We start from the raw sequence: 72,089 nt of genomic DNA on the forward strand, positions 1-72,089 counted from the left end.
CTTTCTCTGCTGAGCATTCATACCTTAAAGCCTATATTAGTTTGCTAGAGCTGTCATAACAAAATATCACAGGTTGGGGGTCTTAACCACAGAGTTTTTGTTTTTTTTCTCTCTCAGATTTCTGGAGACTGAAATTCTAAGATCAAGGTGTCTGCAAGCTGGCTTCTTCTGAAGCCTCTCTTCTTGCATTGTAGATGGACACCTTCTCTCTGTGTCTTTATGTGCTTGCTCCTTGAACTTTATGCTATCCACATCCTAATCTCTTCTCCTAACAGGAACACCACTGTTACTGAGTCAGAGTCCACTCATATGACCTCGCTGTACCTTTATAAAGGCCCTGTCTCCAAATACAGTCACACTCACAGCACTGGGAATCAGAATTTGAACATGGAAATTTTGAAAGCACACAACACAGCCAACTGACTTGCTTCTCTGCTTTCCTGTCTGGTGTGTGAAGCCATCGAATGCAAAGTCAACTCTCAGTGGCTAGAATCTCATATAACGTAGGTATTCAAAATAAATGTTGCATGGATCAATTAGACTACGGATATTGCAGAGCACAGAAACCAAAAGATTACAGAAGAGAGGGTGGACAAGAAGAAATGAGAATTCCAGGGGAACGTTTCATACAACATGGACTAACCTTTGAGTAAAGGGTTGATTTGTGCCCACAGAAGACAGACCCTCCTACCCTCAAAATGGAATAACATTTCCAAAATCACTGAGGTTGACACGATTTGACAGATTAATGGGATGATGAGGAAAATCAAGATTTACATGACTGGTGGGGACTCAGAAACCATCCAATCCATAGGAATGCCTCCATCATCACACAAGTCTGCCCAGCCTCTAGTGCACATTGCAAACTTGGAACTGTATTTATTCCAGTTGTAGGGTTGAATTTTTTCAGTCATGGGCACAGCAGTTACCCAACATTCCTTATTCAAATATTATCGGAATAAGTTTGGCTACAGTGCATATCAGATCTCCTATTATTCATTTGATACTTATATTTAAATTGACTCATTTTTCATACAGCGCACATAAAATGAAACTTTATATTATTACCACAATACTTCAAAACCAGTATCTGCTGTCCTAAATTGAAGGCATCAATACAAATAAATCCACAGCTATTACTATCATTATTAATATAACATTAAATACACTCATACCTAAAAACCGTGCCTCTCACCGTACATGCTAGGTGAAACACGCTTCAGGAGAATATTACTAGAATAAACCTCTTTAAGTGAAGCTTAAATTGGTCCATTTTCATTTGGCTGTCTTAACAAATGTAACATACCCAGGTTACCACCAGGTTTTAGTCCTGCTTTAGATGGAAGTAGGGTGGGAGGGAGGCTGGGGATGAACGGTTGGAGGAACATCGTTCAGGAGAACAGCTTTCCCTGAAATCCTGCCCATGAGCCGTGCCATCAGGAAGAACAGCCCTGCAGTGGCAGCCTCAGAGACCAGTCCCTTCACTCAGAAACGGGTTCCTCCTAGTCCATGCTTTAATTTCAACTCAAAAATAATAGGACTCTATTTTAAGTGATTAAATACAGATTAAACATTTCCCTTACAATCTGATTTCCTCTGTAAATTTGCTCAGCAAATCCCTTCTCCATCAAAAGCAGAAAAGGAAATTTCTAACCTACTCCTATTTGAATGAGAACTTTAAAAGTTTAGCTTCACCATTAACCGCATTCCTAGGACTAATCTCAACTCGTGCAGTGACCTTGAGCAATCATTTCACCTCACTGGACCTCAGTTTCCAAACCTGTGAAACAATATAGGCTTGGTCTAGACCAGTGGTTCCCAAGAGTGTGTTCCCCAGAACAAACACAATGTCAATATCAGCAGAGAATCAGGAGAAAAAAAAGAGAGAATTCTCAGGCTCCACTACTAACCTACTTGCCCCAGAAAGTCCGGGGGTGGGATGCAGCAACCTGTGTTTGAAGAAGTCTCCTAGGTTATTCGGACGCTCAAGTCTGAGGGCCTCCAGACCACAGAATGTAAAAATCTCTCTCTCTCTCTCTCTCTCTCTCTCTCTCTCTCTCTCTCTCTCTCTCACACACACACACACACACACACACCCTCTGCGAAGTGGTGGGATCAAAAGACACCGAGTGTTATGAGTGGGAGGGAGAACTGGCTCCCACGAGCGACTGGGAGAATGAATTTGGTCTTCCGAGGAGTCACCTGGCCTAACTAATGACTCCAGATCCCGCGAGGACATCGGGGCAGGGTTCCTGCGGCCACCTGGAAAGGAGGCAGTGACACTGTGGGCGAACTCTCCCCTGGTGCTTAGAGAGGGGAGGCGGCAGGCAGACGATAAGGTCGTCATTAGGAGCAGCTCGGTGTGCGTCCTGCATTGTATACACAAACAGAAGAGCTGTGTGATTAGGCCCCGCGAACAGGGCTCCGGGAGATGTGAAAACTCCCAGAAACCATGGTCCTCAATTTTTTTTCCCTTCTATATTTAAGAAGAGCGGAGTTTGGGATGAATTGGAAAGCCATAGGGAGGTAAATCAGTGCAAAACCGAGGAAAGAAAAAAGTTCTACAACAGCCGAAGCCACAAGGCATTTTCTGTCCCACAGTTTCCTGAGGGAGAAACGATTTTCCCAGCAAACAAATTCATCACCGCCTCAGCGGAGCCTGCGCAGATGCGACAGCGGAATGGGTGGGCGGGAGCTGGAGGGGTGCGGGCGGGGAGGCGGGCGAGGCAGAAAGGAATTCTGGCGCCATCTAATGGCCGAGACGAGGCTTTAGGCGAAGAGTCACATCCCAGGATGGCTGGCACCGAAGCGGCTTATTTAAAAGAAAGCCTTTAATACGATTTAATTGCCATCCCCCAGGGATTTAAAGTAAACCCTGAGCTCCCCACCATGCCTGAGCACAAAGTGACAGCCCGGATGGTAATGGCAGAGATTAGTGGGCAGGAGGCTGCTGCTGGATCAAAGACTCTTGGATGTATTAAGAATTCCTTTCCACTGAAAAGCACTCCACGATTTACATGTCGAATAGCGCAGTTCGTTATCAAATTAACTCTGAGAAGCAGGCACCAACGGAAGAATCATTTCCCATTCCGGACGTGAGAAAACTGGGTCCAAGAGAGAGGTGGCTGCAGGTCATGCAGAGCAAACGGTAGGGTCAGAAATGCCAACCCCAAACAGCCCTGTTCTTTAACAGCAAGAGCCTAGTCCTCCGGGCCACACTGAAAGCACTCTGTCAAGCTCCGGGTACCTGAAGCCCCGAAGTGCGTCCCCTCTCAGCGCCATCACCTAAATGTTCCAGATATTTCATGGCTTTCAAATGTCAGAAGCAAAATCAATACTTCCACCACGTTTCCCCCTTAGGGTCTCTTCCGCTTTCCATGCCGAAGAACACGGAGATGAAAGTGTTTTATCCTTTCTTTAAAAAGTCTATAAGTTGCTTGTGCAGCCAGGAATTGAGCACAGGGCACAATTAGGTTAAAAAAAAAAAAAAAAGGCAGAATTGTAGAAAATGACCTACCAGGTTGGGTGGGGAATGAACGGCGAATGCGTAGAGTCATTAAGGACAAAGAAAAAGTGAAGGTTCTTCGATAAATAGAAATCAAAGCTCTTAATTGGGCACACTGATGATGTCATCCTTGGTCCCCTGCTTTGTTAAGTTCTTGGGACAACAGCAGCAGAATCTCACTTTGTCTTTTGCTTCAATGCATGTCCTTAAACACCACTGCTTGTTTTTTTATACAACCATGTTAAGCAGATGGTGACATTTTGCCCATTCAAAATCTCCAGTGGTTTTCCATTGCACCTTTAGAGAATACCAGGCCGTGGCCCCCAGGTGACCTGCGCTTGCCCCTGGCTCCTGTGTCACACCGTTTGCTGCCCACTCACACTCCTCACCCTAGCCCCGAGAGTTCCCACAGTGAGCCAAGCCAGGGGCTGCCTCCGCTCACTCCTGTGCAGCCGCTTTTTCTTCTATCAGAAAAAGTATACTGCTCACAAAAATTAGGGGATATTGCAAAATGAATATGAAATGATAAAATGTCCCCTAATTTCTGTGAAGAGTTTATTTCCTTGAAGAGCTGGCATGCTCGTCCAGGTCTCTGTTTAACTGTCACCTTCTCAGAGAGTCATTTCCCTACCGCATCTCCTGAACTCACTGTCCTGTTCTCTACCACATCAGCCTTTTCCCTTTCTTTTCTTCTCCTTTCCAACTCATCATATACAACATTGCCTTATTTATTCGATGGTTTACTTATCTATTAAGTTACCCAAATTAGAATATAGGTAGGATAGAAAAGGTGCATTCTGTCATGTGGGCAGTACAGGACTGAGTTCAAAGTACACAGTCAATAAACATTTTGTCTCTGTTACCAGGACTCAATACAAAACCAGATCAATGAATATTGCTTAAATATATATTGTCCCTTTTTTTTTTCTGAAGTAAGAAGCAGGGAGACAGAGAGACAGACTCCTGCATGTGCCCGACTAGATCCACCCGGCACGCCCACCAGGGCTGCCCATCTGGGCTGTTGCTCCATTGCAACTGGAGCCATTCTAGCACCTGAGGCAGAGGCCATGGAGCCATCCTCAGTGCCCAGGCCAACTTCTCTCCAACGGAGCTTTGGCTGCAGGAGGGGAAGAGAAAGAGAGAAAGGAGAATGAGGAAGGATGGAGAAGGGGGAGGGGGGAGAGGCAGGTGGGCGCCTCTCCTATATTCCCTGGCTGGAAATCAAACCCGGGACTTCCACAGGCTAGCTGACTCTCTACTACTGAGCCAACCAGCCAGGGCTTGTCACTTTTTTTTAAAAGGAAAATGTGAAACAGAAGTTCAGTAGGAAAAAGAACATCTTTCTGTCAATGATGCTGCGTGGATTCACTGAATATCTACATTTAAAAAAATCATGTGAAGTATGTACAACTCAGTTACTGCTGGTGGGGGTGGGCTACAGACCAACCCAGCACTTGGGTAAAGTATTTGGCCATATCGTCTATGAGTGATCACACTTATCCGATGCCCTCCCCATTCCTTTCACGGTTATGCACCCAAAGCCACAGGCAGGACTGTCTTCCCAAAAGAGAAGTGCAAGAATGCTCCAAGCAGTACCAGTGGGAGCGGCGGCAGCCATCAGCACTGTTACTAAAACAGCTCGTACTATCACTAGTAGTATTCACAGTAGCTCCAAACTGAAAGTAAGCTAAACGCCCATAAACACTAGAATTAATAGATATTGATATGCTCACAGAATGGAACAGTGTTCAGGAATAGAAAAGAAGAAATTATTGCCGCACCAAATAACTTCCAATAAATTCCACAAGCATTAACACTAGGCAAAATAAGCAATACGCAAAGTATTATTCTTTCCATTTATAGTTCAAATATAGAAAAAACTCATTTCTGGTCATATAAATCAAAACTGGTTAACTCTGAGGTAGTATTCTGTTTTCTAATCTGGTGCTGGTTGCATGGGTGCATGGTCTTTGTGAAAACTCATTAAGATGTGTGCAGTGTTCTGTCTACAAATATACTTTTGTAAAAACTTTAAAAAGTTAAACAAACAAATATTTCTTTGATGAATGGGAAAAAAGAAGAGGGGGAGAGAAGAAAAAAAAGAGGCAATGAAGGAAGGAAGGGAGGAAGGGAGGAAAGAAGGGGAAAAAGAAACAGAAACAAAGAAAGAAAGAAAATGATATTGATCACTCTTGTTACTGCTCATCAACCTGCTGGAACTCAACTGGCCCCGCCTCGCTGGGAAGCTCACCATCAGCTCCTCCCAGACCTGCATTGAATTCTCCCGGACTCCTCCTGGAAGTCTGAGTCAGAACCTGAGAATCCTCTCCAAGGCCCTCTGCCCTGTAGCCTTGCTCTCTTGCAAGGTGATGGACGCATGAGGCCAAGCCCAGATGTTTTAAAGTAATTTCCTTCTAATCCTCTATGGAAAAGCTTTTCTGGAAAAGAACAAATGCTTAATGCTACACTGTCATTAACCTGACTTAACTGGTGAAATCTTAGGGGGGCACAATCAGGAGGCAGGGGACATTGGCACCAGACCATCAGAGAAATGGTTTTGTAAACTGAAAAAAAGAACTGGTGTGAGAAGAACGAGGGTGCCTACATGCTCGGAATGTATTTAGCTCCTCTCCTGTTTCTCACCGCCTCATAACAGGAAAGCCTTATGGCTGAAGTCTTACGAACTGACAGTTGTAAAAGTGAGGGTTATACAATAGAGCTCTAAGTTGTTTTGACTAAATGAGGCTATGAGTCTAAATTAGCAGGACCCAAATCTTCCTGCAATCAGATCACCTAGGGAACCTGTTCCAAATGCATTCTCCGAACCTCTCCCCAGACTTCCTGAGTCAGGAAGTCTGGAGATAGAGAATATTTAGCAAGTTTGCTAGGTCATTCTCAATTAGCAGAGGACAGGGGCTACTTTCAGCAGTCAGACCCCTGCTGGAATCCCAGTTGTATCATATTCTTCTTGTAGAGAATTGGGCAATTTATTTAACTTTGTCGACTCTACCTTCCTGATTAGTAACATTGAGATGATAATTGGATTTATCTCTTTGTGCCACTTTGAGTTTAAAATAAAATGCTTAGCCCAGCAAAGTGTTTGACAAATACAGAGTGCTCAGACACATTGTGCAGTGTGTCCAGCACTGTTGTAAAATCACTATTAGGAAATCCCTGTTTTAAAAGGCTTTCCCTGCCTCACCCACACAGGGGATGTTAGCACAGTGATTAGCAGCTTATACTGGGTATTGGCAAATTTATGCATCAGTGATATGTGCTTTATCCACACACCCCTGTCACACTCCAGGGTATTTTCCTAATTAGTATTTATTTATTTATGAAACTGTAAACTAAATGAGGGGAAAGTTCAGATCTATTTAGTTTACCTTTGTATCAGATCTATCAATATTTAGCTTTTTATGTAGTTTTTTGCCTGACACAATAGGCATGCAAAAACAATGTTGCATAAATAAATGCATAAATTAATAACTGAAGCATGAGCAACTATACAGCACGCGACTTCTCAGGTTTGTGTGAGCAGACAGGTGAAAGCAAAAGGGGGGGTTGCCTCACCAAAATTCTCTCTGGGCATCTGAAGACCCCCAGACTCGGCAGGCTTTGTAACAGGGTGCACAGGTAATGTGAGTTTCAGATAAAGAACAAATGGTTTTAAGATTAACATGTCCCATGCAGTATTTGGGACATGCTTATCCTGAAAAATAGTATTATCAGAAATTCAAATCCAACTTGGCTTTCTCCATTTTATGTGGCAATTCTAAAGAAAAGTCTAGCCTAGCCTGACCAGGCAGTGGTGCAGTGGACAGAGTCTCGGTTGGGATGCGGCGGACTCAGGTTTAAAACCCTGAGGTCGCCGGCTTGAGCATGGGCTCACCAGCTTGAGCACGGGCTCACCAGCTTGAGTGTGGGGTCGCTAGCTTGAGATGGAATCATAGACATGACTCCATGGTCGCTGGCTTGAGCCCAAAGGTCACTGGATTGAAGACCAAGGTCCCTGGCTTGAGCCCAAGGTTGCTGGCTTGAGCAAGGGGTCACTCACTCTGTGGCAGTCCCCCTGTTATGGCACATATGAGAAAGCAATCAATGAACAACTAAGGGGACTAAGCCACAACAAAGAATTAGTGTTTCTCATCTCTCTCCCTTCCTGTCTCTCTGTCCCTATCTGTCACTTTCTCTCTCTCTCTCTCTCTCTCTCTCTCTCTCTCTCGCTAACACACACACACACACACACACACACACACACACAAAGTCTAGCCTAGTTTTGGAAATTAAAAAAATAATAAATATAACAAGGAGTAGTAGTTTAAAAAAAAAGTACTGTGTAAAGATCTGATTACTGTTGAACTGTTGAGTGTGTGTGTGTGAGAGAGAGAGAGAGAGAGAGAGAAAGAATCAGAGAGACATATATTAAAAACTTATATGGCGCCCTGGCCGGTTGGCTCAGCGGTAGAGCGTCGGCCTAGCGTGCGGAGGACCCGGGTTCGATTCCCGGCCAGGGCACACAGGAGAAGCACCCATTTGCTTCTCCACCCCTCCGCCGCGCTTTCCTCTCTGTCTCTCTCTTCCCCTCCCGCAGCCAAGGCTCCATTGGAGCAAAGATGGCCCGGGCACTGGGGATGGCTCTGTGGCCTCTGCCCCAGGCGCTAGAGTGGCTCTGGTCGCAACATGGTGACGCCCAGGATGGGCAGAGCATCGCCCCCTGGTGGGCAGAGCGTCGCCCCTGGTGGGCGTGCTGGGTGGATCCCGGTCGGGCGCATGCGGGAGTCTGTCTGACTGTCTCTCCCTGTTTCCAGCTTCAGAAAAATGAAAAAATAAAAATAAAAAAAAATAAAAAAAACTTATATGGCCACATGTAAAAGGTTAAAATTTTAAACATTATGTCTAGTTATTTACAGTTTTCTTATGCTAGAGGGGTTCCAAGTTCTCAGCCAATCCTTTATTATGCTTGCTTCTCTAACTAACACAGAGGGCTCATGGTTTAGTTAAGAAGTAATTAGCCTTTATAAGAGATGTGTAAACAAATCATTGACTCATGAACTTTCTAATTGTTCTCACCTATTATTTGATCTGAGCTCATCATGCTTCCAGAGAAGATATTCAAATGCTGGCTGGGGGATTAAATAAATTACCTTAAAGGTTTTTCTTCTAGTCATGAGTTACACATTCATATACATTTGCATGCATTCATGTATAATCACACATGTTCAAACACATCTTGAGAAGTAAAAGATAGTAAAGCTTCTTTTTAAGTGAGAGGAGGGGAGAAGGAGACAAACTTCTGCATGCACCCCAATGAGGATCCACCCCAGCATAGCCCCTACTGGTGATCCTCTGCCTATCTAAGGCCGATGCTCAGCAACTGAGCTATTTTTAGTGCCTGAGGAAGAGGCTCCAAGGAGCCATCCTCAGTGCCCAGGGCCAACTGGCTTGAACCAGTCAAGCCATAGCTGCAGGAGGGAAAGAGAGACAGAAGGAGAGAGAGGAAAGGGAAGGGGAGGGGTGAATAAGTAGATGGTCACTTCTCCTGTGTGCCCTGACCAGGAATTAAACCCAGGACATCCACACACCAGGCTGATGCTCTACCACTGAACCAACTGGCCAGCATCCAAAGAAGATGTTTAAATGGGTGTCCTGTGAGACTAGGGACCATGCCTAGACTCCTTTGTGCTCTTCTGACTCATAATGAGCACTTTTATAATGCTGCCTGTGACCTCCCATTTCTTGCCTTCTTAATCCCCCTTACCCTGTTCTATATTTTTCTATCTCCTTTACAATGTTTATGACCTCCTAGCTTAGAATTAAAATTGACTAATTTTCCCTGGCCGGTTGGCTCAGCGGTAGAGCGTCGGCCTGGCGTGCAGAGGTCCCGGGTTTGATTCCCAGTCAGGGCACACAGGAGAAGCACCCATCTGCTTCTCCACCCTTCTCCCTCTCCTTTCTCTCTATCTCTCTCTTCCTCTCCCACAGCCAAGGCTCCATTGGAGCAAAGATGGCCCGGGCGCTGGGGATGGCTCCTTGGCCTCTGCCCCAGGCGCTAGAGTGGCTCTGGTCGCAGCAGGGCGAAGCCCCGGAGGGGCAGAGCATCGCCCCCCTGGTGGGCATGCCAGGTGGATCCTGGTCGGGTGCATGCAGGAGTCTGTCTGACTGCCTCTCTGCTTCTAATTTTGGAAAAATACAAAAAAACATTTTTTGGACTAATTTGTTAAATGCATTGTTTCTTATTTATCATTCTTGGAAGATAAGCTCATCCTCTCTAGATGGCCAGTTTAGGCATGGATCCTGCCTTAAGGGAGAAGCAGACAGTTTACGACAAGAATATTTAAGATTCCCCCATTGCCCACCCAGTATTACCTTTGCCACATGTGAGTAAAAAATAACGCAAACTAACCTGGTCCTACAATCCTCAAGAAAAAACACTCCCTCCTGGTTTCTACCACCTGCTCCCATGAATAATGCGGTCAGAGGCAATGTAAGCTATGGAGTAAATATGGTTTCCAGTGACCTGTGTTTCAACTTCAGCTGCATGTACTCAATGGCTCTGCCCCCACAGCAAGTTCATTTTCTCATCTACGCAATGAAGGGACTGCGCCAACTGAACTCCAAGGCACCCTTGATATTTAAAGGTACTATGATTTAAAGTTCCTGAAACTTCACAGCTACTAGGAACAAGAGGCTAGAACAAAATTGGTATGTGGGTCTCTGCAATGAGTCAGGACCAGTGCGTTAATGACATTGTAAGAAACCAGAGAGGAGTGGGATCTGTTACAAAATTGCCTTGATTTTTACCTGTTGTAGTGAGCAAGCTCATTGTTTAATTGTATCTAGAAGTAGGAGAAATAGAACATTGCTCTCCACCACAAAAAGAAGCAAATGTCGAGTTAAGGCCATTTGTTAAAATTACTTTAACACATAATTTTGTATCGCCAATTACTCCGTATTTATGATGTAATAGTGCCTCATCTATAACAATGACAATAATAAATGTTAGGACTTACTGAGAACAGACAGTACACCAAACACTGGAAGAATCACTTTGTACATAGTGACTAATCAGAAGCTGACAACGGGACCGTGGAGGTCCTTAAAGTGATCCTCACTGCACAGATGAAGAAACTAAGGTTTGGGGTGATGAACTTATGTGCTCACTATCACAGGGTTTGTAAAACAGAGCTGGAAGTTGATCTCAGGCTGGTGGTATGAGGGTATGTATCCTTAACCTTCTCTGAAGTGCTTTCTGTCTGCCCTAGCAGTAATCACTCTGTTATGGCCAGCCAGAGTGTCTTTCTCCAACACCAGTACCTCGTGTGCTTGAGCACAGGCAGAGATAACGGCCTTCACTCCCGCCTACCTTTAATCCAAAGGAAAAGTCCTGATACATCCGCAGTGGGTCGGAGTATGTCTGTCGGGATAACTGGAGAACTGATGAGACCTATTTTCATTTTCTCACCTATATCCTGGAAGTTGTGTCTATGTCATACTTTATTTCCCTAATGGTGTCAAACAATGATCAAATGACACTTAAGCATTTAAGGAACATGCATTAAATGATGTAACTGATGAGACTTCAAGTCTTTAAAAAAAAAAAGAGGAGAGGAAGCTGGGAGATAATAAACGTTTAAATATTGGCTCAAGCTATCGATCCACAAGAAAATGATTAAAATAATCCTGGAAACACTGACTTGATGCAAAATTGATTTTAAAGGTCATTAAGAGAGAGCCCCTTTATTTTAAAAAAATGTATTCATGTATAACTCAATCATTCTATAGATAGGTGTTAGATGTTAGGAATGAGAATGTGCATGACACAAATGTGTCCTCTGTCCTGAGAACACAGTTCTTACGCTGGCTTACTAGGAGTTTATGATATACACGTGGGCGTGTGGGTGTGTCTGGGGGGTATCATTGGGAGGGGGTCACACCAGGAACACTGATTTGTAGTGCAGCATAAACGTGCTGTTGTAAGAAGACTCCAGAGGCCTACGGAATGCAAGAAGAAGGGCATTTAGCCCAGACTCCTGACAGGAGGGAGTTGATCAGAATAGACCTGCAGCATGAAATAACATCTGAGTTAAGCCAAGAGTAAGAATAGGAGCAAAGGGGAAGGCTGACCCTATCCTTCGTCTATTAAACAAAGTAATGTCCCCTCCTTTTTTTTTGGCTCCGAGATGTTGGATCTAGGCGCTATCAGGGTAAGTCCGCCACAGGGATGATGGCGTCCTGCAAAAGTCCTCTCACCCAGTTTAGAGGCAGGCACGTCCGCACCTCTGAACGCCGTTGTACGAGACCGGAGCTGGGGCGGCTCTCCCATGGCCATTAGCCAAGGGCCGGCAGACCCATCAAACCAGCCTTCTCGGCCCGTGGCCTGCTGCGTTACTGAAGCAGGGTGAGCAAACATTCATTTTTAAATGTATCTTCCGGTGGAAAACAAAAATCGTTATTTGTTTAAGCCACTGTTGTGATTTTGGTGACCGGTGGCTTGAAAACATTTCCAATCACGAGAGGGGTAGAGAGCAGCACAGAGGAAGGGCTCGAGGGGGAAGGTACCTTAGCCAGCCTCGCGATGGAAAAGACGCTCAGAGCAGCGGGGACCACCCCAGGCAGGTGAGAAGGAGGGGCCTTAGCTGGCCCAGCCCCCCCTTTCCTGAATTCAGCAGCTCTTTCAGGAGTATCTATTTTCGGACTCTATTTCAGGCGGAGGAAGCAGGAACCGTGAGGCTGAGGACAGACTGTGCCCAGCCCTTTCAAGGAAGAAGGAGGTCCGTGTGGCTGGAAAAGAGTGAGTCAGAGGGAATGTCCCAGGAGGTCAGCTCAGAGGACTGTGGGGGAGGTAGGAGGCCATTGTGTAGGACCCTGCAAGTCACTGCAGAGCCTTGGCTTGGACTTCGAATGAGCTGCAGATACCGTGGGGGGGGGGGGGCTGTGAACGGAGGCGCAGCAGAATGTGTTACACCTCACAGGATGACACCCAAGTCCAAACACGAATGAGGGGCAGGGACAGAAGCACGGAGAGCAGCTGGGGAGCTCTTGTAACCAGGCCGGCTAGTGACAGGGGCGGTTTGGCACCTGTGGTGAGACGCGTTTGGGGTTCCCGCCTTTCCTGACGGCTGAATGCCAGGAGCTAGCGACGGACTGAATATGAGCTTTAAGAGAAACTAGAGTTGAGACTAATTCCAAAGGCCATGCGCTGAGGTACTGAAAAGATGATCGATGAGTGATTTACAATGATGGGAAACACGGTGAGGAATCCGAGGCCGCTTCTGGATTTGTCCATCCTGAAGTGTTGTTTGGATGTGCCAGTGGGGGTGTCAAAAATGTGGGTGGAGATATGACACTAAAATTTAGGGGAGTCCCAGACTAAATAAAGAAACGTGAGCAATCTTGCAGGTGTAGATGGTATTTGAGTCACGGGGCTGGAAGGGAGCACCAGGAGAGTGAGAAGAGGAAGGAAGGGGTTTGAAGGCAGAGAGCCGGTGCAATCCAGAGCTAGGCGAGCTCAGCGATGAACAGCAACGGGGACCGAGAAGGAGTAACCTGGCAGGAACCACGGGAGCCACGGTGAACTGGGAGCCGAGAGAAGAGAGCATTTCAGGAAGGAGAGAGTAAACGGGGACTTGAGCTCACACCCTGCGTTCAGTGGAGGCTGGTTTGTGGTCTCTAACTCCAAACGCAGGGGAGATGGCGCGGGGTCTCCAGCCCCAGGTGCTGCCACTGCAGGGTCAGCGAATCACTGGAGTTACTTCCTATTGATTGGGAAGAATGGGAAAGGGTCACACTCGGAGTCCATGTTCTAGAAGCGATAGAGAATTAACATTGTCAGGATTAGCGGATGGTCAGGGCATAATAATCCCCCTCCTTTTTTTTTTTTTTTTTAAGGATAAAATGGTTATTCTATAAAAACGACTGCTTTTCCGGGCACTCGATGAGCCAAGATGGCCCCGGAAGCTCAGCAGCAGGATAAAACGGGTCCTAGTGAGTCTTTGTCATGTCGCCCTGCGTGTCAAGTAACGCGAGAAACTCCTAAGAAACCCAAGAGGGAGAAAGACAAGAGAGAGTTAAAAGTGTCAGCTTCGTGCATCATTAATGAACAAAAAAGAAGGAAAGGCGAAACGCGCCTCTCTCTGGCACGGAGAGAAATGATGGAGCAAGGCGTGCTTATCATACCGGTCTCCGCGTCTCATAAAATATGAGAAACTTCTGGCAACCAGTCAAAATGAAAGGGAAAATATGCAAAACACACACGTACAGCTCGGCGCACGCAGGGCCAGATAGGAGAAACGAGAGCTTCAAGGTTGATTTGCCGAGGACGGGACGGCGAACCGTTATACATAAATATATGTGCGTGATATTCCGGATGGTTCAGCAAATGTCAAACACATTTTCTCCACTTGCTATCTTAGTTTGCGCCTTCTCAAGCTAGTTTTGGCTTCTAAGAAATGATATTACCTTTCATCAACCTTTTTCCAGCATCCATGAATTTTGGCCCCAAGAGCATGCAGAAAGGGGACAACAGTGAACTTTAATTTAAGACAGTCCTCTTTTTTTCTCGTCAATACAGAAATTAATTGTGTAAATATTAAACAGCTAAAGATAATTTACTCTTTTGAAATACTCCAAAGCACATTAAAAGCATCCAGGAATACATAACGGTTGACAAAATAATTATTTGTGCTTACAATGCATCATTATAATAGGCCCCCTAACGGCTTCTACCCCGCCACACTCTGTTAGGCCTATTTCAACAGGAACCATATAAAAGGTTATATTTGGAAAAGCCTATAGGCGATAGAACTAATTTTTGTTATACCTAACTAAAATAATTTTATTTGTTAAAAAGTACCTTCAGACACCGTTTCTTGTCTTTATCCTCATAATAGACTTATTGACGGAATACGATAGGACTTTTCCGAACTCTTGTGCGAGTTAAAGAGATTTGGCTCAAGTTATGAATTTTTATGATGTGTCTGGAAGGAATACATCTCAGCTGTGATCTGCATTGCTACTGGGGTTAACATCAAATTTCCAAACATAAAATTTTAGAGCCGGAGAAAAACCTTAGAGATCATATAACTCAAACTATTTTACTTCTGTAAAAACTACTGCTCAGAGGGGTTAGGCGACTTGCCTCAAGTCACACAGTAAATTAGAGAAATCTATATATATGTTTCACTTACTGAGAGTAAGGGCAATTTCCTCAGGCAAGGCCCTTCATTCTTAGAGTTAATTCAGTCCAGCTGGACATACGCCAAGGATAAGGAGCATGGTTTACTAAAGAGGTCAACCATGGTATCTTCTAGGATTCTTCAGTCCAGCCATGATGATAACATACCCACTTAAGTTTGGCGAGAACTTCAAGGAGTTTCCACCTGCAACGCACTCCCATGTTCAGCCTCTAGCATCATTCCCCATGTGAGTACGGTCAGGTGCCATTAACCCGGTAACGGAGAGGGAAACTGAGGCTCCAGTTTAGATACATGATCTACGTGACTTAAGCCAGGCTGTGATGGGGCTGAACTGAATCCCTGTAAACGGTTCTAAAAGAAGTTCAAGTGACCTGAATCCAGTTCCTAATTCCAGTCGGTACCCAGATACCATAGACAGTATTGTCCTCCCGTGCCTTGCGGTTTGAGGTCTTCCAAATCCATTCAATTCCTTGCTAAGGTTACCGAGCTGAGAGAAGCAGCAAATGAGGAAACCCAGGTTTAGATCTGTCTTTGTTATATATATGCATATGATCCATGAGCTTCAACCACATTATGCAAAAAAAAAAAAAGAAAAAGAAAAGAAAAAACATATATTTTACCCCCAAACCTTGCCTTTTTTTTTTCCAAAGAGCAACTAAATAAGATGGTTTATTTCACATGATTGATTACAGAATTCCTGCTCATATATCCAAAGGCTGACATTTTAAATCACATCTTCTTTTCAATTGAAGGGAATGAAATGATTTTCATATCTTGACATGATTGATTATTTGGAAGCTGAAGCCAAAAATCTATAAGAGTTCAATCTATAGCTCCTACCAGCTGATAGCACATTATCAAACCTCATTAATATCATGCATGCACTTGCAACTGCAGCTTTATATCTGACAGTTAGCAAGTATAATAGCCTTCTGCCTCAAGATTACACTTTTGTATTAATGTGGTGCTTGATTTATCTATTTATGAAAGGATTATAGGTGATGTAAATTTTACCTTTACAGATAAATGGTAATTCCTTTGTGTTTAATCTTCATAAGAGACTAGGGAGATCTAAAATAGTGATGGGGCTGGATGTTTATCGGAGGCAGATCCTTTCATCGCAAACTGCTAATCCCAATGGGACACCTCTTCCTGATTTTCTAAAGCCCTCCCCTTTTAATCCAACCCCTGAGGGGCATCTCAGCTATAGAGATAAATCATCAGGGCACATCAGCTAAAAATTTATACACTCCAGCGTAAGCCGACTGATCGAAAGTGAAGGTTTCCATTCATTTGAAGTAACACTGCAGGATATGGGGCATAAAGACCCACCACTAGTTTTAGGGTTGGCACATTTATGGGAAAATCGATGCTTAAGTTATCATTTCCCCTGCTTTAATTATAATTTCAATTTTCTTTTTGGATGGTGCAGATCAAATAAAAATAGGTCGCGCCTCTTCATTGTAAACACCGCCCCATAAATCTGGGCTCTGTCGTTGCTGGACTCTGCCACAGGCATTTCACCTTCCTCCTCCTTCGTACCCGGAGTTGATTTGGGTTGTGAGGTCTACAGTATCAAACAGCAAGTTTCCCAGGGCCCTCAATGGCCACATGGACCCATCCATTAGGAGGACACCCGGATTATTCTCAGGGAAGCCAAAAAAGTGCAAGCTGAGACTCTGCTAAGGATTTAACAAATAAGTAAAACCTCCCTTTCAAAAAGTTATTCTGTAGATTATAATCATCTTGGAGGAAGGCTCTAGGTCTCTTCCATTTCTCTACTGCTCATATCTCCAAAAGATGGATTATCAATTCTTATCCTACAAGCTTTGTTCTAAGTGCTAGAGGTATGATAGTGAACAAGAAGAAAGCTGTGTGTGGCTTCTGTCCTCTGTTTCCTATCCAAAGGGTGACACTAAAATTAAACAAAAATGTGGACTAAGGGGTGATGAATGCCATACAGAGAAAATAAGAGTTAGCCTAGGAATGCAAAGAAGGGCTAAGGTAAGGAGGTAGGGGAGAAGAAGTATTCCAAGAGAAAGGAGAGGCTTGGAGAAAGACAGAAAGACGGTCCTGGAGCCCAGCTGGTTTGATTGCCAGGGGCCAGAGCAGGGATGATCGGGCCTACAAATCTTTTTATTTTCTTAAAGATTTTACTTATTCATTTGAGAGAGGGGGAGGGGGGGAAAGGGGACCAGGAGCAGGAAGCATCAACTCCATATGTGCCTTGACCAGGCAAGCCCAGGATTTCAAACCAGTGACCTCAGTGTTCCAGGTCAATGCTTTATCCACTGTGCCACCACAGGTCAGGCTGGTCCTAAAAGTCCTGAGAAAATTTTAACTTAGCCTAAGGTTAATAGGCAGTCATAAAAGAATATTTTGAACAGGAAAGTTACATGATCATTTTTGTGTGTGTGTTTTAGAATATAGTAGTTATGCGGCAGGTGATTCTGGAATGAATTAATGAACAAATGAAAACATTAATACTATTTATGGTGAGACTAATGAACATTTTGGGGCACTTTTGATTCTTCAACATTTTTCATCAAAAATCCTTTCTTACCTTCAAAATACCTTTTAGTAAAATAATTGAGATATTATAAATACTTCAGAGATAAAATAAATAACATTCCTAAAAACTCAATGGCTTTACAAAATGTCACAAATTTAGTTATGAGTCACTATTTGATATAAATCATTCCATTCTCAGATCCCCAAAATGATATCACACCTTAAAATTTCAATAACCTGGTAAAAACATCAAATTAGAGAAAACAGCTGTAAAATTCAGGTGCTGAGGAAAATTTTAAATTTTGTTCACTTATCTAATTTCAATAAAGAAAAATTTATTACTCAAAACAGCCAAAGAATTGCTTGGACATTACAGTAAGGATGAATTATTATTTATTAAATGAATGTTGAGTATTTTGAGTGAAAGGTTTGCTGTTACCAGTGTTACCTGTTTATTTTTTTTTGTTTGTGATGCATGGTTTGTAGGATCAAGAAGGCTGACTGTCTTGGCCAAACTAACAAAAAACAGTGTTAACCAAAAACAGGTCATGTGTGAACACACCCATGGTGCCAGAGGTGATCGTGAAAAAAAATATACCCTTGGGAATTTGTGGGGACCATGGAGAGAGTTGTAGATTTCCCAGAACAAACATGGGAGGTTCAAATGCATAAAATCTAGGGCTTTTTGCTGTAGACTGGGATAGAAATAGTCACACTGAAGTCACTCACATCCCATATCTTCTTCTTGTGGTGTGAACCTCTCCGCCCCAGCAAATTTCTCTGCAGCGTGACTGCAGCCATCCCCTCCACGGTGCCGACTCATATATTTATACTGTCAGTGACCTCACTACTTCGTACTAGATTCAGTCCCGCAAATGCCTGCTAGACATTTCCAGAGGATGTCCTCCACTTTCACACTCTATAGTACCAAAATTTCCTTCTCCCTCCATATACACACACTTTTCCTTAGGTCTTTTAGTTCATGGCATCATCAGCACCAAATCTCCCCACTAGAAACTTTAGAACTACATTTGTGCACATCTGATCCACACTACCACCATTCAAATCTAAGGTGTCTCTAAGACCAGTTAATTCTACATTCTTAATGACCTTGTCCCAAATCCCTCCTCTCTATCCCCACTGCTGCCTTGATTCAGTGCCTCAATATCTAAACAATTAGTGTGAAACCTTACTTCTCCTCTTCCTTAGGTCTGACTTCTTCAACGGTCTAAGCAATTTCCCCTATTATCTTTCTAGAATGAGATCATATCCACACAAAAATCTGTCAATGAATGGTAACTGTAGCTTTATTTATAATAATCCCAAACTCAAAACAGTCCAAATGTCTTCCTTTCAGCAGGTGACTGGATGAACAAACTATGGTACATCTACACAACGGAATACTACTTAGCTTCAAAACAAGGGAAATATTGATCCAGGAAATATAGATCTCAAGGGCCTTCAGCAGTGTTTCTGCAGTGATAGAACAGGTCTGTATCCTGATGTTGGTGGTGGTTATATCAATTCATACATATGATTAAATTGTATGGTAATGCACACACATGGATGCACGCACGCACGCACACATGCACGCACACACAACTGAGTGCATGTAAAAGACAGTGAGATCTGAATAAGGTCTGTAGTTTCTTTAATAGTATTGTACCAGTCTCAGTTTCCCGGTTTTGATATTGCACTATAGGTATATAAAATGTTACCATTGACGGAAGCTCAAGGATGGACATGAAAATGGTGCATAATCTTATTGTCTCCAATTATTTCAAAACAAAAAGATTTCACAAACAAAATAAAGCTACAGTCAGCTGAGTCAATTAGAGTGTTGTCTTGAAACACCAAGGTCATGGGTTTGACTCTGGTCAGTGAACAGACAGGAAGTGACCAATGAATGCACAACTAAGTGGAACAACAAATCAATGCTGCTCTCTCTTTCTCTCTTCTCTCCTTCATTCTTCTTCTTTCTGTCATTCTAAAAAAATCAATAAAAATCTTTTTAATTTATTATGTTTTCTCATTTTTTCTCAGACTTTTGTTGACTTTCCTTTGACTTCAGGATCCAGTCCAAACAGATGAGCCTGAGATTTAAGATCATAGTCTCTCTTGTCACAATCTTTCATATAATTTTCTTATAGTTTTTTTTATTATACTCAAAATATATTCACTGAATAGGCCATCTACTTCCCCTAACCTGTTTGGTTTTACCTGTATTACTCTTAATTTGAAGTGATATTTTGCATGCATTATTTTATGAACTCTTCACAATAACTCTCTAATAACTCTCACAAGTTTATAGCTGAAATCATTTAAACTGAAGCAAATCGGATCATAGAGCTAGCAAGAAAAGAAGCATTCCAATAGGTTCTCTCGTCTGCTCTCTGCCACATTTATTTATATACCCTGATATTGGGATTACTTACTCACATGCAAGACTAGCAGAGCCCCTGTCTTATGCTTATTATTTGTCTGGCTGCATTGCTGGAAGTGGGTCTTCAGTAAGTGATTGTACAATGGAAGTGTCCGGGGCCCCATGATGTTTTCTGTGCATATAATTCGTCATTTTGCAAATTGAATTGATACGTGTAAATAAATATTTGAAATTAAAAAAAAAAAAGTTATTACTTAACAGAAATAAGCTTGTGATCTAAGTTTATTTTATTTTTAATTTTTATTTATTTATTTATTTATTTATTCATTTTTAGAGAGGAGAGACAGAGAGAGACAGAGAGGAGAGAGAGACAGGGGGGAGGAGCTGGGAGCATCAACTCCCATATGTGCCTTGACCAGGCAAGCCCAGGGTTTCGAACCAGTGACCTCAGCATTTCCAGGTCGACGCTTTATCCACTGCGCCACCACAGGTCAGGCAAGCTTGTGATCTAGAAATCAGTCGCTGAGGGCCTCAATATTCTCATAAGCTTCTCTAGGCCTCAGTTTTCACAGTCCAGGGCAAGAGAGCAGTAAAATGAGTCGGCGAGGAGTCCACGTGCAAAACCTGTAAACATCCAGGCCAGAGAAGTTCGCACAGTCCTTATTTAAACTCTACATCGAACTTTTGAAATTAAAATAGATTTCATCTGTAGGAACCAGGTGAGTCAATAGCCTTCCAATCTCAAACGTTCATCTATCTATTAATTGTTGATGACATGGCATGATGAATACAAATCATGGAAGAACACACGCATCAACGCACACACCTAGCTTCACAAGGCTTCATGGGATGTACCTTGAAGCCTTACTAGGACCTCTAGTACAAAATCCTTGATAAAAAAGAAAAAAACGTATACAGTTCGAAGGTCACAGAACTGTGTGATGCAAACTTGAGCCAATTATTTTAATTTCTGACCCTTTACTTTTTTGACTGACAAATCAAAGCAAATAATAACTACTCTACCTAAATTGAAAAGAAAGTTATTTCAGAGAAATAGAGGTATGTGAAAGCCTCATATATATTACAGAGTTACAGAAGATATTAAATATGAATGCAATTATTTGGCCTACTTACTACCCTCAGCAAAGGTAACAGCCTTTGAAAAATAATGAGTATTGAGCACATTATGAAACCCAGACAAAAAAGGTGGTTTCCAATTGCTTTGCTTTCTCTAAATTCAATCCAGCCCTAATGCATAGAAAATGATATGACATGATAGAGAACTATTAGGACTATTTCAAAAATATTCTCATATTCCTTCTGGGCATATGGCAGGGATTAGGTAGGACCATATGACGTTCTTTGGACAGTGAGATGTAAGAAAATGGTGTGTCTCTCTCCCAGGTGGGAGCTTTAACACACAGAATGAAATGCACTATGTTCCCCTCTTCTGCCACACTGGTACCAGAAATGCTTCTAGAGGTACAGTCTAGTGAGATGAAGCTCCATCAGTCTGAATGCCTGAGCAACTACCATGAACACACTCCCCTCGGACCAACCGTGTACACGCAATGTGAATGAGCAGTAAGTTTGATAAGTCTCAGTGGTTCAAGGCTGGTTACTTATCACATAGCCTCTCTTTGTCACCATACAGTATATCAAACACTGGTCCTGTCCAGCTTTAATCTCCACTCCCCCACGAGTGGATGCTTCATAAGTTAAATGAGGTATTTACGAGATATTTTCAGCTCCTGCATAATTTAAGATCACCAAGGAATGCGGTTTCATCTTATAAATTGATATAACAGATGAACTCCCAAATAGCCACCATGAATTGCTTCACTCTTTATACAGTCCTTGTTGTGTCACATCACAAGACGTGTGTCTAATTTCCTTCCCCTTGGACCAGGGCTGGCCTTAGTAACTTGCCTTACTAACAGAATGGGATAGCAGTGATTTTCCTGGACTTCCAGGGATAGATGCTCACGGAACCTAAATCTTCCGCTAACGCTTCTTGGCACGCTCCCTCAGAAACCCAGCCGCTGTGCTTGAAAAGCCCACATCACATGAAGAAACCACACACGAGATTTTCAGTTGACAATGCCTGCTGATGTCCCAGCCGAAACTGGCACTGATTTCCAGCCATGGCCACGAGCCACCTCGGACAGTCAGCCAAGTCACGTCTACAGAGGACTGCAGCCCTAGGCAACATCTGACTGCAGTAACACTGGCAACCCCAACTGAAGATATTCTTGGTCATGAAAGTTATTAAAAAGGAAAAAAAAAATTCAATCATTAGTGGGTTCAATAAACAAGTTGTATTTCTCCCTTATTCTATTTGTCCATCAAGGTTGAATCTAGTCACTCAGGGACCCAAGATGACTGGACAATAATCACCTTAAACTGAGCTGCTTCCTATGCAGGATGAAGAAGGGAGCTCTGGGGACTCACTCTGGCAGTTGAATGTGTTGGACTGAATGCAACACACGTCGCATCTGCAAATAATTCACTAGCCTGAATGGTGAGGGGCAACATGTAAAATCTTACTGTTTTCTCTAGGAGTAGGAAAAAAATAGAAGCATTTGGTTAACAGCATGATAACATGATAAGGCTGTGATTATTTTTTCTGAATAAAATTATTCTACCTTAACATCCCCTAAAAAATTCTTACATGTTTTTTCATTGTCTGTGTCCCCCTACTAGAATAACGTAAGCTCCATGTAGACAGATATCTCTCCCCATCATGTTCACCTTTGTATACGGAACACCCTGGAACAGCAGAATTTGTACATAGCAGCCACTTGTTAAATATAAGATGAAAGGGTGAGTCATTATCATCATCACATCTTCAAAATAGTGACCACATAAAGCTATATTTTCGAAGACACTTAGTAAGTAATTAGAGAGGGACAGCCCAGAGTACACCATCAGGACCATGAAAATTAAGTGTAAGGATCTAGATGGTGTTCACTTGGTAAAAGAAGAGAATTCTGAGTAATTATTTCAATTCCGAAAGCATGGTTAGTCCCAAGGGATATATTTGTATGAGACTCGACTATCAACTGTACATGTTTTCGTGTCAGACAAACCCAAGTTTTAATCTTGGCCACCCGAAATTACTAGCTACGGGATGAGGGCTATAAACCGGAAAGTATTAAACCAGATTCCACTTCTTACACATCTCACGCTTTGCATTTTCCCAGGGTGACATGAGAGCACAAATCCTCATCTATTTGGAATTACTTACCACTCTCCCTCCCGTTGCGCAGATTCTGAGTTCTCTCCCAGGCCCTCCTGCTCTCGCCTGTTACAGAGACACGCTCCAGCCCAATTTTCTCAGCGGTTCCAGACAGTTTCAGTAAATAATGTTAGCTGAATGCTGGATTCTTCTCTCTGGTAATTAGCACATCTCCTCCACCATGGTCCACACTTCTCAGCAACACATGACAGCTGGATGAAGAGGATTTATACAGGACAAGAGGCTCTAGAGGCAGGAGCCCAGTGGAAGCAGGTTGCTCCAATCAGAAAGTGGGAGGCACCTAGTCAGCAAGCCACCCTCTTGTAACCAGCTCTGGGGTGAGTGGAATGAAAACAGAAAATGTGTCACTGCTTCCCTCACACTCAAAACCCCCGGGGTCCTTCACACAACAGGAGGTCATGAGCCACACCATGAAGAAATGTTTAAAATATTACAGAACAAGTTGCAATCTTTATAAGGTCTAAAGCAAGGACAGTCAGGATTTATTCGTTGGGTTATAAGGAAGAACTTGTGTGCCAGAGATGAATTTTGCTACAAAGAACTTCTGTGGCCCTTCTGAAGGTAAACAAATTTGGGGGAAAATCAGAAACAATATCTGTTTAATTAGATTCCAGCAATCGCGATCCCATCATTAACCTAACTATGGAACCAACAATTTTTGGAGGCAGGCGGCAGCAAATAGTAGCTAACATAGGTGATCCCCAAGGACATTTTCTTCAACTCAAAAGCAAGGTACTGAATGCACTTAGAAGCATATATTATTTTCCCAAATTTGCTTTCATTGGCCAAAATACGGAAAATATATACTTGTATGATATATCTGTGATATCTTCATTAATATTATGCATATACTTTCTTTCATCTGCAACCTATAAAAATAGGAAATCTATAATTCTGATGTATCTCTTACAGCAGCACTAGATCAAGAGCTTCAAATGAGGTCACTACAATTTAGTTCTTTTCTTTCTCCTTGGGGGTAGACTCTCAGCTGTGGTTTCCTCTGTGTAGCTGCCTTCTCAAGTAGATTTTCCTTCGTGTGCTCGCAAAGATGGCCTTCAGCAGCCTCGGGGCTACCTGGGCCTTAATGTACACTATCTCAGGAAGAAGTGGCTCTTTGTGGATGATTTCAGGTTTTTGATTGATCTGCTTTCAGCTATATTTCCATTCCTAAACCAATCATTTGATTTAGAGTTTTCCAGTATTCTGATTGGCTAGGCCTGTGTCACAGCCTCACCCCTAAACCATGCACAGACTTAAGCACCCCTGAAATTCAGAGATGGAAAACTGAAGTGGGCTTCCTTTGCTGGACAAAGATATTTTCAGTATATTACTTCATGTAATTATTATAACAACCTCATGAGAAAGCGTGGACAGGATTTCTTGGAGAGGTAGCTCGGGAAACTAGAAAGACGTGAGTCTTCGAGGTCAACAGATATCAATGTATTTGGGATTTTTCTAAACTGGTTAGTTCTGTGCCTTCAGTTAAGTATATAACTTATAATAACCTTCGTTTCTTAACTCTAAAATAAATATAACATGCATGATAGTCACAGGCATTAAAATAAGAGCTGCAGCCCTGGCCGGTTGGCTCAGCGGTAGAGCGTCGGCCTAGCGTGCGGAGGACCCGGGTTCGATTCCCGGCCAGGGCACATAGGAGAAGCGCCCATTTGCTTCTCCACCCCTCCTCCGCGCCTTCCTCTCTGTCTCTCTCTTCCCCTCCCGCAGCCAAGGCTCCATTGGAGCAAAGATGGCCCGGGCACTGGGGATGGCTCTGTGGCCTCTGCCCCAGGCGCTAGAGTGGCTCTGGTCGCAACATGGCGACACCCAGGATGGGCAGAGCATCGCCCCCTGGTGGGCAGAGCGTCGCCCCCTGGTGGGCGTGCCGGGTGGATCCTGGTCGGGCGCATGCGGGAGTCTGTCTAACTGTCTCTCCCTGTTTCCGGCTTCAGAAAATTGCAAAAAAAAAATAATAATAATAAGAGCTGCAAAGCCCTGGCCGGTTAGCTCAGTGTTAGAGTGTCGGCCTGGCGTGCAGGAGTCCTGGGTTTGATTCCCGACCAGGGCACATAGGAGAAGCACCCATCTGCTTCTCCACCCCTCCCCCTCTCCTTCCTCTCTGTCTCTCTTTTCCCCTCCCACAGCCGAGGCTCCACTGGAGCAAAGTTGGCCCGGACGCTGAGGATGGCTCCATGGCCTCTGCCTCAGGTGCTAGAATGGCTCTGGTTGCGACAGAGCAAAGCCCCAGATGGACAGAGCATCGCCCCCTGGTGGGCGTGCTGGGTGGATCCCAGTCGGGTGCATGAGGGGGTCTGTCTGACTGCCTCCCCATTTCCAACTTAAGAAAAATACAAAAAAATTTTAAAAAATAAAAATAAGAGCTGCAAAAAAAATTGTATATTTTTGTAATAATTCTGTGTAATAACCTCAGTGATTTACAACAAGTTGATTTCTTAGTTCTATGGGCTGGCTGTGAGTCTGCTGATTGACAGGATGTGGCTGTTGGCTGTATGTATGCACATCTGCTCAGCACGTTTCCTCGTTCTGTGACCAACAGCTACCCAGGGCATGCTCTTCCTACGGAAGATGGCGGCAGCATCAGAGGATAAGGCAAACCACGTAAACACACTTAATGGTTCGACTCCATTATATCTGCTGAGATCTCATTGGCAAACCTAGTCCCGTGGCCAAGCCCATCACTGCAATGCACTCTCCCTATTCTGGTGACAGGCACAGAAAATTCACTTGGAAAACCCTGTGCATGTGTAATTCTGTTTCAGAGAAAGAATAAGGAATTGGGAACCATTAACCAATCTACTACAACTCTATACTCGGTAAGGAAAATTATATATTGATCATATATATATATATACATATATATATAATTTATCATTGTAATTCACCCTTTGAAAAAGCAGTGTAGGATTTAGAACAGGGAATCTAAGATTAGGGAAATGTCTGTTCATTACCCATTCAACTCTGTACACTTTCTGTGCTCACCAGTCTTTCCATGGAAGCTGGTTACCGACTTGGACACTACTGGCACTCCACTTCCGGTATCTGTGTGCTGGCTGCATACCCTGTTTCCTAACCCTGCTACACCTAGACTGGCCCCTCGGCTCTCTCTTTTGGATCACAATAAGGGCAGGTGCTATCTACCACAGTCATTTCTGCAGCCTAACACTGCCCTTGTCACCTAGGAGAGATGGTCAATAACAGTCACAGACTAAGCAAAGGAAGAACAGTCACAAGTGGCAAGGACAACTTGTGATCTCCCTCAAACTGTTCCTGACTAACAGTAAACACATTACTTTGGAGGTAAGGGGAGAGCATGAGGGGCTTCCCCATGTGGGGAAGGATGGTCAAGGAAATGGAAGTGGTAGTACTGAAAAGGGCTTCCAAAGTTATTTTTATTTTCTTAATTCCACAATTGTTTTTAAGCCCTATCCCTTTGCCACTTCCCCTTTTTTCTTATAAACACACCTAAACATGGTAGAGTCAAAAGCTGAAAGGTCCCTGTCGCAAAGTCAACCTGATGACTATCAACCTCTGGACTTCTTTTGTGTGTGAGAAAAATGAGTCCTCTATTTGTTTAGGCTACTGCGGCCGGTGAGGCAGATGCTCTGGTCCTGGAAGCTGAAAGCAATGACGCTGTTGGTTCCGGGTAGATTTTAAATGGGTCCGATTTTGGAAGTGAAGACATAACTGGCCTCTCACTGTAAGACAAGCAGGGGTAGAAATAGGGGAAAATGGCTTTCTGGGTCACAACTGAACAGGAAGACTTGACAATCAATGGTTCTCATCAGCACTTTCCTTTCATTTCTCTCGGCTATGATTTGCTGGCTGCTTCCCACCACCCCACATGCAGTTTGATATGGAGCATGAACAAGAGAAAAGAAAACCGCTTCTTTGTTGTGATATGCCACAGAGAATTTTAGGAGGGTTGGTTACTACAGTGTAACAGCCAATGGATGTCTAACACAGAGGTACATTTCCTGCGATCTTTGTAGCCAATATGCTTAGACAACAGTCTGTCAACAGAAGATATTTTAAAAGGTAACTGAATAAATATAATTGCCTAAAGCAAAATTTTAATAGGGCATAAAGGAAGAAAAAAAATATTTTGGTGTGTAACACCAGGAGTTTATGAGAAGGGTGGGCTTTGAACAAGGAAAAAGTATGGAACTCAGGTGAGTACTGTCACCTTTGTTTTTCCATAGACCTGGGTTTGATGACCAGATTTACAGCTGGTAGGCTTAAACTGGCTCCTATAAATCCACAGTCCCTTTATTTATTTTTTATTTTTTATTTTTAATAATTTTATTTTTAATGGGGTGACATCAATAAATCAGGATACATATATTCAAAGATAACAATTCCAGGTTATCTTGTCATTCATTTATGTTGCATACCCATCACCCAAAGTCAGATTGTCCTGTCACCTTCTATCTAGTTTTCTTTGTGCCCCTCCCCCTTTCCCTCTCCCTCTCCCTTTCCCCCCGTAACCACAACACTCTTATTAATGTCTCTTAGTTTCACTTTTATGTCCCACCTACGTATGGAATAATGCAGTTCCTGGTTTTTTCTGATTTACTTATTTCACTTTGTATAATGTTATCAAGATCCCACCATTTTGCTGTAAATGATCCGATGTCATCATTTCTTATGGCTGAGTAGTATTCCATAGAGTATATGTGCCACATCTTCTTTATCCAGTCATCTATTGACGGGCTTTTTGGTTGTTTCCATGTCCTGGCCACTGTAAAACTCAAATTCCCCTCACCCAATTTCTCACCTTGGCTCAAAACAGAACATTCTCATTCCTCATGTGAGGTAGTTAATCTGCTTGCTATTCTCTCTCTTAATGGCTTCCTGGCCCTCACTTTGAAATGTAGCAAAGAGTTTACCTTCTTTACCTCGGCAGGAATTCTGGGAAAGCTTGCATTGAGGAAGGACCTGACCATTAGGGGAGTTTAAATCACAATCCTTGTTTGTGAAAGCCTAGCCACAGGCTCAAAGACGCCAGCACCCAACTATCCCTGGGAGATTACTGACCTCTTGGCTGTCTTCAAAATTTACCAAGGACAGCAGAAAGAAAAAGAACTTGTGTTTCTGTAGCAGAATTCCCCTCCCCCTGCTCCTCATCAAGTCAGTGGCCAAGGTCGTAAACCCCAATATGCTGATCTGAGTACGTCCAGGTGCAGGCAGCCCCATGCAGCAAGTGCCTGCAGTAACCCCTACATCTAATGCTCCTCCCACAGCGTGGGGATGATGACATCCTTGGTTGGTCTCAGCCCACTTGCACTCAGGTGCTTTTAAAATAAACTTTCCTATTGGAACACACTAGCCCTGTGTTTTCAGTTCATCCCACGGTTTCTGCCTTTCAACAACCTACCTTAGAAAAGTGGTTTCATCTCTCTCAGCTTCAGTTCCTCCATCTTTATAACTGGGATAATACCTACTATTTAGTATTTTGTAAGGATTAAATGAGGAAACACCAGCAAAGTGTTCATACACTGCCAATCACAGTTAAAATAGATACAAAATTGAAGGCTTTGGATGTACAGAGACAGTGAGGGTGGTGGGATATTTGAACATAAGAGTAGAAAAGTGTGGGGCTTACCTGACAAAGAGGTATACCTATTTTAGCTACAGCATCTAGTATAAAAGTGAATAATTACACTGCGCACTTATGCAGCGTTTTAGAGTTCCCAAACCACCTCAGCACGCATCATCTCACATATACTTCAGACCAACTCTCTGAGAGTTCTTCATGTCTGTCAGCATTGAATAGATGTTACCTACTGCAGTTCAGAAACATGCAATAGTCACCAAAGCACATTCATGGCAGTGTTGGAACTGAAGCTTCTGCTTTCTGATAAAACACTCAGTGCCTTTTTTTTTTTTTCCCCAAAGCTGGAAACGGGAAGGCAGTCAGACAGACTCCCGCATGCGCCCGACTGGGATCCACCCAGGATGCCTACCAGGGGGCGATGTTCTGCCCCTCAGGGGCGTCGCTCTGTTGCATCCAGAGCCATTCTAGCACCTGAGGCAGAGGCCACAGAGCCATCCCCAGCGCCCGGGCCATCTTTGCTCCAGTGGAGCCTCGGCTGCGGGAGGGGAAGAGAGAGACAGAGAGGAAGGAGAGGGGGAGGGGTGGAGAAGCAGATGGGCGCTTCTCCTGTGTGCCCTGGCCGGGAATCGAACCCGGGACTCCTGCACTCCAGGCCGACGCTCTACCGCTGAGCCAACCAGCCAGGGCACTTTTTTTTTTTTTTTTTTTTTTTTTTTTTTTTAGGGTTACAAGTGCCATAGATGAGGAGCTTGGGACGAAGCTCAGGTCCTTTTTTGCAAGGATTTCTCACTGTTTCATTGGTCCAGGTTTATTTATGCAGCATTGCCCATCTCAGCTGTGCTTGTGATGAAGTTCTGCCTCAGCCAATGGGACCTCACCTTTCAGAAAGCCTATTAATTAAGTGGAATGAATGAAGAATTAAATGTCTGTAACCCTCTTGTTCTCTTTGCAAGTACTTGCCTGTATAATTCTTATATATTTTTTCCAAATCAACCCATTACTGAGGGTAAGGACACCCTGTTTAAGCAGATTGCTTGGAAAACAACCATGAGAAAGTGGAAAACTTAACAGGAATGCTAACCACATTATTTTATACTGGTGACTTGAACTTCCGAAATGCCAATAAACACAGGTTGCTTAAACACCGACTCTTTCATACGCCTGGGTTATGGTAACAGCTCACATGATGGTTAGAAAGCAACTATCCTGTTGATTGTTTTTAACACACAACACATAACACAAATTAATGTGAGAGGGAGGGGCAGGGGATTTCTTTGATTCTCTCAATGAGGGCAATTGAATACCCACCTGCTCTGTCACTATAGCTTCACATCTGTGCATGCTGAGATGTCTTCATAAGGTAAATGCCTTGGGTAAACAAGGGCCAAATACACATGATATCTGTAATACGGAAACTGCCGACGTTGACAACCACGGCATCTAGGGAGCACTGGTTCTGGACTTCCGTGGTTCTGTAAGACTTCAGAAACAAAAGGAGCTTCGTTTCCATTCCTCTCCTTCTGTGTCACATTGTTACTCAACATTAATAACTGACCACTTTTAGAAGAAGCCTCTCTCTTCCCCGAGAATTCCTCCCACCTCTCACAAGGCTGGATATCCGGCTCAAAGAAGACATAATAGTCTGGCCAATGGCCTATCAGGCTACCGCTTTTAACAATTTCAAATAAGACGTGGGCCGTGGAGCCCGGTGAGTTGAGTCATATCGGGAGTGAAGCGCTAGCCTAACAGACTATAACCAACTGTGTTCATCTTGGAGCCGAATTACTCCTCCGACCTGGCTGCTGAACTTTTCCTCGGACTATGAGAGAGACATCACGATCCTTCCAAAGGTCTTCTCACATATACTTCAAAGAGTTTCATAAAGGTCTACCTTTTCCCCAAATCACATTGTCTTTCAGACACTATTGACTTCAATAACTCAGGATGAAGACTCTGGCACTTCCCAGTAGTCTTTCCTCCCCCCAAAATGCCTACGAAACCAGGTGCAAGTCCTGGTTCTTCTACCTCCCAAACCTATTCTTCACTTTACACCTTCCCACAGCCCTAGTCTTTATCCAGGCTTCCATCGCTCCCACCCAGTGTTCCCAGCCTCCGTCCTGCCTCCCTCCAGTCAATCCTCTTCCCAAAAGAAGAATCGATTGCGATGGGGGGAAACTAAACCAGCAACACCAAGCCTCCCATCTGTTCAGAGGTTTCACACTCCCGGCCTCATTTCATCCCCGCTGTAAGTAAACTGCTCACAAAAATTAGGGGAGATTACAAAATGAATATGAAGCAATAAAAAAAAGAGGCATTTGATTTTATTTTTATTAAATAAGAACATCATAAAAGCAAATAACAAGTCAAGGAAAGTTGTTCTACTATGCAAATGAAATGCAAAGCCAACTGTTAATTCATTGGTGAAAATGCACTATACCAAAGGCTGGAAGTACTGGAGTATGTGCATGTCCTCTGACCCTGAAAGTGCATTTTGAAATAGCCCCTAATTTTTGTGAGCAGTTTGTTACAGGCTATTTCTTGTTAACTTTATGCTTATTTTACAGATGAAGAAACCGAGACTCCAAGATGTGAAGCAAACTTCTCCTGGTCACAGACCTAGTAAAATGATGAAGTTAAGCTTCAGACCCAGGCAGGCTGACCCAAGGACCCATGGTTCCTACCACTGCCGATTTCTTCCCCAGTGAGACGTGTGCTAAAAGATGTTTCCCAGACCTCAGCTTTAGTGAGGTCACAGGTGGGCTATGGATCCAGACCTCTCTGACCCACGGCCTTGACTTTATGCCATGTTATGCTCATGATATTCCCTAGCTTAAAAATTCCTTTGGCAACAAACATGTTTCCTTTTACTGACATCAAGACCTTTCACTATTTGGTTCTAACTAAACTTACCAACATTCACCTCCAATCATCATTGCCTTTCTGCCCAATATAGGTGCCACCTAACCGTGTTCTCATGTCAATTTCCTCTTTCCCATTTCAAGCTTATGAAGTCCTATCCGTCGCAGTCTAACCTGCATGCTGGTGAACAGAGTGAAAACAGCCATTAAACTCAAACTATTCCCACATTCTGAGGCACAACTTACATGGCTGCTCCAAAATCACTCACTACAAGGAGAACCGTAACAGAGGGGCTTCTAGGGGAAGAACACAGAAATCTCAACAAATTGTCATTAACCCTCAGGGAAGGAGAAGTGAGGTCCCCACAGTTTTAGCTTAGGTTTTGTCACTGACACATGTTCTTGAGGTTGTCTAGAGCCGAGGATGTTTTCTGTTTTTCTTTATTATAGGTTGGTAACTAAAATTTCATTAAGCATGTTGTAAAACTCAACCATTCTTTTATTCTTTAAGCTAGGTTGGTTTTTTTTCTTTTGTTGGTAAACACCCTACTCTAAGTATGATGTATCCATATCATTTTCCACATGGGTTTTAATGACTAAGTTTGAGTAATCCTGGTGATAGTGACGATGTGCACGGAAGCAGTCTATTCCAAATTTGTACACAGTTATTTACCAGAATTTCTGACATCAGTAGGCTCATGGACTAGTCATTATTTTACACTGGCTGTAACATGTGCTTTCCCCAGAAAAAGAGGAAATGTAGGAGAGGAAGGGAGGAAAAGGGGGACAGGAAAATCTATAAGGAGAAGTGCAAAGAACAAAAGAAAAGAGGAAAGAAAGAGAAGAGGACTGGAAGGAGAAGGGGAAAAGAGTTGGGGGTAGGAAGCAGAAACATAGAAACAGGGCAGGTAGAAGAGAAACTACACTGAACTAATTCTTACCATCAGGCACCGTACTACATGTCTCACAGATGTTTGGTCCTTTAATTCCTACAATGACAGGGATATTTCTACCCCTGTCTTGCATGTGAGGACATGAAGACTTGGGAAGTTCAAGAAGGTTTCCACATGGCCATAGTCTATGTGTCAGAGTTGGGGCTGAGCTGCAGTCTGTGTCGCTCTGTGCTCTCAGTCATTCTGATGCATCACCTCTTTCCGGTCCCAGTGTTGTTTCTACATCACACCAAATGTGTGCACTTCATCTTCCCTGTGGCAACACTACAGATATTTGTAGGAAGTGACATATTTCTCCTCAGTTGTTTTTTCTCCAGTTTAATATCCCCACTTTTTCAATAGATTCTCAAACAATGTTTGACTTCTATTGAACATTTAGGTCACTGTCTTCAATCAAAGTCTCTCTTCCTACAGTTTTCATTATAACTATTGAGATTCCAAAAGTGTTACTCGCAGCTTCTTCTGTAGACATTGCCCAACTTTTTTTTTTTTTTTTTTTTTTTTGGTCTCAGATAAGAAAGATTGTGATGAACTATTTCTATCTTTTACTTTGGCTAAGGGCAGAATAAAGCAAAGGACCATGTCCCCAGAAATTGTATTTAGAAAGGCAATAGAGCTATGGTGACAATGAAATCTGGGTTCTAACCTTGTCTATACCACTTACTACTTGTATGATCTTAGCTGGCTTATTTGGAATATCTAATATTTACATTGTCTTTCTATATAACTAGATGTTATTATCTGTGAGGAAGGTGTCAAGAAGATTAGCCAGGATTGCACATGTCCAGCACAAGTACAACAAAAACTTTAAGCAAATGGTCTTCATCATTATCCTCATCAGTCCAGTGTCCTCACAATCTAACTCAAACATCATCAAATGACAGGATGGGGCAAAAGTAGGCTCGACAGTTGAGAGCATGCAAAACAAAATTTATTCTGATAATATTATTTCTTAATTATTGTATTATTTTTCATACGAACAATTGTAAACCTACTTTTGCCCACCCTACATGTTTATTGGGGAAGCAAACCCTTCTCTCTTCATTCTATGCAACATCCAAGATAAAAGAATTCTTAGCCTGACCTGTGGTGGCACAGTGGGTAAAGCATCGACCTGGAATGCTGAGGTCACTGGTTTGAAACCCTGGACTTGCCTTGTCAAGACACACATGGGAGTTGATGCTTCCTGCTTCATCCTTCAACCCCATTCTCTCTCTTTCCCTCCTCTCTAAAATGAATTAAAGAAATCTTTTTAAAAAATTTTTAAAAAGAATGTTTACCATAGTGCTTATAGGTGGCTAAATGCAGAACAAAAAGCAGAAGGCATGAGTTTTGAGAACTAGCCCAATGTACTTACACCTAAATCATAGTTATTCCCAAGATTCAAATCTGGATGATAGGATGATGGTGACTAACAGGTAATCATTCCAGGTGTTTTATCTCATTCAATTTTTTTCTCAAGTCAAAAGAACAATAATAAGAGATAGCAAAAAATAAATATATTTGTTGAAATAGGCATCTAAAACACTTATCACTAAATCAACTAAGATTACCTCATCACCAATTTTTAACCTGATCATGGTGGGCCCACCCCTGATAACACAGTAAGATCACTTGGGTTCCAGACTCAGATCTACTATTGGTGAAGTGATTTCACAAACAGTTATTTCAGAAACTTATTTCACAATCTTCACATTGCTTTATCTACACAATGAGTAAATCAAAGTACTGTTAAGATAATTAACTGATACACATTTTTAATTGTAATTTTGGGGTTTTTCTTTTCTTTTCTTTTCACATAATTGTTAAAATAAATGTATACACAATTAGGTTCTCAAATATAAAGTGTGAGACTAAATAAATTTTAACTTATCTATATACTTTTCTTCCATTATAGATGGAATGGCTGGCTATTCCAAAATTCCAAGAATTATGCCCATATTCAGTTGAGATTATTTATTTGAAATATATAGTTCTAACAAAAACTGCCACGTATTACATGCTTACAGTACATAAGCTTTTTACAAGGCAATGTTATCCATAAAGTATCCTGCTTAATCTTTGTAATAATCCTATGTTGTTTGTATTGTTATCTCTATTTTATAGATATGAAGATGGTGCTAGGAGGGGTCAGCTAACTTGCCTAAAAGCACACACTTCATTTGCAAACACAGACCTAATTACCTGTAAAGGCAACCTGTGCAGAACATCATTACCATAATTGCGGCGTATTTCCTAAGTCCCTGTATGAATTTAACCAGTTCTCATAACTGAATAGGACAGAAACAATAGTTCAGTCCCCCCCATGCCCCTAAAACCTATTTTTTCTTCTAGTCAAAGGGTGGGGGGAGTAGGTATGACAGCACTTAAACTTTAATTTGCAAGTCCTATTCGTATTCAAGACATTTAATTAGTAAGGATTGCTTATGCTTTCACGAGGGGCGAAGGGAAAGAATGATGGGGTACAAGAACATTCATGATTCTTCTCTGGGAATAGTCAAATGAGATTAAACCTAAGAGACTCCTCTTCCCTGGGATCACCAGTCATGTCCAAAACATAGGCCTAACTAAGGACCACCTGCAGCCTCCATTTCAATAAATCAGCTACCGGGTTCAGCAGAAGATGGGTTACTACAGGGAAATCCAGGGAGGCAGTTCAATGGCACCAGCTTCCCCGTCTTTACCCAGAGGCTCTGGTGTATTTATAATTGCTGCCTCCAAGATCTAGAGAACTGTGCAGTATGGGCATGCTGGGATTTATCTGGCAACAGAAAACACTCAGGCTGAAACTAAAATGAGCTGTATTTGCAGAACTCATCTGCCTGGTGCTGGTGAAGACCCAGGGGAGATGGAGACAGTAGAAACAAGGAGGATACCAGAGCCCAAGGAATGATACCTCTTGGCTTGGCAGGAGCTATGGCTTATCCAGGAAGACAGAAGAGGCCTTGGGAAAACAGAAGAATGTTAATTAATGTAACACCCAACTTTACGTAACTCTAAAGTTTACAGAATGCATTCACAGTAACCACCTGCATGTTCTGAGGGACTCAGAGAGGCCTTGTCATTAATCCTCTCCTTTCAGTGAGGAGAGTGTGGATCAGACACGTTTCACAGGCTACACATCTAATGAGAGGCAGAACTCCAGCTCCTTGGTTCCCGAGCACCAAAGAGTAACATGTCCCCCCCCAAAAAAAAAAAAATTGGCCCTGGCTGGTTGGCTCAGTGGTAGAGCATCGGCCTGGTGTGCAGGAGTCCTGGGTTTGATTGCGGCCAGTGCACTCAGGAGAAGCACCCATCTGCTTCTCCTACCCCTCCCTCTCTCCTTCCTCTCTGTCTCTCTCTTCCCCTCCTGCAGCCAAGGCTCCATTGGAGCAAAGATGGCCTGGGCGCTGAGGATGGCTCTGTGGCCTCTGCCTCAGGCACTAGAATGGTTCTGGTTGCAACAGAGCAATGCCCCAGATGGACAGAGCATTGCCCCCTGGTGGGTGTGTCGTGTGGATCCTGGTCGGGTGCATGCAGGAGTCTGTCTGACTGCCTCCCCGTTTCCAACTTCAGAAAAACTAAAAAAAAAAAAAATTTTTTTAAATGGGAATCTGGGAAAAGCAAAGAGATGGCATTAGGGTCAGGATGCTACATAACCCATCAGGGAGTCAGAAATGTCTTCATCAATGGCCTGGTACAGAGAGGAAGACAAAAAGCATTATGTCCCAAAACAACACAATTTAGAGTGGGAAATTAAATGGCATCTTGCAGGAGAAAGCAATGAACTGGATTCAGGATGTTCCTGCTCTGTGACAAACTCTACTACTTAATAGCTATGTGATCAGGAGTAAGTCACTCAGTGCCCTGAACATCTATTTCCTCCTGTGTACGCTGGAGAGGGAGAAAAGAAAAAAGGAAGCGAAGGAGGAAAAGAGCAAAAGAGGGATGGAGCAGGGAGAAAACCAGCAAGGAAGCTAATCTGAGGATCGGGGGTGGTTGAATGCAGGAACAGAGTGTGTAAGTACTGCAGTAGCTGTGAGGCGAAGTCAAAGAGAACTGGACCCGTGGACCAAATAGGATGTTTGGAACTTACTTCCATACACTAGTTCACTTATTCTTCTGTTTACTCATTAAATTACTCATTTATTCTTTGAACAATCAACTACTGAGCATCAATTTGCTATCTTTTTTATCTATTTATTTTTATTAATTAATTTTAGAGAGACAGAGGGAGGAAGGTAGAAAAGGAGGGGAAAGGGAAGGCGAGGAAGAGGGAAGGAGAGAGAGAGAGAGAGAGAGAAGCATTCATTTGCTATTCTGCTTAGTTGTGCACTCATTGGTTGCTTCCGGTATGTGCTCTGACCAGAGGTTAAACCCATAACCTTGAAGTATCAGGAGGATACTCTAACCAACTGAGTTAACCAGCCAGGGCCCAATATGCTGTCTTGATACCTAAAACTGGAGGCAAAAGGATGGATAAAACATAGCTCTATCTTGAAGGAACTCTCAGTATGGAAGATGACAAAGTAAACATATAAATTCAGTATTATATAGAACAAGTACCAGGAGGTTATGAAAGCACAGAGAGGTGCTCACTTAGTTTTGCGCCTGGTGCATAGATTGCTGGGTGTTTGGAAAGCAGTGGGACTGGTTAGAGTGGGTCTGTGCTGGAAGAAGTGAGAGCCCAGGAGGAACACAAAGGAAGAGCCATAATTCAGCATGCAGCAGGGTATGGGGGAGAGGGCTGCAAAATGCATAAGCTCTTCTCTGTCTGAGAGCACAGAGACATGAATAAAGGGTAAATGGCAGGAGAGAATGACGAGTGTAAGAAAATAAAGGAGCTTTGTTCCTACTGGAATTTAGAGAGTAAGGGGAACAGAGATGAGGATGAAGCCGGACAGAATAATGAATGGAAGACTATGAGCCGCATCAGGAAATGTGGACTTATCCTGAGGACAAAGCACAGGTAGTCTATGAATGATCTTAACCTGGGTGGTGATATGATCAGAGTAATAGTTTTTGTTTGTTTGTTTGTTTTTAAGTGAGAGGTGGGGGGGCAGAGAGACTCCCTCATGTGCCCCCCAACCAGGGTCCATACAGCAAGCCCCCTACCAGGCAATACTCTTCTATTCGGGGGCTGCTGCTCTGTTGCTCAGCACCCGAGCTATTCTAGCACCTGAGGTGAGGCCATGGAGCCAAACTCAGCGCCCAGGGCCAACTCACTTGAAACATTTGAGCCATGGCTACAGGCAGAGAAGAAAGGAGAGAGAGAGAAGGGGGAAAAGTAGAAAAGCAGATAGTTACTTCTCCTGTGTGCCCTGACAGGGAATCGAACCCAGGACTTCCATACTCTGGGCTGATGATCTACCCCTGAGCCAACCGGCCAGGGCTCAGAGTTACAGTTTTAAAAGACCACGGTGGCCTCATTAGAAAAAGTTGAGGTGGTGCATCTGCATGCAGAGAATCTGAATCGGGAGGCTCTTTTCAGTGCTGTAAACAGAGCTGATGGAGACGTAGACATGGCCGTGGCCTTGGAAGCCGGCACCAGACAGCCACAGAGTGCAGGTGTGTGCAGGCCTGAGTCAACAGCTGAGGGTAGATACAGTCTCAGGGCTTCAGGCTCTCTCACTTCCTCTGTTCTCCACATACAGCACAAAGACTGCAATGATCTAGATGAAACAAAGTATCCGCACTTTTAAAACCATGCTTGACTTTTCCACCTTCTGCCATTCTTCCCTGGAAAACACCTATTCAGATTATTCTGGGGTAAAAAGTTCTCTGAGGAGAAGCAGGGGAATACATCCCTGCTCCACATGTGCCAACAGTCTGCAAGGCTGGGGTGGAAAGTCTCACAGCCCCCTCTTCTCTGACTCACAGGACCCATCTCCACCCAGTGTTAAAGAAACAAAAGATGTCTCAAGGACTCCTTTGGAAAAATAACCATTCAATAGAATGTGACGAGGCTGTTTCCATGGCAATTCAAGCTTTTTTACATTGTGATACCTTCTGAAAATGGAAATTTCCTTTGGTCTCCTAATGTTACTTCCTTTTGTTGTATTGTAGGTATTCACACTCACACAGAGGTAGTTTGGGTAAAAAAAAATGAAATAAAAATAAAGTAAAATATTATAAAAGACTTAAAAGTCTCTTGGCTATTTTTCTATTTCCTACAGCTTACTAGCCTGGGGAGCTTGTTGAGCCTTTTAAGGGATATATTAAATAGAGCGTCAATATGAGGGTTGGAGACAGGATTATTCTAGTATTTAGACTTTTTTTTAAAATACAGGCATTTCAGGAAAATAGAACACTGTGCATAATACCCACCTAAACACTGGAGCATATATACTATGCCCTCAAATGACAGTTTCCTCCCAATTAAAAACTTATAAGGCAAGAAGGAAAAAAAATCCTCCCCAGAGGAAGCAGTGTAACCTGATCAGCAACTCTCGGCCCCATGCCCATTATGCAGGCAAGCGCTGGGGGTCTGCAATCAAAGTGCTGCCCGCCATTGCTAAGTTGGACCTCCCCTTGCAGCAGTGAGTTTGCCTGGGGCAATTTTGATCCCCATAGGACACTGGACAGTGGCTGGAGACCTTTTGGGTGGCACAACAAGAGAGATGACCGAGGGCAGGGAATGCTGTTATACATTCTACAAAGCTCGTGACAGCCCCCCACGACAAAAAATTACCTGGCCTAAAATACCACTAGTACTAGGATTGAGAAAACCTGCCTTTCTTTGCTTTGGGGGATGTTCCTAACACAGGGTCAATTGCTGACACCCAGATTTGCCTTCTGGGTTTGAAAATAAAAATGGGAAGTACATAGAAGTGGGCCAGGACAAAAAAGTGGGGGGCTCAAAGACTCGTTTCACGTTCTGGAAATGTCAGGGATCAGAGCTCCAATTAGGCGTGTAAGGAAAGACATCCGGAACTCCTGAGCCACATGAGTTCATTCATTCCTCCATTCACGCATCTATTGATTGTTTTATTTTCATTAAATCACAAATCACAGGTCCTGGATCAGGTACCAACTGTCCACAGCGAGTCCTGCCTTCACCGCTCTCTTAGTCTGCCAGGAAATACAAATACTAATAAACAAATGCACAATTAAATATTCAACAACAGTTGTAGTAAGTGTTCTGTAGGAGAATTACACCTCTTTAGAGTATAAGTTAGGAGACCTAATCAAGAAGGAGAAACTTCCCAGAAAAATAAATAAAATATAAATAAAGATTTTAGACTGAAATTTGATTGGTGAATGAAAAAGTGGCAAATGTGGATCTTGGAAATGTGTCTACAGGCCCAGGCTGCCAAAGTTATATGTAAATTCTGGGAGAAAGTCCAGGCCACAAGGGCAAGGTCTATTAAGAGCCCCTGCCTAGAATATTTCAATCACATTCAGTGTCTTCACTACTCACAGAAGGAGAAGGAGATCTTGTAAGAACTAACAGTGGACAGATGAAAAAATGGAGAAAAGGCTGGCCGTGGCCAGAGAGCTTGGTTAGTTAGAGCATCATCCCGAAGTGGAGAGGTTGATAGTTCAATCTCCCGTCAGGGCTGGTGCAGGAACAGATCAATGTTCCTGTCTCTCCCCTCTTCCTTCCTCTCTCACTACAATCAATCAATACATTTTTTTAAAAATTGATAAAGGCTAAATCAACTTGAAAAAACAAACTCATACCTGCAGCTGTTTATGCACCAGAACACATGTATGTGTGTGTGAATATATATATATATGTACACATACATACATAAACATATATACACACACTTGTATATATACACATATACAAATACACACACACATATATATACACACCCACATATATAATATACATATATGCACATATGTGCATGCATATGTGTGTATAGATAGATATATATGTATATATAAACTGAGGTTTGAGGTGAGAAAAGATTCAACAGAATTCCAAATCAAACTCAGAGTTGGTTATTCTTGTTTTATTGAGCTGTACAGAAATGAGGGTCAAGGCCACTTTAAAATGGTTGACATATTCTCCCAGACAGGGCCAAAACTACTGCTTCTCTCAGTCACATTTTTAGTTTTTTGTAAACATTTTGCATGTTACTGCACATGTGTGTTAAGTCAATTTTGGTATTCGTCTAGGCATACGTGTAGAAGAGTTGAAAATATCGGTCGATAGCGTAGTAAGTTTTCACAAGCCCATTTCAATAACTGCTGGTCGGATAAGACAGAAAATAGTCCCAACATTCCAGAAACCTTTGTGGCTTTTCCCAGGCAACTCCACACCAAGGTAACTGATGTCTCGATTTCTATCACCCAAGGTTAGTTTGGCTTGTTTTCGAAATACTCTTTAAAACAAAGTACTTGGTCACCTATCTCTGGCTTTCCTTTCCTAAAATTGTATGGTCAAATTTACCCACTTTAGTATATAAAATTATTAAATACCTTCGGTGTATTGCAGTACATTAGCTGCAAACCTTAAAGTGTTGCGATTTCATTATCACTCAATGTGAAGGTTTTTATTGGTTTCCATGGTGGTTTCTTTATTATTATTTGGGTTATTCAAATGTGCATTTCTTCATTTCCAGCTACCTATGATTTCTTTATAACTTTTGTTATTAATTTCTAACTTAAATTTTCTATTCGGGCAGCATGCTCTATATTTTAGTCCTTATAGCTGCCTGTTGCCAGTGATGGTAGTCTTCATCAGGGTCTTCCGGCGACAGCTTCCCTCACTTTTCTGATGGGCAGCCTTCAGTTTCAATTAAGGACTCAGTCTTACTCAGACAGCAATACTTCAGCATGTTTTATTTTTGAGAGTTTTTTTTATTCAGGAAAGTGATTTGTGAGTGTGTGTATTTTTTTTTAACTTATGCCATAAGATAGAATGTCGGCATCATTTTTCATAATTGAGGAAATGGCGCCTTGGGTGGCATAAGTTCCTCTTGGGAGAAGATCGTCTGTCTGTGGAGTTTATGTTTCTGCATACCTTGTGGGCAGAGACACTAACAGATTTTGGTTCAGAATATCTTTTCAAGGCTATTTTATAAATAACAGATAGAGATAATGTTTCCTTCGGGGCAGAGAGCAGTCCTTTACTCTATGGTAAAATAAAGATAGTATCTCGTGTCAGAACAAAGGTTGGGCAGATTTACTTGGAGCCATTCTCCCTGTTAGAGTACCTAACTTGGATCCCTTAGCTGACCCTGGGATTCCTCAGCTAGGATGATTCAGACATACTATGTGCGAAGCATCTGCCTGGGCTGCTCTGCAACAGTCCAGCAGGACTGAAGTGCTAAAGGAACTGTTGTTTATAGAAACTAAAGCTATAATGCTTGCTGTGCAGCGAATAATAAAATCCTTTCTCTCAGACCCAGGAGTTGCACGTTTTCTGCCATCATGCATGAAACCGTATCAGACTAACATGTTAGCTTGCAGGTAGGATAGAATCTCAGAGCTTTCCCAGTCCTTGATAACTTGAAAGGAAGTACAGTCTGGTATCCCTGGACTACTGACTACACTACACTTTGATCATCTATGTAGACATAATGTAAGGGCGGGTAATTTGATACCCTCGTTACTTTGGCTTGATGTTGCTACTCTATCTATGTAAATTGTAGGGTAAAGTCCAATTTATTTTTATGAAAATAATTCTATAATTATTTTTGTAAAAACAATTCAGTCTCTTATGTTTGTTCATACTGTGAAAAGTTTATAGAAAGTATTTTATAGTCTGGACTCTTTTCTCTGGGGTGAGAGTTTTTTTTTTTAAATTATATATATGTGTATTTCTATATGTATATATTATATATAAATATTTAGTTTATGTATATAAAATTCCATAGACACCTTTAACTATTTAGTGAAGACCATGGGTTCCTTTTCACAATAATGTTTTCACATCCATAAAGACATAGACTAGCAAAGAAAGTTAATTATATTGAAATAGTTATATAAATAAATGTAAAAATCAGTTTGTGATAATAGTAAATATATTCCTTTAATTAATATATTAAACAGAAGATCTAGCATGAAACTGATAAGCATAATTGTTACAGTCATAAATATAAATAATATTTCAAAATATCTGTCAGAATATTGCATAAAAATATCTGGGATTCTATTCATGTAAAGTACTATTAATGCACAATTACTGCTAATTTCTAAGGAAGTTTGTTTGTATACATTAATAAAGAAAAGCAATATGAAATTTCAATTACAGAATAGTAAAAATAAATGTGATTTCCTCACCCTCCTAATTAATGGACTTGTTTAGAATCCCTGTCCTGGAGTCTCTGGAGAACCTCAAGATGACCTTGAAAAGGTCAAAGCAGAGCAGAGTGTATTAGGAAGTTCTCCTGAAGTTAATGTCCTCTATAGAAAATAGTGATTTAACTCCTCAAGCACACCTTAAGGTATAATTTTTTTTTACTTGGGTTTATGTAAATCACAGCCATTCTTTTTCAGAGTTAACAGTAGGAGAATTTGTTTGTTTTTTAACCACTCCTGGTTCTAGAGCATCATATGCTTTAAAACATCTGAAGGAAGCTATGACTTGGGACTCTTTCCAATTTAAGACTTCCTAAAATCTAAACTTGAGAATGCTAAACTTTTAATCTTTATAGGTCAGAAGAAACTCTAGTGCCTACCATGAACATCATAGGCACCAAATATATAGAGATTAGTAGGTTCACCCTAAAATAATTAGCTTGACCAATGGGAAAAACAAAAAGAAAGGCAGATACATAGACATTTAAGCTATCCCATTTCATAATACCAGCCAACTTATTATAAATGATTAGAGGTGAGAATGAGAAAAGAATTATTAAGTATTCCTGTTTGTATAATTTTACTCAATTCTAACTAGCAATTAAGCCTCAAAAACATAAATATCTATCCATAGATTATATTTTAGTATTCTTTTTTTTTCCAGAAAATTTCTTAAGCATACACACACAGCCTTTTTTGGTTTCACACAAATTTTTGCAAATACTATAACATTACATCCTCACAGCCACCCATTCAGAATAGGAATTACAGTTCCAAATAACACACAAAGACAATGGGATTCAGAAATTTGATGTCTCAAATAAAGTCACTGAATCTAAGTCTGACCTCTTTTCTTGATACTATTGTACTGGGACCTGACCCTCTGAGAAATCTCAATTCAGAAAGCTTACTCCCCTTTCTTGAATGGGTGAAATGAGTCTTTTTAACTTGCAGTTGCTCAAGTCATGTTAAACTAACAATGTTAATGATCATCGCAATCGCAATAACAAAAGTTTTATTGTGTATAGAGACCATATCATAACAATGAAACCAAAATGCATTTCCATATAGACTGGTTTCAAAGCCCTGATTCTAGGGACTGTTGTAAAATCTCCCCCTTTCCTTTGTCCTTGCTCTTTGAGGGGTCCAATGCCCTTCTCACCATTCTTCCATTCTTCAGGCCATCACCATTAATCAATAAAAAGTTCTCCTTCATCTCAGATGATAAATCACCAGGCTATCCTAGTGTTGCTAGGTAATGGATCTGATGAACTAATTCACACCAAGGTGTGAATGAATAATGATGGTTTTATAAGTGTTCCACTTGGGAGTCTGTTTGCATTTTAAGGAGGTCCACAAAGCCTTCTCCAGTGAAGAGTGAAATATGAAGATTTCTGAGACTATTTTCAGGCAGATAAAGGGAGAAGAAATGTTTGGTCAAGAGGAGTTTAAGTATATCTCAAACTACCTGATTTGCAAAACATTGAAAGATAAAGGGAATTGGCATGTGGAGGCTAGCAAAAGAGAGATCAGCCAGTCCTTTCTGACAGATGTTGGCAGTCATACTTATTCTCACAAAGGAAATTTCTGGCTATTATTCATCGCAAGAAAGACTTCTGCGTCTGCTCAGATGTTCCTTTAAGGCACATATCCATCCTTTTCAGATCATTAACATAACAGAGACAGGTTTCTGACATCCAGGATGTAGCTACCTCTTTCGGTTATATAACTCCATTGTACGGTTTCTAGAATCACGTTCTCTTTTTTTTGGAGGGGTAAAAAGGATAGTAATGAGTTTTTCACCCCAACTTATTAAGACACGTAAGTTTAAGGTATACAATACATTGATTTGATATATGTACATATTGCAAAATCTTAGTCCATCCCCTCATGGGATGGTTCACCTCTGTTGGTCAAATAAGTTTGTAAAATATGATTTTCATGTTTGCTTGCTTATAGTTTGCATTGCTGGGCAGCTTCAAGTATATGTGGTCTGTGAAATTGCAAATTACCTTCCTGATTAGGAAGGGACATTGTTTTGCTAATGTTTGCTGGGGGAGAAATTTTTATTGCCCTCAGCCTGTTTCCAGGAGAAGAAGGAGAAGAGGCAGACAGAAGCCATGTTTGCTGAGGGAGCAGAAAGACTGCGGAGTGCTGAAGAAGAAGCCAGTTCGTGCAGCTAGAGAGAAGGTGTGCAGATGGGGAACCAGAGGTGAGCGGCTTTGCGAGCTCCACTGAAGCTGGCGGGGTCTTTGATTCTAGGAACTGAAGAAGATTCTCCTGGTTGTGGAATCAGAGAATGTGACAGGGCTTTGGGAGCCCTGAATGAAAGGGAAGTGTTTCCCCTGCCCGTTTGCTGATTGGCCGGTGTGAGACTTGAATAAAGGAATGGCCCACCATTTTTTGGCTCCACTGTTTCTTTACTCTCTGCACAAATCCAATGAGAATCTGCGTGTACTTGGCCACGACGATCACAGCCGCCCACGACTACAGGCCATACAACCTCCTTCTGTAAAGGTTCTACACTCAGACTAATTGGAATTTACAACAACAAAACAAGGAAACAAAGAGAGTTAAAGAAATTTTTATTTCTTTACAGTATTCTACCTTCACAAGTTGCGAGGTTGCCAGCGAGGTACCCTTACTTCCTGTATCGAACCTGCCTCAGCAAAACCCAGTGAAGTAACAGTAAACACTCTTATAGACTTATTGGACATTTGGACAATGGATTATTTAAAGTTTTTTCTTAATGCTCACTGTTAGGTATTGTTGGAAATCTGATATCACTATGACATGTAGAATTCCTCTCAGTGGAATGCTGATCTGAGAACTATGTACAAGGACCCAAGTAAAATGATAACAAAAAGGCCTCGTTAGTTAATAACTCAATAAGCACTCTCCACCTGCAACTGAAGATCTCTATGGGTAAAGATAATTTAGAAAATGTAATTCAGGCCTCAGTGAGGTTTTCTGTATCCTCCTCACTGAATGTAAGATGTTTAGTTCTACCAGACTAATGCTTGTCTAACTTTTTTTTTTCTTTTTGTATTTTTCTGAATTGAGAAGTGGGGAGGCACGGAGACAGACTCCCTCATGCGCCCAATCAGGATCCACTCAGCATGCCCACTAGGGGTGATGCTCTGCCCATCTGAGGCATTGCTCCATGGCAAACAGAGCCATTCTAGCACCTGAGGTGGAGGCCATGGAGCCATCCTCAGTGCCCGGGCCAACTTTGTTCCAGTGGAGCCTTGGCTATGGGAGGGAAGAGAGAGATAGAGAGAAAGGAGGGAGGAAGGGTAGAGAAACAGATAGGCACTTCTCCTGTGTTTCCTGGCCAGAAATCGAACCCAGCACTTCCCAATGCCGGGTCGATGCTCTACCACTGAGCAAACTGGCCAGGGATTTGTTTAACTTTTTAACAAGTTTGAAATCCTAGCTCTAGAAATCATCTCTCTTTCTTTATCTGTATATACCCCTATGAAGCCTAGTCTTCCCCCTCCCCTGGCCCCATAATCAGCAACCCCCAATGCAGCAGAAGACAGTACTCTGGGCCTGATTAATGGGTCACAGTGCCCTGACCTCTAGCCGGCTAAAGATGATATCTTGACTTAAGTTATGTTTCTGTTCTTGAGCTCTAAGATGCAATGACAGCCTGGTCACTTTTCCATAAAACCATAGAGAGGAACGCCAGGACAAACCTCAGAGCTTTACTGAAAACCTGAAGAAATGAGTCACTCACCTCTGACCAATCAGCTCACAGCACAACCCCAAATCCCTGAACCCATGGTGTGTTGTGATTTCATCCTATATAATCTGTAACCTATATGTCATTAAGCAGTTCTGGCTTTGGAGTATTACTAGCTTCTGGTTCTCCTGCATGGCACCATTCAGCGGTAGAGCGTCGGCCTGGCGTGCAGGGGACCCGGGTTTAATTCCCGGCCAGGGCACATAGGAGAAGCACCCATCTGCTTCTCCACCCCTTCCTCCTTCCTCTCTGTTTCTCTCTTTCCCTCCCGCAGCCAAGGCTCCATTGAAGCAAAGATGGCCCGGGTGCTGGGGATGGCTCCTTGGCCTCTGCCCCAGGTGCTAGAGTGGCTCTGGTCGCGGCAGAGCGATGCCCCGGAGGGGCAGAGCATCGCCCCCTGGTGGGCGTGCCCGGTGGATCCCGGTCGGGCGCATGCGGGAGTCTGTCTGTCTCTCCCCGTTTCCAGCTTCATAAAAATACAAAAAAATAAAAAATAAAAAAATAATAAAACAGCCAATATTCTCAGTGTCTAGTGTCTGGCTCTGCAAGCCCTGCGTGGGCCAGCTCTCTTTTCTGTAACACCAGCTGCAGGTACGGCAAAAGTAAACCTGCCCAAGACAGATCCAAAGATAAAAGTTCTGCTCAGGGATGATTCAACAAAATACCTAAAAGAGTGTAATCCTGAATAGGTTCAGTATGACCCTCCGTTAATACCATTAGACATTCAAATTCTGGGACATTTTAGTAAGATTCGTAACACTTCATCTCTTGGATAAAAGTTATGAAGGAATCATGACATGAGGGTCCAAAAGCATTTCTCTTAATAAAAAAGTAAAATGAAAGCACATCAGTGTTTTTAAATAATTATTTAATCTATGATAACATAAATTCAGGCATACCTCCCAATTACAAAAGGGAGGAAAACATAGTTAGTAATGTACAAAATCTATAACTTTCCATTAGCTTAATGAATTTATAGACTGCCCTAATGTTTATTTTTCCTTTTTCTTTCACCTAATGTCTCAAGGTATTTATCTGCAAATGAGGAATTATTGTACTTATGTCATCATGGGATTCAAGTGCTCAATCTAATGATACAGGTGAAGTACTCAACACAGTGTACATAGATTGTGACTGACCAAAACTTAGTGACTTTGGAATCAGTAGATAGGAACTAAATTCCTCGTCCACCAATTATAAACCACATGACCCTAGGCAATACTTTAGTTTACCTGTCACCTATTCTTATGTGTATCATGCAGGTCAATAATAGGTGATTTACACTGAGGACTCAATAAAATAGACAATAAAGGAGTTTAGTAGAGTACGCACTAGACACTCAATTAGCAGTAACCATTATTATTACAGACACTCACTGACAATTACCTCAAAGCATGTGGGTTCCATGAGTTCTTACCTGTATTTATCTGTCTTGAGAGATGGGTTTGGAACAGGTCAAACTGTATATAAAAGTGACAAATACAGAAATTTCATTCCTTTAAAACCATTTACATTGGTCCTTTGAAACACGCCGATGCAATATTCTTCAATCCTTACTGGTTATGGCAGGGCATAATAGCACAAGGTCTGGAGTCACAAAGCCTGGTTGTAAACTCACCTCCAGAACTTACGGTCTTTGTGATCTGGAACTAAAACCTACCTTAGAACGTACAATCTCCTCGTCTTCCTCATCTGTGATATGTGGATAAAAATATTACCCACCATTTAGGGTTATTGTGAGGATTAAATGAGTTATATATTTCTCTACTTAGAAAAGTGTTAGAGGTATATAGTTAGCTACTAACATTTCTTTCCCTGCTTGTTCCCCTGTGTGGTACTAATTAATGAGTATAATATACAAGATTATATTTGTATTATTAGCCAAGCAGTCAATTCCATTTTTAAATTGATCTATGTCATTGCATATATGCCACATTAAGTGCCATTATTAGTTTGTCAGGCAATACTAATCAGTGATGTAAATAATACACGCTCTATAAGACCCAGGTGGATTAGGGCATCTGTGATTTCTAATTGACTGAATTTATGTGTGAACTGGTGGGCCCAGAAGTTGGGAACGTGCATTCACATAAGGGTGAGTTGTTATCCTCACTCTTGCAAAGGAGTAATGCTCCATGCATTAAGTTTTCATTTATTTTAATACCTGAATATGCCTACCTTAACACATGCCCTAATGCATCCTCTGAAAGTCAGACTGAAAACCCAAGTATGCTACCTTGAGGAGTTCACACAAACCACACTTGTGTGAAGAAAAGCAACAGATAGACAAGGAAAGATCAGAACTCTGAAAGCTTGTGTTCTTCCAGCAGATTGTGGATCACTTTCTAGAAAAGCTCTCTAAAGAAATCCTGAGCTTTGCTAGCTCCCTGAGATTAGTTTTCCCTGGCAGCTATAGGTATTCACACCTATTTACAACTTTTTCTTGAGCCCCCTAAGAATGACATTTCCCTGCCTGCCTTTAGTTTCTCCAACTCAATCCCACGTTCTTTGATTTGGAGGTCCTAGTCGGAGTCACTCTGAACTCCCTCTGAAAGGAGCTGAATATAATACCAGTACAATTCTCTCCTTCATTTCTCCTAATTTATTTATCCAAGGCAACCCTGTTCACATAAATCATACAGTCTTGATTCTTTCAGGAGCTAGTGTTTATTCACTTAGAATCCATCTAAGTAAACAGTAGGAAAGATTTCTTATAGGCTTTTAAGAAGACCGTCTTTCTGATATAGACTGGGAAGTTTTGGTACACAGTGGGGATGGTGAAAGCTTCCCACAAAAACCCAGGTTTATGTTCTGCCCATTGCCCATCCCCTGTTTAATTGTTTGCTTCGGTGTGTATAGCAGACTGCACACACTGCACGCCCCGCCTGCTTTTGTCTGCATAAAACATGATGCTCTACTTGGAACAATGCTGGAATGCATTACATAAATTTCCCTTTGATATCCAGCATGTTTTCTACTCTAATAGAATCTGAGCAGAATCACATCTCCTTTCCTTCCCCCCACCCCCGTGTTCCCAATGTGCTTCATAACTCTCTCTCCTGTGAATCCAATAACCATCTCCAAGCCATTAGAAGGGATATGTTTTGATGAAAAGAGGAAGCAGCTCAGTAGGGCAGAGCCAGAGATGATCGAGCCAGGACTTCCACGACAGCATGAGAGCACACAGACCAAAGGGTCCGAAGGCATGACAGTCAACCTGTATCACTCCTAGTTCTTGCCGAAATGGAACGTCCAGGTTATAATATGAAGTGGACCCCCAGACCTCTCTTTCAAACCTGATCTAGTCCTGAGATCTGACCGTTCTCTCTCAGCTCCTAGGGTGCCCTACAAGATGATCATCCCACATGTTCTCCATGTCCAGGCAGCATGTGAAATAGTCCACTGCGAATGGGGACACCGGTGTTCCCACGTCACTGATGCCTTTCCCTCATGGCATTCATTATTCTGATTCTCATTTTTCTCACAAGCATGAGTTGATTGTAAGTAAATCAGATGTACTTGGTGGCTCTTGGGTTCGATTTGCAATTGTGCTTTGTTTGCCTGTAGAGTTTTTTTTAAGTTTCTTCTAATTAAATGAAAATAGTTATATGATATCCATATGTCTGGGATCTTTTAAAAAAAAAATCTGTCCATTTAGCAGTACTGGCTCCACATTCTTCCATGAACCTCATCGCCTTGAGGAGGGGAGCTGTCTCCCCATTAAAGTAACCCTGTGTCCTCACTCAATACTGTCCTTTTCAATCACTTCTGTTATGAACTTGGGAACCATAGTTACTTGAATTTTTAAGCCAAGGAATAGTAAATTGCCAAAATCCCTTCCTAACACCAAAACCTGTCTCCAAAGGCACCCATGTTGTAAAGTGAAATACATTAAACCATCAGAGACATTGGTTCCATGCACCGAAGAAGTTGATGTCTTAAGCGCTCCCTAGCTCTAACAGTCTAGCATTCTGTCAAGCTAAGACGTTCCCAAGACTTTGATGTATTACTGGCTACATCACTAGGCAAGCCAGCCTTGAGCTGGTCTCAGAAGTCACTAAAAGGAGCAACTTCCTTTGTAACCATTGATCTGGGATGAATATATTGGTGGGTTAAAATTGGGGATTGCAGGTACACCCTTCCCTGCCGTTTTAAATAAACACAATCAGTCTACCTAGTGCTAAGCAACTGTTTCTTAAGGCATGTTTGTAAATGTGTTTATAAAGCAAGAACCTCCAATCCATCAGGCTTCAAAGAGCTAATCAATATATTCCAATCTGACCTCAGAGAAGTTTCGCCGCTGGGAAGTTTAATTTATTTCAACTCATGGCCATGAAAAAATGAGCAGCCATGGCATTTTGACAAAATAGAAAAAGGGGGATGATGCTGTAGCCAGCAACAGTCGCATTTCAATTTTCCATTTTATCTGAACAAATAACCCCATTGAGTAGAGTGGCCGTGAAAACCGATCAGGCATGGGGCTAGTGCACGGGCCAGATGGGAAGAAAGAGTACCTACAATAGATGGCAGCTACAAGAGACACTGTTACTCACAGACCTCTTTCCCCCTTCAAACATTTCTGGAGAGGAAATAGGGAACCTGGGAACGAGTTTTGGTGGGCAATCTACTAGATAAATGTCCTTTTAACAGCACTTGTATCTAGATATAATCACTTCCCATAGCTAGGGTGTTTGCCCCTGAAAAATAAATTCCCCTGATGTCTGTAAGGGATGGGTATCAAGTGCCATTTCCCTTTTAGAGTTTGGCACTGTAATGACATAAACTAATCCCAGGGGAGTATTTCTTATTTTTATGCACCCAACATAGAATCCAGGTCTATCATATATTCAGAGACAGCATAGCTATTCCACTGGCCCCAAGGGAAATATGCAGAGTGGCAGAAATGAAAATGCGTTATCCTGGGAAGGCTGCAGTATTACAGCGGCGTGGGTGGCATATGTTTGTACCAGTGATACATCGGTCCCCACTCTTTCTATGCAGATCCAGTAAACAACTTGGGCCTGACCGGGCAGTGGCGCAGTGGATAGGGGGTCAGACTGGGATGCGGAGGACTCAGGTTTGGAACCCCGAGGAAGCCAGCTTGAGTGCGGGCTCATCTGGTTTGAGCAAAGCTCATCAGCTTGGGCCCAAGGCCGCTGGCTTGAGCAAGGGTGTTGGGGACTGAATAAATAAACAGGATATGTTTGCAACCTGGACAGAGGTGCTGGGCCCAAACCCCACCTCATTTGCCTAGTTAGCAAAGAGCTACACCTGATTCTCATTTGTCTCACCCATGTTCTCCAGAGGAGGCTGGAAGCTAGTTTCTTATTAGTGTAAAGTAGATTTGGATGGTATGGTGGGGGTTGTCTTTGAGTTGCCTTAGAAACTTAATTGAATTGCTGATGGACCACATTTTTTTCTATGAATAAAAGTGGATGTGCTTCTGGGAGCACGGACGTTACCGCGAAAGAACAGTTAGAGACTGTCTGCCGTGGTGTCCTCCTGAACCCATCTGTGTGTGTGTGTGTGTGTGTGTGTGTGTGTGTGTGAGTGTGTGAGTGTGTGAGTGTGTGTATGTATGTATCTTTAAGTCCCTGTCTATCATTTATTTCAATTCCATACATTTTCCCATTCAGGACCCCAGTATATACTTGTCGTGGCTGGACCACGACACAAGGGGTCACTCAGTCTACTGTAGCTCTCTGGTCAACGCACACATGAGAAAGCAATCAAATGAGAAACTAAGGTGCCGCAACAAAGAATTGATGCTTCTCAGCTCTCTCTCTTCCAGTCTGTCTGTCCCTATCTGTCCCTTTCTCTGTCTCTCTCTGTCTCTGTCACAAATAAATAAACAACTTGGTCCACTATCTTTAAAATACAAAGAAATAAGGCCTAGATGCCAAAAGATAAGGTGAGCAGAGAGTCTGAAGAAGGCTAAGGGAAAGAAGGCACTTTTGCCCTGGCCGGTTGGCCCAGCGGTAGAGCGTCGGCCTGGCGTGCGGGGGACCCGGGTTCGATTCTCGGCCAGGGCACATAGGAGAAGCGCCCATTTGCTTCTCCACCCCCACCCCCTCCTTCCTCTCTGTCTCTCTCTTCCCCTCCTGCAGCCAAGGCTCCATTGGAGCAAAGATGGCCCGGGCCCTGGGGATGGCTCCTTGGCCTCTGCCCCAGGCGCTAGAGTGGCTCTGGTCATGGCAGAGCGATGCCCTGGAGGGGCAGAGCATCGTCCCCTGGTGGGCAGAGCGTGGCCCCTGGTGGGCGTGCCGGGTGGATCCCGGTCGGGCACATGCGGGAGTCTGACTGTCTCTCCCCGTTTCCAGCTTCAGAAAAGTACAAAAAAAAAAAAAAGAAGGCACTTTTTAAGCAGAATTTGTGTAAACAGATTTATCCAGAAATGGGAACCAGAGTTACAGAAGAGCTCCAGAAAGCATTAATGTGCATAAGCACCAGAGAGGCCAACCTCATGTCTTGTAAGGATAAAGATGAGGTTGCCCAGAACAGGTGAGATGTCCTGATGCCCGCCTGAGCCCTGATAAGATGACTTCATTCAAGAAAAACTGCGAAGCCAGATGTTCAACTAGAGATTCCTACTAGGACCATGAAAAGTAGTCAGTTTCCTTTTGAAGTCTTCCTGGATTCACAAGCTATTTCAAAAGCAACAAAACATGAAAGAAGGGATGCCAGACTTGATACAAATATTATTTGTAACCAAAGCTGTGCCACGAATTTCCAGTGCTACCTAACCACTTTGCAACAGTGTTTTCTCACGTCTTGAAGTCACTGAATTCACAGTTAGGTCCTATATAACACCATCCTTATCTGTGATCTCCCATCAGACTTCATATCTGCACCTCTCTAGTTTCTAAGAAAGTGCTAGCTTTGTTAGGTATTGACATTAATTTTAAGAATGACAACTGCAAAGGTTAATTCCAATTCTATAAATGTAAACCTCCACAATATTCCTTCACAAGTAGGAGATCTCTGCTTTCAAGGTCATGATGGAGGAATCAGTCTAGAGTTGATTTGTGGCATTTATATTCTCCAAAGGTATCTGACCTCACTCCTAAGTTGCCGAAGGTTAGAGCAGAATGGCCAGAAAAGATCTCCTGAAAAGTGACCTGTTTTAAAACACTCTTTGTCAAAAGGAAGAATGTATCTCTGGCACTATGTGGGCTCTTGAAAAGGAATATACTCCATTCAGCTTCCATAGCAGTAGGCATGTGTATCTCTGGCACTATGTGGGCTCTTGAAAAGGAATATACCCCATTCAGCTTCCATAGCAGTAGGCATGGCTGACTACTTATTCAGAAAGGATGGTATTGATTGAAAGTTCTCATATCATTTCGTTAGGGAGTTAAATTACAATGAAACTTATAATAAAATGTAATACTCTTTCAATTAGAAAAATAGTTTAGATAATACTAAAATGTATACAAAAATAAATATGGCATTCAAGCATAAGAAAATGACCCTTGTCCTTTGTTTGAACACTGTCATTATTAAGTAATTATATGTAGTTTTAACTATTGCTTTCTTAGAAAGATGGGGACTCACTGGAAAAGGTTATGAGAAGAATATGGGAGACTTGAAGGACAAGGACATGTGTGTGTATATATATATATGTATATATATGTATATATTATGTATATATATAATATGTGTGTGTGCATGTGTATATTTAAGCTAAAAAAAATTTAGATTTTACCAGTAAGAGAGATTTGAGTTATTCAGCTCTAAAACTTATCTGAATGGATGAAAGTGAACTTCAGCTCTTTGGGAAACAAAGAGGAGGGCCCCAAACCAATTTATAAAATATATATATTATGCAAGGGACTAAGCTCAGTGTTATGTGTCATAGAGAGTTGAAGGAAGGAAGGAAGGAAGGAAGGAAGGAAGGAAGGAAGGAAGGAAGGAAGGAAGGAAGGAAGGAAGGAAGGAAGGAAGGGGAAGGGGGAAGAAAGAGGTAAAACTAAACCAAGATGCCAAACTGCAGTCAGTCATTCTTTGGAGAGAGAAATCTTTAAGCACCAATGTAAGCGCAGGCCTAACAGACCTTTGTTGATGACCTTATGAAGTTTCTTTTTAATAAGTCACAAACTAAACAATAACATGACATACCCTAGGATACATTTCCTGGTCCTGTACTTTATTCATCCTGGGTCTAAGTCTAGAAATTGTAGGAAACTTCATGGGAAGCAGAAGAATAACTTACTATTTGGAGCCTGAAATTCAAGGACCCCCTTTTTATCTTCTCTGTACTGAGTATCTCTGCCACATGCAAAGAGGGGCACGTCAGATCCAACTGTCGCAACTAACTGGGAGGCCATTGACTGGGCACAATTCCATCACAAATAACCCGAGACACTGTCTTTCGTGTACAGCCTGTACTTCATCGGAGTATCGATCCCTTGGACAGTTAAGCTGTGAGCAGGACGACAGCGCTGAGCTCACCCAATGCAAACGGCACAGGCCTCTTCGACAGACTTCAGAGAAGCACCTGTTTCCGTTAGCTAAGAGAGGACCTTCTGCCTCCTCTTCCTGCGGCAGGCCTGGCTCCTCGCGCCCCAGCGGAGCTTGCTCCTAAGAGGCCAGGTGTTGCTTCTTCCTCTTCATATAGACACTGGCATATCCTCTCTTTTCAGGCAGGTTTATTCTTCCTTAAATGGCAGATCCCAGTTTCCTTATTGCACTTCCGTCCAGGCCTTGTGGGTAGTCAGGCGTTGGGCACATGGCTCATCTTACATTTCTCCCTTCCCCGCGAAGAACTGGCTGTGTACGTGGATGCGAGGTTTTCTTCCCCCACAGGCATGATCACGCATGGCATTCCTATGACTGAGGGAGCCCTTCACTGATTTGGGGCATACCTAGTTAGCGATAATTAGATGCCTATAAACTCATTAATTGTGTCAATTTTTATTTACTTTTGCATTATCTCTTCTGTCATATGAAGAGTTTTTTGACAGGGTATGATTTGATATTTCTGGATCTCTGATCGTATTATCAGCATACCAGAAGCTTACCCTGTGTTGTTTCCTCAGAGATCAAAGTTGGCACATTGTGATAAGTCTTATGACAGAGTACAAAGAACAATCTGTAGAAAAACGGGGGAGGAGGCATTAATTCAAATTGGAAGCATCTGCCATGAGGTAGTTTTAAGCATGTCAGATTGGGTTTGTCTATTAACACGTCTTTCTTATCATGTGCAGTAGTAACCCTGGTGTGCTGGGATAGTTAATTCTATGTGTCAATTTGACTGTCCGCGGGGTGCCCAAATTAAACATTATTTCCGAGTATGTCTGCAAAGGTGTTTCAGGATGAGATTAGCATTTGAATAGACAGACTCAGGAGAGAACATAGATTGCCTTCCTCAGTGTGTGTGTGTGTGTGTGGGGGGGGGCATCATTTATTCCAGTGAGAACCTGGAAAGAACAAAAGTTAGAGGAAGTAGGGTTTTCTTTTCCCTGCCTCACTGCAGAGCTGGAACGTCCCTCATCGTCTGCTGTCCTCTCTCTGGGATGTACGGCATCAGGGAATCTGGCTCTCAGGCTCTCCGAGGTGGACTGTTAGACCACTGACTTCCCTGGGTCTCCAGTGTGCAGGCAGAAGGCTGTGGGCCATCCCAGCCTCCAGAATGACATGAGCCAGTTTTTTACAATAAATTCCTATCCCTCCTCACACTCTCCCACTTGTTCCGTTTTTCTGGGGAACCCTGACTCATATACCCTGAAACATCATCTCAGCCTCTAAATGTGATGTTAATTACTATACCACTGCCTTTGCTTTCCCTTAATACTATCTTTATTACTATAGTCAGTACTCCTACTTTGATGAACTACACATGTTCAGAACAATCAGATAGGCACTATCCTAAGGCTGTCTAAAATTATACTTACAACAATTCATGGGTTGGGTCTTTACTATAAAAATTCTGAAGCTTATGAAAATTGTCATCAGTCACACACTTTGTTATCTATTGCTACATAACTGATCATCCCAAACATTTTTTTAAAAATTTAAAACTTATTATTGATTTTAGCAAGGGTGGAAGAGAGAGAGAAAGAGAAAGAGATAGAAAGACTGCTCTGACCCTGTGTATGTGCCTCGACTGGGGATCCAGCCAGCATCCCCTGCCCTTCGGAACAATGCCCTAATGAACCGAGCTATCTGGCCAGGACTGATCATCCCAAATTTAGTGGTATATTACCAGCACAATTGTTCTCTCCTGACACTGGAGACTCACTGGGCCCAGCTAGCGGGTTCTCACCCTGGGTTTTGCACGCAAAGTCAGACATTGGCTGAGGCTGTAACCATCTCTAAGACTTCTTCGCTCACATGCTGGGCCACTGTGCTGGGAAGACTCAATAACCCGCGGACCAAAACAGAGGGCACGCCTAGGGCATCTGTCTCTCTTTTTATGGGGTCGCATCAGCGTGGTAGCCTCAGGGTCGCCATACTTCCTACCTGAGAGTCACCACATCAGAGGAGCATATTTCCGACGGAGTTGCATGGAAGATTATATCACTTTCTGTGGTCTGGGCTCAGAAGGTACACAGTGTCACTTCCATCATAGTCTAATTCTTAGAAGCAAGTCACTCGGGTCAGCCCCACATTGAAAGGGAGGCACATGAGATCGACAGCTTGATGGCAGCAGAGGGAAAGAATATATGCTTAAACTTTGATTTGAAGCTGTGGTTATCCTGACACAACATCTGTTCTTAGCCCCACTGGCTACACTTGCACCAATGTCTCTAAAGAATGCTAAGGAAGACGTGCCCACCTAACCTGTGTGGTCAGACGCTCCCCTGGAGTTAGCGTTCTAGTCCTCATGATCTATGAAGGTCTCTATCTCTTGGCCATAACTGCTCAAATGCAACATTTTAAATCCTAGAATCTTCAGGAACTCCATTTCCCATGACAAACATAGAAAGAATGTTAGCACCAGATATACACTGCTTTTGTCTTTGTCTGAAAAATCCCTTTACCCTTGAACACATTTCTGATTATCTTTCTCTGTCCCTTTGCATTGTTCTCTCTCTCTCTCTCTCTCTCTCTCTCTCTCTTATTCCCTCTCTCTCTCTCTCCACTGCCGCCAATCTTTTTTTTTTTTTATCACATATAATTTGTGGCCAATTAGTGTGTCTATGTCTTCTTAACAAGGCTTATCTTCAACCCAGCCAAAATTAATTTTCCTGTAAAATTCTTCCATCAGACACAGTTTGTTAAAAATCAAGATATATTGCATCAACACCATTTCTTCTGACAATGATTCTTCTAATTCTATCAAAAAAAAGTAATCAAGTTTCTCTTGAATGATTTATTCTCTGTAGCACCATCCTGCTTATGGCTCAAGGCTCTGTGATCATGGAGCCACTACGAGATTTCCTGCTGCTTTGTATGTGTCATGGTACTTTGCTGAACCATGAATTTCTAGGAAAGGTTGAGAAGATGGCGATTGTATTTCTGTTTGGAACTCCTAACTCTCGGAGGGCTGGCTTTACCTACATTTCAGAAGTCCTAATGTTCCATCCAAGTAACAATTTCATCCAAGATGAAAATAGAACAGAATAACAAACCGTGCTCTAAACACATCAATGCCTCTTTCTTACTTTTGCATAAGGATTAATAAGCCGGTTGAATTCTCACTTTCCAACCTTTCCTATCATCCACAGATGTCCTAGTTACTGCTTCCTGTATACTGGAAACTTGTCTAGGTTTCCAAGGATGTCTATGCACCAAATGTGGGATCTTCCTGGCTTGGAACCAACCGCCCTGGTATGGCATTAATTCTGGACCTTAATTGTGTCATTAGTGAAATGGGAAAACTAATTTCTCAAAGCCTGATTCATAGGGTTATACTGAATTAATCAACAAAATGTTTCTTACCATTTGTTAAGTCACACTTTTCCTGTTGGATGAACACAGAAATGTCATAAAGTTCTGTAAATGTAATTTCAAGGTTTAAACTACATATATAAATATCATATCATGACATAAAATAGAATTTGTGTGTGTGTGTGTGTGCATGCGCACAACTACTCTTTCTCTAGAGGTTTGTGTGTACCAATTTCTTTTGGAAATCACAGAACTAAAGGTTTCAAAAATGTCTTATAAAGTGATAAGTGGCCTATAAACACCAAATGTCAAATCTATTACCTCATATAATCACAATAACTTTGTGATATAGAGCTCATTACTGCCATTTTAAAGTTAGAAAATTCAAGATGTTATAAGCAGCCAAGCTAATAACCAAACCCCACTTTCCCAACTATAAGTTTAGCAATATTCTTATTCCTTAGAATATTTGTATTATATGTCTATACTCACCATACAAAATCTTGACCCAGAAGATAAATTTTTGATTTACACTTTTGTTTTTCTTGGATAATGCAACTCATCTCCTATGTAGACTGTAAACCTTTTGAAAGAAGAACTCATCTCTGTTTTTTTAAGTCCTCTGGTGCTAACCTGTCATTGAATGAGACATTGTTCTTTAATAACCGGTTTCAGAGTTTTGTTTTGTGTTTTTTTAATATATGTTGGGCACAGTCTTCCTTCCCATACACTGTCACATCATGATTACCTGCCTGAATTGCTCATCCTGCCAGGTGCGCAGATAGAAGCGTGTATCTTTTTAAATGCCGATTTTCACAGGATGGGCAGGGCAGACAATCAAATTCTCTGTTTAAACCCCACCCAGACTACACTGCTGAGAGAGAGGTATGTGAGGCCAAGGCTGATGTAACATGCACACTGTTCTATTGGTACATCAAGAAGAAACAATGCTTTTGGTGCATCAAGCAGATGGCAACTTCACATGCACGGAAACCTTAAAAATAAACAAAATCTATACCACAGAGTTCCACAGAAACACAGTACAACTGTCAGTTTTTATGGCCTCTGTTTCTCTCTCAAACTTTAAAGAAGTGTTAGTTGGTGATTTCCATCTGCTCCCTCACAGAGGAAAGCTCTGGTGGTTATCTGGTGGGCTCCCACGGCCCTGACATAGGTAAGAGTGAGAACCACCTTTCTGAATGCTCTCAGGGTCATCCCAACAGGTTAAAATTGGTGATGTCTCTCTATCAACGGGGTGCAAGTGGGTTTCAAATGATGGTCAAATTAACTTTGGAATACGTACAAGATGGTCACTACCACATTTTTCTGTTTCTAAAGTGTTATTTATTTGACAGTGTCCTTTCGAATGAATTATTTTTGCTTTGTTCTTTATACGACTCCAAAGAGGTCAACAGAGACCCATAACACGGGTAAGAAAATCAAGTTGTAAATAAGATCAATGAATTAACACAACTCGTGGAGTTAAAAGTGAAAGAGCCAGGGCACAATTTTTTTTAGCAGTATGGAAAGAAACTAATATTTTATGAGTACATATTTCATGCCAAATAACTGTGGCTAAATATATGCTATTTTATTTAGGCCTTGTAATTTAGGCCCCAAATTAACATTTCTCCACCTAATCTATTCATGAACCTCTCAGACATAAAATATTATGCCTCCACTTCCTAGTACCAATGCCCACCAAAACACAGATAGGATAATTATTCCTGGCCATGGGTTATTAACAGCAAAAATGTTGCAAACATTTGAAAAAATAGTAGATGTTCCCCCCACATATAGATATGGGGTCTAGAAAATGGGGCTGAGCTGGCTTTGGTCACCGTGGTCTGATGGTATAGATTGGCGGGATCTACATTTACTGGAAACATAGGGGAAGAAAATGATGAACATATGGTTTTAACTTACCAGCTAAGGTCTGCGTCACAGAACTGAAGTTATCTCTGCCTGTACTAAAAGAAATCATCATCCCTTGTGACCAGAGGGCCTGTATTTCTGAAAACCATACCTAAAGTCTTATCTTGCAAGGGGCTAAATTACAAACTGAGCCCCCAAATTCCTGGAGGTCTCTACTGTTAAAGGTTGGGCATTGTCTGGGAGAGAATTAGAGCCTGAGTTTGCAATGGGACATGGGTATATTCCAGTAACACTGGGAATTTTGGATGCCTAAATTCCATGAAGGCCTTTGACAATAGAAGCAACACTCCCATCCCTGATTAAAGAGACTATTTTCACCTTGCTTGGAGAAGCTGTAATGGTCTGTGAAGGACTGCTGATCCTTATCAGGAACTATCTTCATCTATAAAGTTATTCAAGTCCCATCAGGTGTCAAAGAGTGAAAAATAAAGAATGACCCGAGAACAGGTATGATGCATATCAAATTACCGATTTTGCCAAGAATGACCCCATTGACATAGAAGCTGAGACAACCACCCGGCCACTTTGGAATTCTCATGCCAGTGAATCAACAGGCAAAGAATGGGGTCAGCGCAGTGGCTGGGTGATTAATCCTGGCAATCAAGGAGAAACCTGTTGCCGTAATATAAGGTTACAGTAATTAAATATGTAGAAAAATATGGAAGATATGTAAAAGTAATTAAGATATAATATTAAAATCAATTAAGGAAATTAAATAAAGTTGTGCCATCTGGATAGGAATTAATGTAGTGTGTACAAATATGGTAAACAGACTCTGACTTTCAAGCAGGGCCCAGTTAGTGTGTGTGTGAAGTTATACATAGATAAGAAGTGGCTTGATGTCATAACTCTTTAAATTAACATAAACAAGAAGTTTCCCTAGGAACACTTAAAAAAGTGGCTTGATGTAACATTTCAGTAGATTAATATGAAAAGGGCTCTCTGTGAGGAACTCCCAAAAGGGTGGTTTAAGGTGATAATCCTGTAAATTGACATCTGTTAGAAGGTGGGTTGAGATGATAATTTTGTAGATTGACATCTGTTAGAAGATGGTGGCCAGAAAAGGTACTAAAGCTGAGGGGCCCCCTGCTGCGGTAGTCCTCCAGACTCTGATGTTGACATGGACTGTCTCCACGCTGCTCTGACCAAAGACAACCGAGAGGAACACGCCGACGGGGGCCTCCTTAAGCTGTACCAGGCACACCAAAAGGATTTGTGAGTAATAAACTGCCTGTGTGATTCCTGCAACTAACTTGTCTGTCGGTCCTGTTTTTCCTCCAGTGGCAGTTAGTCTCAGCACTGATAAGTAGCATCCTCATAGCTGCCTCAAGAGTAGTCTCGAGAGGCTGCCTGCCCTGCTGATAAGCAGGAGTGTCCCACTGCATGGGGAAGTCGAATCAGGGATGGCTGATCTACGCAGAACTCGGGCTCTACTGGGACAAAACCAATTTGCCACGATAGAATGGGTGTAAGGAGGAATACACTTGGAATGCAGAAGAACCCTGGGTTACCTCTGAGTAGTCCCAGGTCTGTGAATTACATAAAACACAATCTATAACAACCCAATTCAGACAAGACTGTCAGTCCTCTGACACTTACGGCGAGAAAGTCTGAATCACCCAACTAGCCAAGGAGCCACAACAAACTAGGTTTTCCCTAAAGGCAGTAAAAATAAGGAATAGTGAATAAAGAAGGGAGTTATAAATAGCCGATGTGATCACATAACCAGTTACAAAGATGGGAAAAATGAGGACTATAACAGCTATGAATATTATATCTTGATTTTGATATGACTATATATATATAATATATACATATATATAGTCATGTAACATGTGTGTGTAACATAAAGTATTTTATATCTCATAAAGTATCTTATATCTCATAATTTAAGTTATAAAAAACCAAAGGGAAAGTGTGAGTCAGCTAGATAAACAATGAACATCACCCAAAGTGGGTCTTCGTTATTTTGGGGAAAGGATTCAACAAGGTTAACCTAGAGAATAGTTGCCTATTGTAAAGCATCATGACTTTGTAAATTTCTGAATCTGAAAAGAGTGGACTGTGGGAGCTTTGTGATGAATCAACTTGGCTAGGTAGAACTGCTTCCCAGAATTTCCTTCTTTGTACATTTCCAGTTAGAGGGGGCCAGAAGAGACATTTCTCTCTAAGATTTGGAAAGCAGAAGTGAAGCAACAGCATTTTATTTTTTATGATAGAAGGTTGGATCAGGTACTTTTTAGTTCATACATCTTGTCACTTATCTGCTGGCTCACCACATTGACAGGGGAAAGCAGGTGGCCTGAAACTACTCCACCATCTCCTGGGTCATGTCCCAGCTTCTCTGACCCCTGAGTCAGTAGCGTTTAGGACCATGATGACAAATACAGTTTTATCTTTCAACTTTTCCTTTTTATTGATTTATTAGGGTGACACTCATTTACAAATTATACAGGTTTCAGGTCACAATTCTACAACACATCATCTGTACATTGTATGGTGTGTTTACCACCCTGACGAGATCCTGTCCCTCACCTTTTATCTGCCCTGTGACCTCTTCCACCTCCCACAACCCCTCTCCCCAACAATCACAACACAGTTGTCCATATCCATGAGTTTTTCTTTTTTTTAATTTTTTTGCCCCCTTCATTCCACTCCCCCCACCCTTGCAGACAGCTGGCAGTCAACTATATTTTGCTTGTTAGTTCATTATGTTCATTAGATTCCACGTATGGTACTTGTCTTTCTCTGACTTATTTCACTCAGCATAATGCTCTCCAGGTCCATCCCTGCTATTGCAAAGGGTAAGATTCCTTTATTTTTTTAGGGCCAAGTAGTATTCCATTCTAGAAATGTACCATGGCTTTTTCATTCTCTCATCTCCTCGTGAACACTTGGGTGCTTCCAAATCTTGACTATTGTAAATAACACTGCAGTGAACATAAGGGTGAATATATTCTTTCAGATTAGTGTTTAGGAATTCTTTAGATAAATTCCCCATAGTGGAATCACTGGGTCATAAGGCAATTCTGTTTTTAATTTTTTTGAGGTAATTCCGTACTGCTTTCTACAGTGCATGCATGTGTTCATGGATAGGAAGTAGATAGGAAGAAGTAACATCACGAAAATGTCCGTGCTACCCAAAGCAATCTATACATTCAACACAATCCTTACCAGGATACCAATGGTGTATTTCCCAGAACTATATATAAAAATATTCCAAAAGTCTGTATGAAATCACAAAAGATCCTGCATAGCACCAGCAATCTTCAGAAAGAAGAACAAAGTTGGAGGAATCATGCTACCTGATGTACTATAGTACAAGGTCATAGTAATCAGAACAGCTCAGTTCTTGCGTAAGAACAGACATATCGATCAATGGAACAGAATAGAGAGCCCACTCCTTTACAGTCAGTTAATATTTGAAAAAGCAGGCAAGAACATAAAATAGGGTAAAGATAGTCTAGTGACTTTAGTCAATAAATGATACTGGGAATATTGGAAAGATATGTGCAAAAAGAATTAAACCAGACCACATTCTTACTGCAGTTTCCTCTGCAGAGGACTCACTTTATCAAAGTTGGAAGAAGTGAGAATTGACAGCAGGTTCCAGTATGTGTTCACAGGTTCCAGCTCGTGCTTATGGGTACCAGCTTGGGCTTGTTCTAGCTCATGCTGGCGGCTTCAGCTTGACCTTCCTCTGCCCGACTATATCTTTCCTTCCTAACTGCCTTCCTCGCAGACGTTAAACTCCAGCATCAGATGTGAAGACCGCAGCCTCCAGAAAGGCTTTCAGCTTCTCCCTCAGTCATGTAAGGTCACATCCCTGTAAAAAATCCTTAATATTCATTCGGCTTCTCTGACTGAACTCTGACTGGTACACACCTTCTAATTGACTTATAACTATCCTTTGCTTTTGTGTTTCTCATGTGGTGCTTCTTTGGTAATAGTAATAATCTTTTACTGTTATCAAAATATTATTTAACATTAATATGATAATGCCTGAATATTAGTACCCAATTCTGTAACATGGAGATAATTTTACCTAAGTAAGAACTCAATATGAAAATGGAAATTATAAATATAAAACCTACTGCATTTAGGCCCTGGCCAGTTGGCTCAGCAGTAGAGCGTTGGCCTGGCATGTGGAAGTCCTGGGTTCGATTCCCAGTCAGGGCACATAGGAGAAGCACCCATCTGCTTCTCCACCCTTCCCCCCTTTCCTTCCTCTCTAGCTTTTTCTTCCCCTCTGACAGCCAAGGCTCCATTGGAGCAAAGTTGGCCCATGCGCTGAGGACGGCTCCATGACCTCCGCCTCAGGTGCTAGAATGGCTCTGATAGCAACAGGGTAATGCCCCAGATGGGCAGAGCATCGCCCCCTGGTGGGCATTCCAGATGGATCCCAGTGGGGTGCATGCGGGAGTCTGTCTGACTGCCTCCCCGCTTCTAACTTTGGAAAAATACAAAAAAAAACCCACATACTGCTTTTCATTAGAGCTTAATAATTTTAGCTATTGTTTTTTACAAATAATGTTAGTGTCTCTTTAACAATTAAAATCTCTTACCACACATTTGCTTTTCTAACACTCATGAAAAGTAGGTGCACAGGTAAGCATTAGCATTAGTATTATTATGGTTCTTGTTACTTGTGCCATTTTGCAGATGAATATAACAATAACTTCAAGGGCTTTCATGATATTCTGCCAAGGGTCTTTGACTCCTCAGGGAAGAGAGAGAACTTCTTAAACGGTTGTGAGATGTTCTGCCTACACTTAATGCAAATTCTTTGTTTATTCTGGTGCCAGATAATGCTGAGAACAGAAACAACTGTGTTGATTCTCTCCCCTCTCTCTGCCTTACATCCTAACGCTCTCGGCTTGACGCACTGTTCCGGTCATATTTGATATAGCTGCGCGACATCTTTTTTATGTCAAGCTTTTGCTTCAGACACTCCAGTGCCAGTTCAACTTGTCAAAAGTTGGTGGTAGCACATTTTAAGCATTCTGCGAGCACTCTTCTGAAAAGAAAACCGCTATTTCTAATGAGCATTTGGGAGCGCAGTGGATTGCAGAAACTGTTTTCTAAGATCTGTCACAAATGATTTAGTTTTATTAGTTTTAATGGCCCTCAGCTACGGGCATGGAATATAAGTGAAAATTAAGATATTTTTCATGAGATGAAAATAGATTTCAATCAGAGAGAGTGTTTCCATTCCCCACCACTTCCCATTTGCTTATTTATTTCCCTTTCTTGGCAGATGATACTGGCTCAAAGGAAACCATTGTGAGAGATGAGAACACGGGGATCTTCTACCATGAGAACAAAACTCTCCTTGTATCAGAAACCTCTCTGTTAATTGTATATAAGCCGGTTGGTTTGGCAAGCTCACAGGCAGGATGGCAGAGAAAGGGGCTAATGTGTTAAACTGGAGTTTTATCCTGGGTAGAAACAAGGAGTGGATATTTTTATTCATAACTAAAGGTTTGTCCGCCACGATAGCAGGCACTGAAACAACCAGGGAACTCACAGATTGTTTCCAATTCATAACGCTTTTCAGTTGAAGCTTCTGCTCTTCTGCGCTGTAGCTTTTCCCGGGGAGTTACATTTTTCCTCTTCTTTTCTATTGCTCGTCACTCACTGGAAAGTACTGTAATCTGAACATGTCTTTATATTTTATTCTTCATAAACAAGTTAAGTGCATTGCTTAAGCAGTCGGAGGGTTTTGGCAACCCATCCTCATGGCTCATTTGTAGGGGAGGTGGGTTGGTGGGTGGGGTTGGTGACGAATGTGAGATCTTGCTGTTGCAACAGCTCTGTTCTGGCATTTCCTCATCCTCTAAGCCTAGGCGACTAAGCGGTTCAAAAGAGCCACCAAGACTGTGAGTTAGGAAACCTGGAGTTTGCACTGTTTCTGATGTTCATTCACTATCGTTATAGCCTCGGGCAAGCCACTGCCATGTCCTGTGTCCGTCTCTCAATATTTGAAAAATATAGATCTCAGAAAACAGAGGTCAGGATTACACATATGAAGCAGACAAAAAAAGAGGAAAAAAATCCTTGCCTTCATGGAGATTGCAGTCAAGTGTAGGAACAAAACAGTTAAATTTTAGTACCAAATTAAATTGCATTGTATCCCAGAAGGTAATTACTGTGTAAATTGCTAGGGCTGTGACAAAGTACCACAGACTGAATGTCTTAAACAATGAAAATTCATTTTCTCCTAATTCTGGAGTTTAGAAGTCCTGGAGTATAGTGTCAGCAGGTGTGGATTCTTCTGAGGTCTTTCTCTTTGGTTTGTAGCTAGCTGCCCTCTCCCTGGGTCTTCACATGGTCGTCCTTCTGCCCTTCTCTGTGTCCTAATCTCTTTTTGTAAGGACACCAGTCATAATGAATTGGGTCCAGCTTCATTTCCTCCTTTTAACTTACTTACCCCTTTAAAGACTCTATCTTTATCTCCAAATATAGTCACATTCTGAGGCACTAGAAATTAGGGCTTCAACACATGAATTTGGGGGGGGGTACAATTTAGTCCCTAACAGTTATTATGAAAAAAAAAAGGTAAGAAAAATAGAGAATGCTGGAGAGTGATTAGCCATTGGTGGGCACTTTGAGGGCTGGCTTGAGATGATGACATGTGCACAAACTGTGACGGAGCAGTGGCGTGGGCACGGTGGACATCTGGCAGGGGTGTGGTTCGCCAGAGGGACCAGTCAATCCACAGGCCCCGAGGGAGGAAAAGACCAGGATGTAGAAGAGTCGGTGGGGTAAAGCTTGTGACTCTAAGAAAGAATGAAGATGTGGCCGCTAACAGAACAGGAGCACAGTGTCTTTCAGGACAGTAAGGGTGACCGGAAGAAGTCATCACCCTGTGGCTCTGGGCGAACTAAAGAGCCAATGAGAGATCTGAGCAGAGGAATGATCTGATCAAACTCAGCCTGCTATCTCGAGCACAGAGTACAGGCCAGAATTATTCAACATCAGCACCACTGACATTCCGGGCCAGAAAATTGTGTGCTGTCGGAGCCTGCCTGCCCAGTGCATCTTAGGCTGTTTAGCATCATCCCTTGCCTCTACCCATTAGACGCCTGTAGCCTCCTGACTGTCAGTTGTAACAACCGAAAATGTCTCTCACCATTGCCAATAGTCTCCTGCTGAAGAAAAAAATTGCCCTTGGTTGAGCACCACAGCTGTAGGTGAAACAGAGGAGAGTTAAAAGACCAGTTTGGAAATCATCTCAATAATCCTGTTTAGAAATAATGATATCTTGGGTCAAAATGGTAGCCTTTTGGATATTTTGAAGGTGAAGCCAAAATATTTTGAAGATTGCCCACAAAATGAATGGGTGGTATAAGACAGGCATGTTCTCTATGTCACTAGAAAATGGATTTGCCTCCTATACACACAGGGGAGGCTATGGTGAGAGTGGGCTTGGATGGGAAGAGAGGCCCTTCATAGCGCGCAATGGGAGGGTAAGCTCCGCTTAGGAATACTGACACTGACACAGGGCGGATGAAGGGTGTGTGTTTGTGAAAGCCTTTCCTGACTTATTTTTCTTTGTGAAGTAGAAAGCAAGATCATCAACACGAGATAATAATGGGACAGGAGGTGTTGGAGGATAACAAACAAGGCATGGAATAGAATTCTCGGAGAGCATTTTTCAATACAGTGTACTAGTGTAAGTCTGAAGACATGGATTGCAGTACCCATAGTAAGTGTTAAGGGTTACTTCTAATGACATAACTAACATTCAAGTGATTATTAAACCACTAAACCCAGACCAATTATGACTTTTGACTTATTTTCCATTGTTCTGAACTAAACACACACACTTATTTATTTATTGCAATAGGAAAAATAGACTCTGAACATATATCTACTTGCTTACAGAGAACTATTGGGTTAGATTAGGTCACAGCAGTGCTTCATGAGACACATAATTAAAAACTATCTCCAAAAATAACACAATCACCAAATCTGGAGAATTGTTGGTTTCCAGTGTGTCTGTCTTGCATCAGAAACAGAACTCCCTGCATTCGAGTCAGGTTCATGTCAGTGCCCGCCCCACCTGCCTCACTGAGTTTTCATTACTGTTGATTAGAAAAGATAATTTATTTCCTTAAATGCCTCTGGATATTCCTCCTGATTCTAATGTACCTCTGCCATGGGCATCGGATCTTTCACAAAACATCCTATACACAGAAAAAGTCATGCAAGGCTGCTAGTGTTTAGCTAAAGCCCAGGCTCCGTCCTCTGGTTTGAGAGATGCCGCATGACTCACCTCTGACCTCCCTCTCAGAGATCCTCTTAGACCACACTCTCCTTCCTTTGGTCCCCATACCATTTCTTGTCCTCCTTCTTTCTACTCCTCAGACACACCAATCACTTTCCCACACTGCGGCTTTTGCATAAGATGCTGTTTGCTGATATTATCACATATCCAAAAACTCTTATCTAACAATACCTATGTCCCAGAAACTGTCAAATCTACATTAGAAATATTAACTTATTTCATCTTCATTAGCCAGTAGAATTATTCATTAGCCAATAGTTATTCCACAGAATGTGAAGAGAAGTGGCTTGTCACTTTTTGGCCAGGAAATTTAAGAATAATTGTTTTTCTTTTGTTTTTTTGTTTTCCTTTCAATTTTCTGAAATTAGAATGCGCTCAGGTCCTAAGAGGTGGTATTGTCAAAAGATAGGAGGAGGCTGGGTTCCAGAATGAACACCTGGAGGAAAGCTAGCCAGGAATAACTGTATTGGAATACGTAAGATACGATTTTCTGTTTTATTAAACCACTAAAATTTTAGCATTCATGTGTTACAGCAACCAGGATTTCTAATATAAAATTCCTCACCTGAGTGACTCTTGCTGTAAAGGCATCTACTTAAATGTCACTCCCTTACAGAAGCCTTCACTGAGCACTCAACCTATTTTGTATCTCCTATCTTGCTGTAACTCAGTATCTCTTTATACTCAGAACTTTTTAATTACCTGATGTGTGTGTTTGGTATATGTATATATAGCCACTATATACTACCACTGGTACAAAATCTCTATGTTGGTGGAAATGTTGTCAAATGTGCTGACTGTTGTAGCCCCCCCCCCCCACACACACACCTAGACTATTGTAAGCAACACAGGATGTGTTTAATAAATAGTTCTTGAGAGAAGAATCACTTATAATTCTCTATCAATGTAGTCTAGATACATTCAAAAAGACAATCATCAGCTGGGTATTATTTGTATTAGAGAGCATTCTGTTTACACTCTTTGTCAATAACCTTTGCATTTTCATGCCTGAATTGGCCATTTCCCTCCTTTTCCCTTACCCAAATTCATTTAGTCAACATCTTCATTGTGAAACAATAGCTGAAAATTAACTTTGATATCCACTAGCAGTACTCCATTGCTCAAGGGAAATCTGAGGGCCAATGAAGTGAAGAGCTTTGCTGTATGATGTCTACAATTCACTGAGCATTTTACATACATTATTTTACTGAATATGTTATAACCACTTGTGCTTGCAGAATGTATGTATGACTGTCCCAGTTTGAAAATGAGAAAACTGAAGTTTAGAGAGTCTTAAGTAGTATGCCTAAATTCATATGACATCTAGCTCCAACTTTCTTTCCCTGAGTCTCTAGGACCCTCTTCGATACCTAAATTATTTGATGGTTGGCCATATGTTTAGGGGGGAAAGTATATTCAGGGGAACTCACCCTTTTTGTGGTTTCCCCATTTCCAGAAAATCTTATTCATCTCAGGCTCTGCTTTCTGCCACTTTAAGCTCAAGAGGTTAGCTTTCTGTCTTATTTACAATTTTCTCTTTATTATTAGTGTTTAGCAATTTATTACGTTATTTGGTATAAATTTTCTTTGCATTTCTCCTCCTTCAGTTCTGTTGGTCTACTTGAATGTGTGACTTTATATTTTTTCATTACATTCGGAAATTCTTGGCTACTATTTTTCTCTCATCTTCTCCTGGTATTCCAATTACACCTTTGTTAAAATTTTTGTGGTTGTCCCAGAGGTTACTAAGGGTCTATGTTTTGTTTCAGTCATTTTTCTCTTTATATTTTTTCTCTATATTTTTTATAAAATCTTTTTATGAATAATCATTTTTTTCTTCTGCAGTATCCAACCTACTATTAAACTCATCAAGTGAATTTTTATATTTTAAGTATAAGTGCCAACTTTAGAAGATCCTCTCTCAGTCTTTTAATTAAAAATAGTTTTCACTCCATACAACTCAAAACCAAAAAACAGAACAAACAAACCAATTAAAGAATGTTCAGAGGACCTGAATAAACACGTCTCCAAAGAGGACATATAGATAGCCAATAAACATATAAAAAGATGTTCAACATCACTAAACATCAAATAAATGCAAATTAAAACCACAATGATGTATCACCTTACACCTGTCAAAGTAGCTATCATCGGTAAATTGACAAACAACAAGTCCTGACGAGGTGTAAAAAAGAGAACCCTGTGCATTGTTGGTGAACACGCAGACTGGTGCAGCCACTATGGAAAATGGTATAGAGGTTCCTCAAGCATTTACAAATGGAACTGCATTATGACCCAGAAATTCCACTTCTGGCTATACATCCTAAGAAACCGGACACTAATTCAAAAGAATATATGCACCCCTATATTCACTGAAGCATTATTTACAATAGTGACATGGTGAAAGTAACCCCTGTGCCCAGCAGAAGATGATTAGATAAAAATGTTTGCCACATATGTACAAAGAAATATCATTCAGCCATAAATAAAAATTCTTACTATTTATGACAGCATGGATGGACCTAGAGGGTATTATGTTTAGTGAAACAAATCAGATAGAGAAAGACAAATACCACATGATTTCATTTATATGTGGAATTTTAAGGAACAAAATAAATAAGCAAACAAAATAGAAAAAGACTCACAAATAAAGAGAACAGACTGATGGTTGCCAGAGGGCGGAGGGCTGGGGAAATGCGTGAAAAGGTGAAGGGATTAAGAAGTGCACAATGGTAGTTACAAAATAGCTATGGGGATGTAAAGTGCAGCATGGGGAATACAGTTAGTAACATTGTAATAACTATGATTGGTGCTAGGTGAGTACTGAAACAATGGGGAAACACTTTGTAAAGTATATGATTGTCTAACCACTATACTGTACACCTAAAATTAATACAAAATAATATTGAATGTAAACTGTGATTTAAAAATAAAATTTAAATTTAAAAAATGTCTGGCCCTGGCTGGTTGGCTCAGTGGAAGAGCATCCGCCTGTCATGTGGATGTCCCAGGTTCAATTTCCAGCCAGGGCACACAGGAGAAGTGCCCATATGCTTCTCCACCCTTACCCCCCCCTTTCTCTCTGTCTCTCTCTTCCCCTCCTACAACCAAAGCTCCATTGGAGCAAAGTTGGCCTGGGCACTGAGGATGGCTCCATGGCTTCTGCCTCAGGCACTAGAATGGCTCCAGTTGCAATGGAACAATGCCCCAGATGGGCAGAGCTCATACCCTAGTGGGCTTACTGGGTGGATCCTAGTCAGGCACATGAGGGCGTCTGTCTCTCTGCCTCCCTGCTTCTCACTTCAGAAAAATACAATAAATAAATAAATAGTGAATAAATTCAAAAAAGGTTTTCACTTTTCATCAGGCTTATTTTTTCCTTTAAGTTCTTGAATATATTTTAATATCTGTTTTAAAGATCTTGTTGCCAATCTCCTTATCACCAATATTTTTATGTTTCTAAAGATGAAATTTTGCTGGGTTTTGTTGTATTCTATTAACATAATCACATGGCACTAAACTTTGAAAGTGTCATGTAATTTACTTTCAAATACCCTTGAATTCCTATGCTATGCTTTAATTTTTGTTAGGTATGTTTAGCCTTTATTCCAGGGTAGCTTATCTCCACTCTGAAGTTTTAGTTTTTCTGGATACTTTATGGAATGTTCCAGGTGTGCAAAAAGGCACCACCTTTTTGTCTGACCAGAACTGACTGTCTCCCAAATGTTTGTGAACTCCAGTTGTTCAGCCCATGAACAGCTGTTCTACCACAGATCACTTTGCCCCTAGATTCTAACCCTATACATGCAGCT

This window comes from Saccopteryx bilineata, chromosome 2 (genome assembly GCF_036850765.1).
Source record: "Saccopteryx bilineata isolate mSacBil1 chromosome 2, mSacBil1_pri_phased_curated, whole genome shotgun sequence".
Taxonomy (NCBI): Eukaryota; Metazoa; Chordata; class Mammalia; order Chiroptera; family Emballonuridae; genus Saccopteryx; species Saccopteryx bilineata.